This window comes from Gossypium hirsutum, chromosome A13 (genome assembly GCF_007990345.1).
Source record: "Gossypium hirsutum isolate 1008001.06 chromosome A13, Gossypium_hirsutum_v2.1, whole genome shotgun sequence".
Classification (NCBI taxonomy): domain Eukaryota; kingdom Viridiplantae; phylum Streptophyta; class Magnoliopsida; order Malvales; family Malvaceae; genus Gossypium; species Gossypium hirsutum.
The window spans coordinates 14,029,170-14,101,258 of NC_053436.1; the positions used below are offsets into that span (position 1 = coordinate 14,029,170).

General features: G+C 31.5%; 4 protein-coding genes and 1 pseudogene across 22 annotated transcripts in view; 3 read left to right on the plus strand and 2 right to left on the minus strand.

Moving 5' to 3' along the window:
- The window catches only part of LOC107894070 (protein ASPARTIC PROTEASE IN GUARD CELL 2), a 1,740-nt gene extending 724 nt beyond the window's left edge, over nucleotides 1–1,016 (plus strand). Inside the window, exon 1 of the mRNA XM_016819275.2 lies at nucleotides 1–1,016. This exon is cut by the window's left edge and continues 724 nt beyond it. Within this exon, the coding sequence (XP_016674764.1) occupies nucleotides 1–845 (845 nt within the window). The 3' untranslated portion in view covers nucleotides 846–1,016.
- Nucleotides 1,017–14,350: 13,334 nt separating this feature from the next.
- LOC107894663 (pentatricopeptide repeat-containing protein At1g52640, mitochondrial-like) lies at nucleotides 14,351–23,129 on the plus strand (annotated as a pseudogene).
- A 1,390-nt stretch (nucleotides 23,130–24,519) lies between these two features.
- LOC107894071 (DNA damage-repair/toleration protein DRT100) lies at nucleotides 24,520–26,733 on the minus strand. The gene has a single exon (XM_016819276.2). It carries the CDS (start codon nucleotides 26,497–26,499, stop codon nucleotides 24,715–24,717), a length of 1,785 nt encoding a protein of 594 aa, XP_016674765.1. The 5' UTR covers nucleotides 26,500–26,733; the 3' UTR covers nucleotides 24,520–24,714.
- Nucleotides 26,734–40,427: 13,694 nt separating this feature from the next.
- LOC107894072 (uncharacterized) lies at nucleotides 40,428–42,204 on the minus strand. The gene has a single exon (XM_016819277.2). The coding sequence runs from the start codon at nucleotides 42,038–42,040 to the stop codon at nucleotides 40,742–40,744; it is 1,299 nt and encodes a 432-aa protein (XP_016674766.1). The 5' UTR covers nucleotides 42,041–42,204; the 3' UTR covers nucleotides 40,428–40,741.
- An 8,553-nt stretch (nucleotides 42,205–50,757) lies between these two features.
- On the plus strand, nucleotides 50,758–54,942 carry LOC107894930 (uncharacterized). 19 transcript variants are annotated; one of them, XM_041084950.1, is made up of 10 exons: nucleotides 50,793–51,080; nucleotides 51,663–51,812; nucleotides 52,377–52,448; nucleotides 52,530–52,598; nucleotides 52,686–52,736; nucleotides 53,832–53,972; nucleotides 54,063–54,307; nucleotides 54,390–54,590; nucleotides 54,671–54,763; nucleotides 54,841–54,942. In XM_041084950.1, the coding sequence occupies exons 6-10, from the start codon at nucleotides 53,837–53,839 to the stop codon at nucleotides 54,874–54,876; spliced, it is 711 nt and encodes a 236-aa protein (XP_040940884.1). In that variant the 5' UTR covers nucleotides 50,793–51,080; nucleotides 51,663–51,812; nucleotides 52,377–52,448; nucleotides 52,530–52,598; nucleotides 52,686–52,736; nucleotides 53,832–53,836; the 3' UTR covers nucleotides 54,877–54,942. The 19 variants fall into 19 exon arrangements, with proteins under 19 accessions (XP_040940895.1, XP_040940892.1, XP_040940897.1 ...); XM_041084954.1 differs by having other exon boundaries at nucleotides 51,701–51,803; XM_041084953.1 differs by having other exon boundaries at nucleotides 51,704–51,803.
- Nucleotides 54,943–72,089: the final 17,147 nt, after the last annotated feature.

Here is a 72,089-nt window from a genome sequence, read left to right on the forward strand (position 1 = left end):
GTGACCGGATTGAGAATTCGGGTTGCAATGCGGGTCGGTATTGTCGGTACGAAGTTATGTATGGTGACGGGTCTTACACGAAAGGAACCCTGGCGCTTGAAACGCTCACTTTTGGTCGAACGGTCGTTAAAAACGTGGCCATCGGGTGCGGGCATGTTAACCGGGGCATGTTCATCGGGGCAGCTGGGTTGTTGGGCCTTGGAGGTGGATCCATGTCACTTGTGGGTCAATTGGGTGGCCAAACAGGTGGTGCATTTAGCTACTGTTTGGTGAGCCGGGGCACTGACGCATCCGGGTCATTGGTATTCGGTCGTGGAGCAATGCCCGTTGGTGCCACGTGGGTCCCTTTGCTACGTAACCCGCGGGCCCCAAGTTTTTACTACGTCGGGCTTTCGGGTCTCGGAGTAGGAGGCGTTAGGGTGCCCATATCCGAAGATGTTTTCCGGCTCACCGAATTAGGCTACGGAGGAGTCGTTATGGACACTGGGACTGCCGTGACAAGGCTCCCATCCTCGGCTTACAACCCCTTCCGTGACGCTTTCATCACGCAAACAGCAAACCTTCCTCGTGCCTCCAAAGTGTCCATATTCGATACGTGTTATAACCTATCGGGTTTCGTCTCAGTTCGGGTCCCAACAGTATCATTCTACTTCTCGGGCGGGCCAGTCCTGACCCTACCCGCAAGGAACTTTCTTATACCTGTTGATGATATGGGAACTTTCTGTTTTGCATTTGCTCCCTCTGGTTCAGGACTTTCAATAATAGGGAACATTCAACAAGAGGGGATCCAGATTTCCTTTGATGGAGCCAATGGGTTTGTGGGGTTTGGCCCCAATGTTTGCTAAGTTCAATGATGTAAATGTGAAGTAATAGTGATGAATTTTGCTAGACAGTTCTTAGAGTTTTTTTTTTTCCTAAGAAAAGATGTAGTAGTGTTGAAATATTGAATTTGGGATTTATGTCAACTGAAAATATAATATTAAGTTCAATTAAATATATTTATATAATTATAAATATGAGTCTTGTGTATTAATAATGTCATGTGATACTTGTCTTGTCTTATAGTTAATGGTTTTGGTTAAAGTTTTGCCTTTTCTCTTTAATGTAATTATATGTATTTATTGTGATTTTGTAAAGTTTATACAAAGGGGCAAATAAGGTAAAAATGAAAAACAAATATAAAGGGCATGTAAGAGCAAGGGTCAAATATACCTAAAACAGTCAAAAGAATCATTAAAAAAAGGTCTGTTTTACTTTGATATTAGAGCATCCTTTTACATGGGATGCACCCTTTTACTCTGACATTAGAATGGGTGATTAAATTTGATTTGATTATAAAAAATTAATAATTTAAATTTAAAATTAAATTAATTAGGATAAATGTAAATTTAAAAATAACCTAAATAAATAATCTTAAATTCAAATTTCAAATATGAATTACTTCAACTTAAAATTATTTCAACCCAAAAAACTCAAATCGTGAACTCATTCAATTGATACGTAAGGAATCCTAAATGGGACTTTTACAGCATGAGTAGAGGCAGGGGGTGGGGTGTGGGTGGAAAATGACATTGATTGACCGGCACATTGCTGATTTGCCCACCATGTTTTTTTCACATCAGCTTAACACAAATGGAGATTCCTTCGGCTGTCTTTCTCACAAGGGTTTTTAGTGTTGAAATCGTTAGGGAGGGAGGCCACACCACTTGCTAGGCTTGTGTTAACCCTAAGTTGAGCAATGACTTTTACAAAGGCATCTACTTTTCCTTTCTTTTCTTTCCCCTCCCTCTTTTGCAATGTAAGATTTTGAGATGCCTTTGTATTGCTAATGGATGTTTTCATGAGCAAAGCCGGCACTTAAATGACCTGTTTTATGGTTCAAAATAATAAAAATCATTTTTATTTAAATTTAATTATACAAGTATATAAATATTAATATAAAAATATTTGTATATTTTATTAATTATAAACAATAAAACGAGTCAAATTAAATTAACCCAAAATTGAAAAATATAAATTCAAACTCAACCTAAAATGAGTTGACATGCTAACTCATGAATATCTCTATCTGTTAATTTTCGGCGGGAAAACTAAATATCATGTGAATTATAATATGATATATTGATACTTAAATTTCGTCTCTCTTACATGATTTTTTAGGAAATGATGCCTTTGAACTTGTTAAAAAATGTAATGGATATTTAAGATGAAAGCAATTTGGAGGCCCCACAAAAGTAAGAATTTGTTTTGGTGAAGTTGATGAAAGATGAAGGAATCAATAAAAGCAAAACATAAAAGCTTTAGGCAGCAAAATCAGGATCCACCCTTCGGGATATACCTGAAAATATTTTCCTAACCCGAAGCTAAAACAATGCTTCCTTCCGCTCTTTTTTTTTTTACCATTTTAGGTATTATTTTTTAAAATATAATTTATTTACTTTTATCTGAAACAATATAATACAAGTTTATTTGTTAATACTATTAGACCTTTTCTATTAAATTCAAATTTATTACAATATTTTTTGTATGGATATTAAGTAAATATTTCGTTTTATTTCAAAATATCATGCCAATGTATTTAACAAAAAATAAAATTAACAGTATTAACAATTGAATCTAAAATTTGAAATTTAAAATTTGAAAAGTAAGGGAACTAAATTTTTAAAAATATAAGAAAGACTAAATTTCAAATTTACAAATAGTATAGATACCTAAAACAAGATTTAACTTTTTTCTCCGATCAATAATTGTCTTGACGAATGTTTAAACCCTAATCTAATTAACAAAATGTCAAATTTTGCCATTAGCTTATGTATTATGTGTAACTTATTAATTTAGTTATTATCCTCTAATTTGGTCAATTATAATCATTGCACTTTTTAAATTGATCCTTTTTAATCTCAATTTTGAATTTCCATTGATGAGCTCTAACCCAAATGGTAGCAATTAAATTAATTAGGTTAAATTTTGCTATAGTTTTGTACTCTGCGTAAGTTGTGAATTTCGGCCATGTTCTTCAATTTAATCATTTGTAGTCTTTATATTTTTTGAAATTTCACATTTCTATCTTAAAAATATTCAAGCAGTAACCATTAGTCCATTAACTAAAATAAAATGTCTTTTTTTTGTATGCATTATATAAAAATAACAAGTTGACATAATATAACGTTTGTAATAATATATTTGTCACATAAAATTTTGAAAGAAAGAAAAAGACATAATTTAGTTTTAATTAAGAAAGGACTTTTTAAATTTGAAAAATACAAAACACTAAAGTACAGATTAAATTCCCAAATTAGACACAATATAATAACTAATAGCATAATCTAACCCTAACAAAATGTGCCTTTGAATTAAGGAATTCTATTGTCGCTAACGAAATTTAAGTCCTCGTGTTTGAAATGAGCATTTAACTGTGAATTTCATTATTTTAATAAAATTTAAAAATAGTCCATATACTTTAATTTATTAGAAATTAGCCTTTTAATGAAATTTGAATTAAACCCATTTATCTTTTAAAATCAAATAAAATAAGCAACCAACTAAACAAACTTTTGAATTTTTGCAAGGCACGAAGATCAATTTATGACGAATTACACTAAAAATACTAACTTTCAAATTCTTGTAAAGTAAAAGGATAAAATTTATAACTAGACCTATTATACCCCTCTACCTTCTAGACACGTGGTGCCTCAAGAAACTACTCGAGAAAGATCTATGGATTAATGGATGGCTCTTCGCTTCACATTGCCTGATTAGTCTCTCACCTTACATCGCTCGGTTGGTCACCAGATGACCAACCACTTGCGCAATTCACCCATCATTAAGTCACTCGCTTTTAACGAGAATGCGCTTAGTATCAAGAGAGGACCACCAAGGTCCATTGAAGTGTAACAACCTAATACTACCTCAACCAAGGGAATATCATAGTAGTACCATACATAAAGACAATCGACCTACCACCTGGCCAACCACACGAGCAAGTCACCACCTGTATTGTCAGCAATGTGGCAACGTAGGCTCAGAACCTCCCTCTATAAATACCAAAAGAACAATGAAGAAGGGATCTTTTTACCCTCTCAGCAATCCTAAGCACTTATCCTTTGCACTCAGTCTCTTTTGCCTTCTCAACCACATTACTCCTCTCTTACTCCACTTTTTTGGCTTTCCACCTATCTAGGTGAATCGATCTTCTTATTACTACCAGCTTCGTCTCCTCCTTATATCCTCCCTTACTGTACACTTGTATCAACAAGATCATAATAAATTTATTATAATCAAAATAAGGTTAAAATATGTCATGAGTTCTTGTACTCTTCACAAATTTGAAATTTAGTCTATATACTTTTATTTTCAGGAATTTAATCCATCTACTTTCATATTTCAAAATTCATGTCCAACTGTTAATACTTTAATTTTTTATTTGTTAAATTTTTTTGTGTAATTTTAAAATGAAAAAAAAATACTCACTTAATAGCTATGTAACTAAAAAAAAGACCTTATAATGAACTTGGATTTAATCGAATAATTTTAACACCGTTTACATTTGGACTTAAATTTTGAAAATTGATAAGTAAAAAGACTAAATTCCTAAAAATAAAAGTATAGAGAATAAATTCTAAATTTTCAAAAAGTACAAAGACTTGTGATATATTTTAATCTCAAAATAAATATTGATGAAGAAAATCTCAAAAATCTCATTAATATGATTTAACATCGACTTCTCAATCAAAATGGTTTTGGTTGGGATAATTTGGATCGGCTCATTTTGAGTTTTAAAATTTTTTATTCAAGTCAATTTCTTGTTTTGAGTAATTTTTTTTTGCTAAAATAGTAAAAAGGGCCCTTGAACTTTGTTATTGTATTTAAATGAGTCCTTATATTAAATGAGTCGCTGTTATAGCAAAATAAGCTTTTTAAACTTTAATTTATGTCCAAGTAAAGCCATTAATCTTTAACTTGTATCTAAATAAACTTAACTTTAATTTACACCTCAATAAGCACTAAATCCCATGATAGAGACTTATTCGATTACAATCTATACTAATTATTAACCATAATGGTTAAATTGCAACCATGATCCCACTATTTTTGAAACCTGTCTTTCTTTACTTTTACATTATTAACAATAATAGTCAAATTCCAATTATGGTCCCTCTATAATTTAGATTATATAAAAATGATTAAATTTCAATTTCGGTCCCTATACTATGCTTAAATTTTAGATTTAATCTTTATACTTATAAATTTTGACATAATTTGTTAACATTTATAATGTCATTAGTTAATCTAAATATTTTATTCTAATTAAAATGTTGACGTATACTTAAAGAATTGTTATCATTAAATTTTTTGATAAATTTAGATCCCATTTTTTCACATGATTATTAAGCGAGTACTTTTTAAAATTTTAGAATGTCACATCAATAAATTTAACAAAAACTTTTAGCAATGTTAACAATTGAACCTAATTTTTTTAATTTGAAAAGAAAATAGAAATTAAATTTTAAATATATAGAGAGTATAAAATACTATTTAATAAAAAAAATTAACTGAAGCATGAGTCAGAAACCATTGTGAAGTAATTTAAACGACTTTTTAGTATTTATAACCATTTCTTTTCCTAGATATTTTAAAAATATTTTTTTCTAAAAAAAAGTAATTTAAGAAAATTAAGTGATTGTACCATATTCCATCTTTTCTAACCAAATTCCACAAAAATGGGTCCTGTTTTTTCATTTATTATTTTTACTATATTATAAAGACGGGTGATACCATCCTAAATTTGTTTATAGAATTTTTTTTACTTGTTGGTACTAGAAATGTTTATAGGTCGGGTTGGGTTAGGTCTTAGTTTGATATAGTGGTGATCATATGTTAGAATAGGCTAGGCCTCAACATAATTTTAGGCTCAGGCCCAGCCTGGCCTTAAAAATCTACTTAAAATTTTATCTAAATCCGACTTGAATAAAAATACTAAAACTTGAGTCCAGCCCGGTATGTCTGTATTAATTTTTTATATAAAAATAAATTTAAAAAATATAATACATCAAATACACTTAAAACATTAAAATAAATATTTCCCAATAAATTAAAAATAAATTTTTAAAAAAGCATTTAATATTTATGCTTAAATAACATTAATACAAGTGCAACTTAGTACGCAAATGCCTATAAAATAGTAGTAAAATTAACAATAAAATAAGAGTTATGCAATGTCCAAATGATAACAACAAAATAGTAGTAATATAATAACGAAATGGTAGCAAAACAATAGAAACAGTAGCAGATTTTTTTTTTCAAATTCGGGTCGAGCTCAAGCCAAAAAAACTTACTTGAGGCTCTACCCGTTTAGAAAATAGGCCTCTTTTTTTACCGAAGCCCATTTTGCAAGCTTATATTTTTGCCCAAACCTTCTCACTTTTCAGACGAGCCTTTGGGTCAGATTGAGTGGCCTAGTCTATGATCAGGTCTAACTTGATATTAATATGCTTTATGTTTGCCCAAGCCTGCCCTTATTTGCAAAAAAACTAACCCAAGCTCATTTTAGGCCACCCATATTATTTTAAATTTTTTAAAAAAATATTTATATTACTCTAATGTTTACATTAGAGTAGTATTATATATTTAGTATAAGTTTATTTTTTTAATATGTTATAAATTACATAATATATAAAGATAACATGATATAAAGTATTATAAACTTAAAAACGGGTGGGTTCTGGCCGGACCTTGAATGTTTAAGGCCCGACTTATATTTTAAACATACCTAATTTTTTTTACCTAAGCCAATTTTCAAGTTTAATATTTTTACACAAACCTTTCTAAATTTTAGAAGATTTTCAAGCCTTAGCATGTAACTCGACTCCTGAACAGGTCTAGTTGACACTAGACAAGATAATAACCCATTTAAGATAATTATTTGTCCATTATAAGTGAAATAAAAAAAAATACAAATGGGTCTAAGACTAGTAGGCTTTCAAATATATATTTCATCATTTTGTTATTAAAGAGTATGAAAATGGCGAAACATTTGAATTGAATAACATAGTATTTGTTATTTATTATATTATTAAATTAGTTTTTTTATCCGTGACATGTATAAATAAAAAAAATTGATTGAGATTTTAAATTTTATATTATTTAAAATGTATAAATAAAAAATGTATAAATAAAATAAATATAACATTTATTGTACTGAATATGTGATGAAATTAAGTAATTGTATATTTTAAATTAATTATGATTATATTTGTAGGAATAAAATATTTCAAAATAAATATAACATTTACAGTACTGTTGATGAAATTAACATTTTCAAAATTTATTGATCATTGATTGCAATATATTAAAAGGCACAACATCTATAATATTAATGTTTAAATAGATATTCAAGATAGGATTGTATCATTATAGACAAATTAAAATATATTGTGAAATTCTTGTATTTAATTTACGAATTGTATTTTTCAATAAATTTATATTAATATAAGTTTGTAACACTCTAAACCCGGCCTAGACGTTATGGTCAAATCTAGCAATGTCACATGGAATGGATTTTGAAAACGGGATAATCTCGGTAGAAACCAGTTTCGATTATTTAACTCCTATTGGTTTATATTTATTCCAAAACGTTTATTTAATTAGTCGAAATGTCGTAAGACGTACCTCTTTTTAGCGGAAGCCTATAAAATCGTTAAGTTTAGGAAAATCGTTCGATATTTTTAGAAAGCCTTTGTTTTTGGTAAAATCCGAGCTTTTGTCAAGTTTGACAACATTAAAAGCATACGTAATCAAACCCAAATTAAAACAACAGTCCAAAAAGTCCACATTTTACAAAAATACCCAGAAAGGAATCAAAGATTTAAAGTAAAACCAAATCGAAAATAGTACGTAACAGGTGGTCAACGTCGAGTCCTCTGCTGCACCGATCCGCCTAACTCTGTGGATTACCTATATAGATAAAAAAAAAAGAGTGAGTTTACATAAACTCAGTGTGTAACCCCACAGAATTAAGTATGCACATACATATAATAAAACAGAATCGGTCAGATGCAGATTCGGGCCTAAGCCCATTACAGATACAGATACACAAATCAGAATTAGAATCCTACCCCTGTCCTCTACACACCAACATGTGTAGTTTAAAACACCCACCCATCCCTACACACCATGTGTAGTTTAAAACACCCACCCATCCCTACACACCATATAGTACCGATGCGGCACATAACAGATATAATGCAGCCATGCTGCCAGATAATAGGCGTAAATTGCCTTTCAATACACTTCTTCCAATATACAACATCCCAACCCCAATATCACATACAAAAATATACAAGTACACAAAAATAATCTATCATGCTCACATGCTTATAATTATATACAGCTAGCAGATAACAGTGCAAGTAGACATGCATCAGAATTCCCTACTTGAGCCAATATAGAACCGACTTACCATCGATGATAAACCGCCCCAAAGCACACTAAACCGACAAGGTGCAATTCCCTACTCTACAATCTGCTCCTAAACGAAATTAACACTAATCGATTACTACAAATTTCCATCACCCAAAATCCGAAACCAACAATCACAGAAACAAAACTCACTTACCAACCAAGTAGAAACCCAACGACCCAGAAGCACAATTCGATAATAGAATCACTCACCGAGTTGAAGAGGAAGGAAGATGAAGTAAAGGTTTTACTAGAAGAGGAAAACGCCGAGGAACCCAACGAAAAGATGGAAAAAGGTTAGATGAGAAAATTTGGAAGATTGGAGAGAAAATTTCGAAAAAAGATAAAAAGAAAACAAAATAATATCAAAATAATTCCTATATCCCCCCCCCAAATCTCTACCACTAACCCCTCAAACACACCCACTCCAAAATTTTAGCTGTACGGAAACTCTAACGGTTAAACAAGCAAAAATAAACTCTCATGTTCGCGCAGGGATTCAAATACAAGACCTTTAACAGACCAACACCTTGCTACTTGAACCAACAAGCTCATTCTAATATATAATTACAATCAATTTAATATAAGCCTACTGATCAAGGATAAGGCTTAATTCCCAAAAATAACAAAATTTACCAAAGATAAGGCTTAAACTTAAGACCTTTCATACACACCCAAAACACTTAACCATTGAAGCAAATATACAATTGTTTCACATTTTCACAAAAGCAGAAATATAATATTCAGGGCATTACAAAGTTGTTTTAAATAAAAGTAAATAATTTAATCTTTTATGAAATATAGGTATATTTTTTAGAGTAAATTAAATTTGGGTTTAGTTAGTGATGTTAAATTGAATATTAAATAGTCAACGAAGGATTAAATTAGTAATTAATCAGTTAGCTTGCATGTAAAATATTTTCATTATTTTACTGTATTTGTTTGATGGAAAATGAATTACCAAAGGTAATCATTCTCCAAAAAAAAGGTAAAATCAAGGGTTTTTTTTTTTAAGGAAAATGTCTTACCAAATTTTTTTCCGTAAGACATTTTCCAAACTAATAAGGCTCTGTTCACTGTCTTCATTGTCGAAGAAACAAAAAGGGAAAGCTTTCAGAGCAACAAAGGGGAAGCTCTCTTCACCGTCGAAAAAAACAATCCATTATATTCTAATTTTATATTTTTTATGATTTAGACCTTGAACAAATTTTTACTATTCTACAATTTAATTCCTCAAAAACAAAATTTCTTATTCTACAGTTCAATCTTAAACCTCGTTTTGTTTAATTTTGCAAAATAGTCCCTTTTCTAAAATTTTTAAATTTTATAATTTAGTCCTTACAACTAAAATTGTCAAAATTTCCAAAAATTAGTCCTTGATTTTTGAATAGATAAAATTTCAGATTTTTTTTTTCAGAATTTTAAATTCTCAAATAATGTAAATTAATCCTAAAACTCAAGTTTTGAAATCTTTACAATTTAACCCCTATAGTTTCAAACTTTACTATTTTATGCTCAACTTTCCAATTTTTTATATTTCATAATCATATAATTTAGTTACTAAATCAATGTTTCAGATTTCACTACTCAAACCCTTAAAATTCAAAAATTTACAAATTTTACAATTTTGTCATTACTTCAATTTTTATCAAATTAAATAATTTTTCAACTTACTCATCCAAATAATATTCAAAATAAATATTTACCAATTTCAACTTAATTAGACATAAATTTATATTCCCTAATGTATGGAATTAGTAATCAAGCTTAATTAAGTAAATTAAAATTAATTAAAAATAAAATATGATTAATTAAAATATAAACAAGCTTTATGAAATAAACTCAACTAAACAATAAAAAGATAATAAAATCTCAAATGTATGAATATTTTATTGAAAACAACTTTTATGAAATATTTTTAAGAAATCTACCAAACAACAAAAAATATTTTACACAAATTCATCCAAACACCAAAAAATATTAGCTTTTTCAGACAAGTAAGTCGTTTCTAAAAATCATTTTTCTGGAAACCATTTTCAGTGAAACAGACAACGCCTAAATTTGACGTAAAAATAAATTTTGCATTATTTTTAAAACATAATCCTAAAAATTACAATGATAAAAATTTTGCAAAATCTAATTTAATGGATAATGAAAAACTAAATTAAAAAAGAAAAAAACTAAAAAAATTAAATTAAAAAATTGTATATACGTCATTTGTCGTAATATAAATATATTAATTTGTATATTCGTACGATACGTGGAATAAAAGTATGTATAAATATAATTATATTAAATTAACTACTTTAAATATTTTATTAAATTAGAATTGTTGCACTTACATTTTTATATAAAATAAAAATCATAATAATATAAATGCTTTATTCGTTAGTAGGGAAATACGATATTGAAAAGATCATAAAAATTCAACATAAATTCTAAAAATGGTTAAAATAGAAAGAGAATTGTATATTTAATATGGTAACATGAAATAAATAAAAAGGCGATTGTAACAGTCCGATTTTTAGTAGAGTCGAAAATAGTAGTTCGAGACCACTAAATCTGATGAGTGAACTCGTAAATTTTATTATTTAGTATTTACAAGTCACAAGTCAAATGTGATATTAAGAAGATTTTTGAATTAATAATTGTGTTTAATAAGGATTTATTAGGTTAAGTGGTTTAGAAAACGAGGTATCAAGATATTGATTTTATAAACCGAGCCGTAAATATTTTTATAAATATTTACGGAGTGTCATTAAGGTAGTATTAAAGTTTCATTAGAAAATTTTAACGTTTTAATAGTTAATTAATTAAAAAGGACTAAATTGAAAAAATTGCAAAACTTGCTAATTAAGAGAAATAGTGATTAAATGGCTTAAATAGTAAATACAAAGGCCGTAATGAGTAATTGGGCCTAAGTGAAGTGGCTGAAACGGCATAAGCATAAAAAAATGACAAAAATGATGTGATTAAAAGGTCAAAATTGGAAATAAGGAAATTTAAAATATCAAATAGAAAATCTAAAGGTTTCTAGGAAATTCTTCTTCAATTTTCAGCAAAAAAACAGCCATAGGAGAGCACCTTAAACTGGTTTTTCATATTTTTACTTCAAGTAAGTTCAATTCTTGCTTATTTCTTGTAAATTTTATTTTTTTAGACTTTTACAATTAGGTCCAACTATCTATTACCTTAGTTTTTTATTTTTTTTGAAATTTTAAAAGTCACCATTGATGAATATTGGATGTTTTTGATGAATTAACATGGATTTAGAGCTTTAATTTTGTTGTATGATGATTTTATACAGTGATTTTGATAGATATTGATTTTGAGACTAAATTGTGAAAAGGTTAAATATTAGGGTTTGGTATTAAATTATTTTTATCAAGGGCTGTATAATAGCCTAGAATATTTAGATAAATTGTCAATTGAGAAAAATTAGTTCATTTGAATTAGTAAGGGACTAAATTGCAAAAACTTGTAAAAGTTAGGGTAATTCTGTAATTTTGAAAATTCAGGAGTATTAATTGTGAAGTGAATTAGAAATGAAGTATATGCTAATGAATAAATAATTTTATATTTTAGATCAAGAGAAAGAACCCGTAGACAATCGTAAAAAAGGAAATTAGTAGAGCAGTCCTTGAACTATTACAAATCTTACTAATTAACCCAGGTAAGTTCATATGGTTAAAATTTAATGTTTATATATTAATTTTATGAATGGTATTATGTATTTATTCATATCTATTATTGAAAATAAAAATTTACTGTTAAAATTATTAAATTGAATTGAATGTTCAAAAAGAATAGAAAGCGGGATTGAGTACGATCGTTTTGTAGTGAAAGACGACAAAAGAAGAATTGACGGTAAATTACCCAAGTAAACTAAGGTTCAGCATTTGTTGTGAATTTTCGTGTTTACTTTCTGTGTAGCTCTCATGAGCTTCTGTTTAACTCATATGAGTTTCAGTTCAACCCTAATAGGTTCTCATTCAGCTCTTTTGAGCTTCTGTTTAACCCTTATGGGTTTTTGTTCAGCTCTTACGAGCTTCTGTTCAACCCTTATAGGTTTCTGTTTAGCTCTCATGAGCTTCTGTCTAGCCTTCGAGCTTCCAAAAACGATGTACTTATATCTGTAATTCTTTCTCTATATCAATAAGATTTGGTAAGTGATATGTGAAATTGATTTTGGAAGACTTATTGTTATTATTGGTATTGATTTGAAATAGTGTTGTCGAAACCTTTTTGAAATCGACTTTTTATTTAAAAAAACGAAAATAGAGTCGCCACCAATAAAAAAACGAAAATAGAGTCGCCACCAATCATTTTTAGGAGGTGTGATTGGGTCACCTCGAAATTTGATCATTTTTGTAAGAGGTTTGATTTATTAAAACAATGTTTTTCGTTCTAAAAAAATCCAGAAAACGGGTTCGGGAGTCGATTACGCACGATGAAGGATTAGCACCCTTGTTATGCCCAAAATTGGTACCTAATTGATTACTTGATGTCTTTAGTGTCGAAAATTAAAAATTTGAAGAGATTTTAAAATATGATCCTTTATTAAGAAATTACTAAATTAATTTTCACGAAAATAGGCTTATTTCAGGTTAATCGAGAAGAAAGGATCATGTTCCGTAAGTTAGGACACAATACCTTAGATCCTCGAGAACAAAAAATGAACGCCATCTAATCATCATTTAAATCCTTTTTTTTTTAAGTAGATGTTCGACTATCTCGATTTTAGAAAGAAGCCATATTCCGTAAGTTAAGAACATAACTTTTCTAATTCCAAAATAATGAACATTACTTTGATTTAAAAATTTTCTTTTTTATGCCTCGTGCAAAGACGAATGCAATATTTAAAATAATGTGTATTTAGATTATTCGGGCATTGTTATAACAAAATAAAATAAAAAGGAAAACGTATAAAAATGAAATAATGATGTACAAAAAAAAATACCATACTAGTAAATGACGATGATATAATTATAATAATAAAACATCAATTAACAATGTCAATAATTATATTAATTACTACTCTAATACTAATTAAATAATAAAGGACAAATAAATAATAATGATAATAAAGTATAAAAGTACATAAAAGGACTATAAATAAATGAATTTTGATTATTGAAAAATGTTGAATAAAATAATAAATAAAACAGTTTGTAAAAAAAGATTGAAATTAAATAAACCAAGGATCAAATTGAAATTAGAATGAAATTTGGAGTAAAAATCATAATAAAATCAATAAATCAAACAATAAAATAAAATAAGGACTAAAAACAAAAGGGAAAAAAGATCGAAAGAGGACAGGTGCCAATTAGGAAATTATTCCCCTACCTCTTAAATGCACCATATGAGGGGACCAAAATAAAAAGAAAAAATTAGGTGGATAAAATTAAAAGGGAAAAAAGATCAAAAATAACACTAGATTGAAAAGCATTTAAAAAGCTGAAGGATTAAAAATGCAAATATCCCTTCTTTAAAAAACACACAGATCCTACTGGGTCGTGTCGGGTAGGATCAGATCAACTAAAAATGACGTCATTTTGGTGTCTGAGAATCAATCCCAAGACGGCATCGTATCGCAGTGCTATATAAACAAAAAAATTAGAGAAAAAAATCACTTTTCACACCCTTTTAAAAAAAATTCATTCTTCTTGTTTTCTCTCTGAGCACAGCCCAAAATCTGGCCAAGGGAGTCGTGCTCTGTCGTGGATCACCGGTCATTAGCGACGGTGGCTGTCACCTTCAGTGGCCGAAAAAGGTCCATTTTTTTCTTTTTTTAAAAAATAGACTTTTAACCTTTTTAAAAAAATCTCGATTTGAAATAAAACATCGAAACCCTAAATATATTAAGAAATCTTTCAATTTCCAATCACCCCCGATGAGGCTTTCGACGAACCACCATGGGTTCAGCAACCTTCTAGGCCAGAGGAGGCTTCGGCGACGGTGGAAAAAGGTAAAAACGTTTCATATTTTTTTATTTTTATATATTTTCGAAATAAAAAATAAAAAATGACAGGATCACCTTTTTTTGTGTTTTTCTCAATTTCTCTTTTCTAAAAGAAAATCCCCCCTTTTATAATCTGTTCTTTAGGCTTTTTTATAGCTATTTTACAACATTATTTTTCTATTTTTTTCTACTGTTTGCTACTGTTCTTGCGTGTTGCTTCTTTTTTGCAGGCGATGGTGGCAGAGAGCGAGGTCAACAGTGGTGGTAGAACAGTTGGTGATGGCAGTCCTCGGGGCGCGAACATACTGACGTGGCATAAGGAGCGGCACAAAGGGCTAGGGTTTTAGTTGCTTTTCTGAAACAGTTTAGGCTATTGTGGGCAATAGTTTTTTTGGGGGGGGCACTTGAGCTTGATGTAATTTGGGTCTGATATTTGTAAATGGACTTTGGATCACCATACTATTTTTTATTTTTATTTTGGCTTGGTTTTTGTTTGGTTGGGCCTGGGTAAAATTGGGCTTCTACAAGTGAATTCGTTGATTGAAGTTGTGAATTGACAGGTAAATTATATTGAATGATTTACTTAATTGAATTGTTATAGTAGGTTCGATAAGATTTACGTTTAACCTATCGAACTTACTAAGCTTCATTAAGCTTACTTGTATTGTTTAATGTTCTTGTAGATTAATGTAAGGTCGAGAAATTGGATCAACACATCAAGCCACACTATCCAACTGAATCTGGTAGCTTTTGCAACATGTATTAAAGTTTATATGTCATGTATAGGGTTAATATGGTATTGAGTTAAGTTGGTTTGTGTAAATATTATGGGTTATACTTTGTTTATATTTTTAATCCACTTATATAAGTATGGATTAATCATGCATAGATGTATTTGAAATGGTTAAGTAATAGGCATAATTGAAGCATGGTTTGAGCTAGTGAATTTAGTAAAATATGTATACAGGTGTATATGGTTAATTTGGTAAGATAGGATATTTGAATATATGTGATGATATGTTAGATATAAAACTTGGTTTTGGCTTGAATTGAAGGTTTTGTTGTGACTTGTGGATGTGCAAGTGGTTGTGCCTAGGTTGATACGAAGATTGGGTGAGAAAAGTGGCCATAAAATGGCCTATTTTTGTCCACACGGGTAGAGACACGGGCATGTGTCTCAGCCGCGTGTGACACACGGCCTAGCACATGGGTGTGTGCTTCGACTGTGTGTCCCCTGTATCTTAAAAATTGAGAAACAGAATGTCCAGATTTTTGCATACGGCCTAGCACACGGGCGTGTGACTTGACCATGTGACCCCTTGTAACAGCTCATTTTTTAGTCAAATCAGAACAGTGGTTTCAGGACTATAAATTCGAAGTTAAAATATTTATTTTATTATTCTATTAAAGTCTACAACATGATAAAATTATTGTGTGAAAGTTTCATTTTAGCTCAGTTTTTAATGATTTTTACATTTTTGAGATCGTTGCTTCATATTCTAGCCAGCCCATACCTTGGATTTTGAAACTGTTAAATATTTAACATGTTGCCATTGTTGAATGTTTGAGTAGTTTAATGGTTGATGATGGATTTTGAATAGTTGTTTTTAGTTAAACTAATTTTGTTAAATGATTTTTGACAAAAATGTCAAAAAGGGATTAAATTGTAAAAATATAAAATTATGTGGGTAGAAGTGTGAATAAATTGCAAATATGGGCTGCTAGTAATATATAGTAAATTCGGCTAAGCATGGGCTGGTATTTTGTTAAGTGATTTTTGACAAAAATGTCAAAAAGGGATTAAATTGTGAAAATGCAAAATTATGCGGGTAGAAGTGTGAATAAATTGAAAATATGGGCTGCTAGTAATATATAGTAAATTCGGCTAAGCATGGGCTGGTACTAAATTGCATGAATTTGTAATTTTATATGATACGGACTAAATTGTAAATATGTGAAAGTTTAGGGGAAAATGTGTAAATTTTTCAAAATATGAATTATGGGCTAAATTGAATAGATTGAATACTGAATGTACTGAATTTGATAATATATAGATCAAGATAAGCCGAGATCGGTATTAGATCGGGAAAAAAAAGTGGATGAATAGCCGATATTTGCTATCCGAGCTATACGAGGTAAGTTCGTATAATTAGAATCGAACTTTTAAATACTTGTAATTATTTGAAAGGTATGTATATAATTGATTATCTGATATAACTGTAATATGAACGCTTTATTGATTTAGATTGTTAGTTACCGAGCCCCGTTTGAACTGTTTGAATTTGTAGAATACGAGTGACATGTCATTAGGGTTACCATTTTGGTTGAGATCCTGCATGTGTTTTGGACTCACCGCAGCTCGAATGAGCTTACTGATATGTCTGCTCATATGAGCTTACTGTTTCAGCTCGTCAGAGCTTACCGTTTCAGCTTTCTAGAGCTTACTATCCTTTAGCTTAGGAGGAGCTTACTGGTCATAGCTCAAAAGAGCGAAAAATGATAAGGAATTAACGGATAACTGATTTATATGTATTGTACATCACCCGAGTATCCCTCGAAATTCTAATAGGTTCAACAGGCATAAATACTGTTTATATGGAAGAGCTACTATTTGCAAATAGATTATTGTTTACATGATTGAGAATGAAATGTTGCTAATGTTGTACGTGATATATGAATTTGGTATAATGTAATATATTGGGTATTGAATTGAAATAATGGATGGTTATATGTACTTATATGGCTAACTTTTTAATGAATGTTTGTGTTTAGGAAATTGGAAATTGAGTTGAGTATACTTTATTTATTGCCTTAATTATATAAATGGTAAGTTTAATTCTGAATTATACGGGCTTACTAAGATATAAAGCTTACTCTCTTTCTTTTTCCATGTTTTATAGAAGTTCGATAGCTCGCTTGTTTCGGACAAGTCGGAGTTATGCATTACACTATCTAGTTGTCGATTGGTACTTTTGAATTTGTGGATATATGTAAATATGACATGTATAGGCTAGTATTAAAAATGATAAGTATGGTTACTTGAGATAATGAATTTTTGGTACAATTTGTAGTATAAGTCTAAGCTATGTGATTTCGCTAAATTTGGTATAATGTTTTGGTTGTATATAAGTGTTCAATTATGGTATGTTTGATAAGTAGTAGATGGAATGGAATTATGCAAATGTTATCTTGATATGTGGTTGGCATATGATTGGAAAATGCATGATGTTAATTAGGTATTTGAATATTATGTTGAATTGGTATCATATATGTATAAAATGTATTGGAATGGCTGCTTATTGAGTTATGAATAGATGAAATTTTATGCTTGTGCATGTATGTGAAAATAGGGTGACAAAATGGCTTTGCAAATAACCTATTTTTGTCCACACGGGCAGAGACACAGGCGTGTGTCTCGGCCGTGTGTGACACGCGGTTATGTTAAATGGCCGTGTGTCCCCTCGTGTTGAATTATAATGAAGTCAGTATGCTCCACACGGTCTCACACGGGCATGTGGCCGGCCGTGTGGTACAAGTCAGTATGTCCCCTAATTAGCACACAGCCTAGCACACAGCGTGTGACTTGGCCGTGTTGCATAAGTCAGTATACTCTTCAGTTTTCACATGGCTTGACACACGGGTGTGTCTTCGACCGTGTGATGCAAGTCAATATGCATGCCCTGTTTCCACACGGCCTAAGACATGGGCGTGTCTACTAGTCGTGTAAGGCATATGGCCTGTTCACATGTGCGTGTGGTCCCTGTATGTTTGAAAATTTCTAATTTTTTCAAAATTCTCGTATGTTATCGGTTTAGTCTCAAACCACTTTTAAAGCATGTTTAAGGCCTCGTAGACCCTAATAAGGGACAATATGATTGTGTGGAATGGTATTTGAAAATGAATGCATAGATGTACAAGTTATGTATGTTAAATGATGTGTATTGATCGGTAATACCTCGTAACCCTACTCTGACGATGGATACGGGTTAGGGGTGTTACACCCCTGCACATTAATTTCATAAATTAATATGTTCACACGGCCTAGTACACGGGCGTGTGGCTTGGTCGTGTGACCCAAGTCAGTAAGCACCCTAAATTGGACACGGGTTGGGACACGGTCGTGTGCCCCACATCAAATGCCCACACGGCCTAAGACACGAGCATGTCTCTCGGTCATGTGAGCCATACGGCTTGGCGACACGGGCGTGTGTCCCCTACACCTAAGGAAAATTTTAAAATTTTGGGAAAAATTCTATGAGTTTTCGATTTAGTCCCGATTTATTTTTAATACATATTTTGAACCTCGAGGGCTCATACAAGGGACAATATGAATGTTATATGTTTGGTTCCTGATATATGTAAATTAAATGTTATGAAATGTTCGTATTTAATCTGTAAAGTCTAGTAATACTTTGAAACCCTGTTCTGACAACAAATAAGGGTTAGAGGTGTTACAATGATGGTATTGTTGTTCCTTAGATTGCTTTCAATCCCTACAATATGTTAAAAGATATTGGTATTATTTATAATATTCAATTAAATATTAATAAATTTATGATCATAACTTCAATCGAGATCTGTTCACGGGCTAGGCTCTCTGTCCGATCTTAAAAGTCTGTCCAAAATTTAAGAGCGTTTAGATAAAAATATTGAGCTAAAAAAATTAGATCAATTTAAAATATGATTCAAACTCAAGCTCAAACAATCAAGGCCCAAGTTTGGTCCTACTCTACCCGTTTTCTATGTTTATATATATTATATAATTTATAGCACATAAAAATTAAATATATAATAATATATAATATTATAATATAAATATTAAAAAATATTAGTATAAATATATAATTTGAATAAATGAGAAATTATTAAATATTAAATAAAAATAATAAAAATATATTTTTTAAAAAACTCAAAAATGAGAATTTAGATTTTATTAAATGAATTTATATAATAAATAAATTTATATAAAATTTTATAAACAATACATTTATATAATCTTATAATATATAATATATTTATATTGATTATATATTATTTACGAACTATTCTCACTAATTTATTAACAATTAAATAAAAGTTGAATTAGTCATCAATTTTTTATAGTTTGCATGAATGGTTTAATAATAATTATGAAATTTTATTAGCACTACATTTAAATTATTAAAATAATTAATATATTTTATTTATGTTCAATAGTTATTATTTTGAATAATGTTGAATAAACCTATATTATCTCATTTGAATATGATACAAATGTTTCAATTATAATTTGAAATTATTTAAAAAATTATTTATCTATAATATATCCATTTTAAATATGGTACAAATTTTCTAATTATAATTTGAAAATATTATTATTATGGAATTTTTAAATAAGCTAATATATTTTAATTATGTTCAATAATTTGGGTCATAAATTTTAAAAAACTAATTATGGTAATAAAAAGTAGATTATTTAAAAGAGTAAACTATAAAAATAGTCACTTTTGTTTGCCTCAGGTTACATTTTAGTCACTTATATTTGAAATGTTGCGTTTTAGTCACTTATGTTATTATTTTGTTACGAAGTGATCACTCTTCCGTTAAGTTCCGTCATCTCCCTAACGGTAATCCTACGTGGCAGTCCAATTAGATTTTATAGTCAATGAAAGTTGGTAATATTGTAAAGTTATTTTTAATACTCGATTTTATAACAAGCAAACATCCGAACAAGAAAGTCCAAAATTTGCCCTCAACGTTTGCACATTTTTGAATGTAAGTCATTGTACAATTTACATTTGTAACCCAGAGGACGTATGAGTATATCTATTAATACATATTTTATTCGACTAAATTATCTGTTAATAGTAAATCAAATGCATAATTTAGCCAGATGAAATATGTATTAACAGATGAACTTAAAATATAGTTGGATTGCTACGTAAGATTACCGTTAGGGAGATAACGGAACTTAACGGAAGAGTGATCACTTCATAACAAAATAATGACATAAGTGACTAAAACGTAACATTTCAAACACAAGTGACTAAAATGTAACCTGAGGCAAACAAAAGTGACTATTTTTATAGATTATCCTATTTAAAATTAATCTAAGAAATTAATTATGTAAAATCACCTGCAATACATTTCACATTCTAAACTTGTAAATTTTTTTGTTCCACTGACGGTAGACTAGATAATAATCAAAGGCTTAGTACAAATCAAACTCCAAATTTTAATTAAAGTCCAACTCAATTAACGCCCAAAATTTCGGCTCAAATTTTCCCTTTTACAATCGCAAAAGATGGACGGAGACCATCGTTTTACTTTTGTAAATGATAGATTTCCATATCTATTGTCCAAATTTACAGATTCAAATTTTATAAAATTACCAACATCCAATTTGCTGGCCCAAATATAAAAAAAATGTAATTTTTTTTAGATGATGTAATTAAGCCAAAATTTTAAAAATTTATAAGAATAGGTCAATTTAGATAAAATATTGCTGGAAACGTTTTCTGTGTGTCACCAGTAAAAACACTTCCAATTGGAAGCATTTTAAGTATATTAACAAAAAAAGGCTTCTAATTGGAAACTTTCTTTTACCACATCAGCACTAAAAATGGCAACACTTATATTTTTTTGTTAATTTTTAGTGCCACCTATTAATGTGAAAATAAAACTTACAAAACATGACTTTATATAAACCCAAAATCTTATTTCCCTCGTTTTCTTTAATAATGTGATATATGAGATATTTGTATATATAGACTAATGAATAAATTTATAGCTTGTTCTTAGACAATATAGGATTGCTTAAGAAAATAATGAAAATGAGACTTTAGATGTATATAAAAATCTGTTTTGTAAGTTTTACCAAAAAAATAAGAATAAAATATAAGTGCAGCCACTTTTAGTACTGATGTAGTAAAAAATACTTACAGTTAAAAGTATTTTTCTGTAAATATGCTGAAAAGGCGTCCAATTGAAAGCGTTTTACACAAATCCGTCCATTCCCATAAATTTTCAAAATTTGACCTATTCCCGTAATTAAAAAAAAAAAGGAGGGATTTTCTAGAATTTTAGTCTATTTGCTATCATCCATAGAGGTGTTCATTGATCAATCTGCACCAATCTTAAAAAATTTTTAAGCTTGGCCTCACCCACCCAAATGGTATCTTTTACTGTTTAAAAATAATAATAATAATTATAAAACTGAATTTCCATTTACCTCTCCCTTCAATTAATTGCTTCCCTCTCAAGAAACAAAACCCTCAGCTGTGTAAGTGCAATTACAGTGAATATCAAATGGTAGGCTCTTTTTTTTTTTCCCCCTTTGAATTTTTTTGTTAGTTTATTTTTCCTGCGTGCTTTCTTTTATTTAGACATCTAGCAATATAGTTCCTTTGATTATAAATTTCCGGATTTTCATCACAGTGATACAAGCTACCGTATTTTGGTTGATGTATTAGGAAGCAGCTAACCGTTTGCTATCATTTCGGGATTTCTTGGTAGAAATCTAGATATAGCGAACGGTTTGAAGCTAACCCAGAAATTTTCTTGCTTGTTTTTTAATTGTTATTGTAGAGCAAATTGCCTGGTGATGCTATCAGCGCTTTGATTGAATAGTGGCGTTTGGAGGCCAAGGGTTATTTGATAGATTTATGCATGAGTTTGAGCCTTATGCAAAATAGTTACAGCATTTTTGGTGAGGAGTTGGGGAGATATTGGTGAAGCTTGCCAGGCACGTAAAGATTTTTAATGAAATGGTCCAACTAGGTTGTGCCATTGATGTTCTTGCTTATAATAGCTTGTTGGAAGCCTTATGCAAAGTTGGTTGCCTGGATGAAGCTTACAAGGTGTTTTGGAGAAATGGGTTTGAATGGGATTTGAGCCAGATGCTTGTAGTTACTCCGTTTTCATTCGTGGATATTTTGAGGCCAATTATATTTAGGGTGTTCGATAGAATGAGAAGATACATTCTTATGCCAATTTTGTTCCCTTAAAATTGTATCATCAAACAGTTTTGCAAGAATGATAAGACTGATGAGGCTTACCTGCTTTTGACTGAAATGATTGGAAGGGGAACCGGTCCAGATACATGGAGTTACAATTCCATTTTGGCTTATCATTGTGAACATTCTGACGTTAATAGGGCTCTTAGATTAATTTCCAGAATGCAAAACACTGATTGTTTGGCAGATAGGCACACTTGCAATATGTCATTCAAGTTGCTTATCCGTAAAGGAAGATTGGATAGGGCAATAGAGTTGTGAGAGGTTATGGACGATAAAGGATTTTATCCTCCAGTCTTTACTTATGCTGTCATGGTTCATGGATTGTGTAACAAGAGAGGTTGGTTAAGGAGGTGTGCAAATATTCTGGGATGATGATTGATGAGGGTATACTGTATACCTCCATATGCATCAATGGTTGAGTGATTGAGGAATAGGTTGTTGTGGTTTGGAATTGGATTAGTGGAAAGTGTTAGGTACTTGCAAACAGGATGGAAAGAAGCACTTCTTGCTCAATACTAGAATTAACAAATGCAATGAGAGGTGAAACAGCCTATAAGAGAAAGAGAAGTGACGAGCCGGAGCTTGAAAGTGAATAACAAGGACCTTGCTTTTCAGTTTGATGCTTCTCAAATATAAAAAGTCAAATCTTTAAGTTCATGATCGATTTTCTAGTCTTATGCATGAATTGATTTTCATACCACTTGTCTTTATTTTCACCTTAATGCATTCTCTGATATAAGAAACTTGCTTTACAGATCATTGAAATTAAGCATTCTTCGTTTCTAGATTGTACTTGTGGTGGTGTCTAGTTCTAAACAAACACCTTTGTGGAAATTCAGATAAATGATGCAAATATGGAAAATCTTCTGGTGTTATAGTAGATCATATGAAAAGTTTTCTTAGCCAAAAAAAGAATGCAGTGAAGTTAGCTCTGTTATTTGCAGGGATTAAATTAGAAAATCATATAAGGAAGCTAATTCAGATGCAAAGGGTGTTACAAGGGTAGACATTTCTCACTGTTGTGATTCAGATGGTTTATATTTTTTATTTACTAACTTTTTGTTACCAAACATTTCATTCATGAAGTTTAGGTTGCAAAGGTGGTGAGAAATGGAAGTCTATGTCAAAAGTTCTTTATAACCAATCATTGATGATTTCATATTTATTTTTCATTAGAGCTAGCATATAATTAATTTTTTGAATTATAAATGTGGGGTTTTCACAATGATAAGCCAAATTGGAATTGTAACTCCATGTATCTGGAGGAGGCTAACAATGCTGACAATTAAAATAAAGAAGTGAGGCTTCATTCACCATTTTCTTAAGAGCTGGCATTTGATGTATCTGGTGGTCTCTTGGTCTTTCTTTTATCATATATGCTGACAGGTGACAGGTGAATATAATTTAATTTGTTATTATTTTAGGAGGAGGTGAATATAATTTAATTTGTTATTATTTTAGGAGGATGGAGGTTCAGAGAAGGAAACATCTGCTGCTGAAAAATGAAGCTGAGCAAGTATTAGCTGATAATTAGTCAGTGGCAGAGTTGTGTAGGGGTATTGTACATTTTTTAGTCCCCTTTAGGGTAATGAATTCTAGTTTTTTTTTTTTTTTTTGGGGGGGGGGGGGTGGGGGAGAGAGAGGTTTCAAAAAAAGGTGCATTTCATTCATAAACCAAGTAGCAAGTCTAAACATGGGATAATTAGCTTTATCAACTAATACAAATGAAGCCATAAAGATAGCTTGGATCACTTCCTTTCCTTGCTAATGCATCAGCACAACGGTTTCCTTCACGAAGAACATGCAATAGTCTAGTGTTCTGGAATTCTAGTTAGATGTTGGGGGAGGGGGGGTTTGACAAGAATCTTATTTTTATTTTTCTTTCTTTGGAAATCATGTTATATTGTATTCTTTGACATGTGAAGGCTAAGGCAAGTTTCTGCTTTAAAGTAAAAGCTTCATGAATTAACAGTATTGATGATAACAAAAAATGATCTTTAGAGGTCGCCCTCAAATTTTCTTGTGTCAACATGTCTGAAGACAAAAGTGTTCATTCAGAGCATTGATGGTCTCAATGAAATGGTTATGCAAAGCTGGCAGTAATAAAAAAGATAACTTATTTGTACTTAATTATCTTTGGTAGAGTTAAAACTTTATATTGAAACAATGTATGTTTCCATAATAGTAGTTATTAATTAAATTAAGCTAGAAATTACTAAAGCAAAAAGGTAAGAAAAATGTAAGTAGGTGCTGTAAAAACATGAATGTTTCTACTTTGGGCAGATTTGAGTCAGCATTTCACTGACTTGTCTCTTGTTTCTTTCCCCTACAAGGTAGCATTGGCTTCCCACATAAGCAGAGATTGTGAGCATAAGCAGAAGCAGGGAAGATGTTGTAAGGCCGACCTTGTGGGATCTCTCCACATAGTCTATTTGCCCTGAAGCTTGCATGTCTCATAAACTTAATACCCAACAAGCTAGTTGGGATTCTTCCAGTGAGCCTGTTGATGGAAAGATCAAGCCAATGAAGGTTCGCCAATCGTCCTAAACTCATCGGTATGGTGCCGGTTATCAGGTTCCTCGAAACATCCAGTCTTTCGAGTTCAATAAGATTCGAGATTGAACTTGGGATCTGGCCTGCAATCTTGTTGCTTCCTATATTCAACTCTTTCAAATTCAGCCCTTCGGAGAATTCCGGTATCGTACCGGAAATGAGATTATTTGACACATCTATAACCTCCAAGAAGCTGCTTGTTCGGTTGTTTAAAATGCTCGAGAGAGACCCGCATACCTGGTTCGAATGAAGATCAATAGAGGAAATCCCATCTGGAACTTTGAGTTCTGAAAGATCGAACTTCAGCAGGTTATTTGAAAGCTTCACCTTCTGCAGACTTGTCATTTTTGTGAAAAATGTTGAAATGCTCCCAGTGAGGAAATTATTGGACAAATCTATGGAGCTCAATGAATCTGGCCTTGTAAACCTTGGGAGGCTTCCTCTCAGTTTACAACCAGCAAGATTAACATCTGAAAGCTGTCTGTCTGTGATCCACTTAGGAACCGTCCCTAAACTGAGGTTGTTGAAAGACAGGTCTATTGACAAAAGTGAAGGAATGCCCCTGTTGGAAACATCTGGTAAAGGGTCTGAGAATCCATTTCTGGATAAATTAAGGGACCAGAGATTCTGCAATCTTGAAATAGATGCTGGAATGTGACCTATAAACTTGTTGCTACTCAGTGAAAGGCTAGTGAGGGACTTGAGATTCCCAACCTGCTCTGGGATAGTTCCAGTGAGCTGGTTGTGGCTCAATGACAGATATGATAGGCTAACCAAGTTGAACATGGAAATGGGTAAGTGAGCTGATAATTGGTTATTAGAGAGGTCAATAAAGGTAATGTTTCTAAACTGTCCTATAAATTCAGGGATAAAACCAGACAATGAGTTGAAACTGAGATCAAAAGACTGCAAAAGGTGTAGATTTTTTAAACTATCAGGGATAGGACCTGACAAGGAATTTCTCCCTAAATTTATCATCTCAAGGTTTCTCAAATTTCCTAAGCTTGGAGGAACGGGTCCCTTCAAATGGTTGCCAGCCAATGAAAGTGTTTGGAGATGGGATAATAGGCCTAAACCTGAGGGAATGTTCCCTCGAAGGGAATTGTCTTCGAGGACCAACTGAGTAAGCCTGGTTAGCTTGGAAAAGCTATCTGGGATTGGACCTGTAATAAGCTTCATCCCACTTATGACCAACACTTGCAAGAATGGTAGACTACCCAGGGAAGAAGACAAAGTACCCTTCATGTACATGCTACTGTCTTTTACAGGCCCTTGAAGTGCCAATGTAGTGACCCTCCCAGCTGGATTACATTGAACACCTTCCCAATCTCCTCCACAACAATCTCTTCCAATCCATGAAGAGAGAATCCCTGTTGTGTCCTTGACAATTTTGGCTTTGAAAGCAAGAAGGGCAGCCCTATCAGCCTCTGAGCAAACACCTGGTGAGGTTGTTTCAGCTAGTGACAATGGAAACACTCCCACAAGGGAAGAAATGAATAAAACCTCAAAAACCCATACCAGAATCTGCATTTTGGGAAGTGGGACTTGATCAAATCAAAGAGATGGTTGAAAAATATATAGGGTTTTTCCTCCACTGGATCTGACAAGAGGAACAAAGAAAAGAAAAGAATATATATCCTACCATGAAAAAAGTAAAAATATAAAAGGTCGCAAAGCAGACATGGGGCTTTTTTGTTCTTATATTTTTCTTCACGTAGACAATAAGGTATAATGATGAAAACAAAGGTAAATAAAAGATTGAAAGAGTGAAATGTGAATTCTAAACTATGTTCCCCCATTCATATATATAGTAGCACTAAAAAGAAGAAGAAAAATTATGAAATCTGCTATGCCTATATCTCAGTTTAATGATTCTCACATGAGGATTTGTGACCGTTTGATGAATCACGTGGATCCTAATTTCATTTCGAACGTTGGAGCGCAGCTGATTCAAAATTTCCTTTCACCTTTTTGGTGGATCAATTAAACTCCTTTCAAGCTTAAAGTTCACACTTTTTAAATCTTTTGTGGATTAAATTTAAAAAATTCAATTTTTAAATATTATTTAAACACTCAAATCCAATTTCTTATGGGTTAAAAAGGTAAGAATTTGTTACTATTTTGTGCATGTTTTGACACCATTCATACTCGTGATAAGGGCTCCCCCCATGCATTTATCACTAGTATTCAAAGTAATCACATGTGTAAGTGTAACCAAACTGTTCAACGTACTCTTCAATTTATTTGACTTGATTCATCTACGTCTAATTATGATTTTAGTCCTTTTTTTTTATGATAGAAATTCGGGGTTTGGTCTTTGACACCATTGTTATCTCTCTATTTTTATAATCTTATTATTATTACTAAATTCAAATTGATAACAGTGCTTGATTTTTTTTCTAAATAAAACCTTAAATATGATTAATTGGATTTTCAAATGGCAGCCATTGAAAAGATTAATATAATAAAGAGGCTAAAATCAGAATTACACCATTCAATGCAATCATGTTAAATTTGAAAACATCTCTCACAATCAACCGTTATTCATTGCTCATTCAACAAATTATTCAATCCAACAAATAAGTAAAAAAGTTGGAGAAATGTAATAATTTAAAAGAAATATAGAGTTTCGAATGGTGGTGATGAAATGAAATATATTGTAGCAATAAAAGAGACTAAAGTTATAAAAAAAAAAAAGAAAAAGAAAAAGGGATGGGGTGATAAAAATGATGGGAGGGAGTAGCCTATAAAACTAGCGTGAAACATAAGAAGATTTCAGATTAATGGATCCTTTTCCTAAATGGGAAGCTTACTTTATGGTAATGAAGGTGGTTTTCAACTTTTGTTGTTTATTTATCTAAATTTTGTGACCAGGGAATATTGGGTTCGTTGCTTACTCATTTTGTCGCTTCCACCTCCTTTCGGTTCAAAAGCAGCTATTACAAGCTGGGAATACTTCACAGTTAACAGTACACAAAATTTGTGTTCAATTTTGAATAATATACATAATTTATTTGTAATTAGGTGGGTCATCGTTTTAGACATAAGTCATTCGAGTTTATTAATCGGCTTTCTTTTTATCCATCATTTTAAATATAATATTTAAGTTTAGAATTTATATGTTTAAAGTCAATTTTTTTTTTTCGAATTTGATTTGAATTCTTATAATAAAATTAGATAGATATTTTACTAATGAAATTGAAATTGCAGATTTGATTGAAGGAGGACATGTTTACATATAATACAACTACTTGTCTAATCCAACATAGATTAATAATAGAGATAAGCAAAGCATAAATTTGGAGACAAAATCTTGTGGTGATGTAAAAAATGTTGAAAATGTTAGAAAAGTTTGTCAACCAAATCCAATCATTCTTGAAATTTGATTCCTTCTATTTTCCTCTCTTCAAGTCACATCTTCTTCACATCACCCATTCATTCCCCTTATTTAGTTTCTTCTATATCCATCCTCCACTCTTTCTTTTTATAAAATTGTTAATCTCACACATCATCTTTTAAATTTTTGTTGTAATTACAAAAATAAACTTAAATATTTTGAAAAGGTTTCTGTATCACATTATTTTTTTGGGTATAAAGGTAGGGTCCTTTTTCAAACAATACCACCATCTTTTTCATTTGATTAATGGTGAACCAATTTATTACAAAAACCGAAAATATAATATTTACAATTATTAATGCCAAAAAGCTTTAAGGCTTGAAAATAGCCATTGAGTCCACTCCATTCACATTCATTTACTAGCTATTTTGATGAATTTATCCATAAAATTTTTTATGAAATATTAGTTGTCATATGTTGCTTTAAAGCATAATCAATGGAATAAAGAAGGAAGGAAAGCAACATAAAGAGGAAATAAAATTAATAATTGATGAATCATCAAATTGCTCCTCATTTTTTACTTTCTTGATTTGCTCAATAATTAAAATATGAATATTATATATTCATTATGACAAAATCAATTTTCAACCATCTTATTTTCATATATTCAATATGTATGATATTTATAGATGTGAGCTAACGCTATTATATGATTTATGTGTGTTCATGTTAGTTTGTTTTTGTTTTACAATTTGAAGGTTTCATTAGAACAGAAGTTGAATGTTCTATTTGGTCTTTAATGAGTTCATGAAAGTGGTAGTAAACCATCAGGTTTAGAGTTTTAATGTTTAGGGTTAGACTCCCACATTTGGGAAATCATGTCCGAGTTGCCTCCAGATTTTCGAGTTATTAGTCAAATGATGCTTTATAATGCTTGATTTGGATTATATCAATGTAGTTATTGAAATTGTGCTTAAAATGTAAGTATTTTAATTTTAGAATATAATTAGTTTCAATTCTTAATTTTAAATTTAGTTATGTTTTTTTAAGTTTATGCTTTGGTTTTCTAATAAATTTTCAATCAGGATTTATCACTTAGTTTGAAACTTAATTGAAGATTTTATGTATTTGTCTATAAATAGACACAAACAATCAAAGAAAAAAACTCGGATTAATTTCTGAACAGAAATGAAAATATTAAAAGATACGACTTAATTAATTCATACAATTATTTAAAAAAAATAAATTCAATCGATTTAATATTTATATCTCAATTTTTTTTTTAGAAAAAAAAGATTATGATTACTTTAAAAATATAGATTTAAATTAGTTTGGTTGATGTAGGCTCTACATTCTAAAATGCATAGCTAAAAACCCAGTGATTATACATATATGAGCAACCTTTTCAATGCAAAAATGCAATTTAAAACCATCAAGCTTCCTTAGTGGATTATGACCTGTATGTATATAAATTGACATACAATGGTGATAGGTCAATGTGTAATTGATAGTGTGTTGGTTTTTCAAGTTTCAGGAATGCGAAAAGATTGAATGAATTTAGGGGGGGTTGCGGTGATTGCGCAGCAAAAGAGCAAATGACCCCACACAGGGAATCGACAATCTTGACTGACCCTGTCTCTGCTATATGTGCTGAACAGGGTTTGGAATTTGGAGTCCCTAAGTTGATGTTTTTAGTATTTATTTATTTATTTATTTGGTGTCCCAAAATTTCCAATCATACAAAAGAAAGTTCAAAATTGGTTGATTCAGGCCCCTACTGTGTTTTTGTTTGTGTGGGTGTGGGGGGGGGGTCCAAGCATGTTGGATGACATGGGATCAGTCATGATTGGGAACATATTGACCATTTGATCATGTGAAAGTGTCTGTTTAAAGATTGTCCGTAATGGCCACTTTTTAAGTTCGTTATACCGACACATGAGTAAAATGCGAGTAAGATTACTTGCTGATACACAGATGAAGTAGTGGCGTTTCAGGACGATTCATTAATTTGTTAGAAAGAGAGCCATGCGGTGATCGAAAAAGGGTAGGTGGCGGTTAGAGGAACAGTGAGGTTCAATTAGGCTGGGAAATAAGGTATTTCGGTTACCCCACCTATACATGCGAGTATTGTCTTATTCTGAGATATCACGTATTGTTTTATGTTTGAATATTAATAGATAAATGGTCTTTGCTAATTGGTTTAAGTAGAGTGGCGCCTCTTCAAATTGCATAAGATGGGCAACAAATAAGGCCCGCTTGATGTAGTGGTGATTGATGTGAATAGATTGCAAGGATTTATGAGGTGAGGTGTTTGTTTTTTGATTTAAGGGTTGACCTCACGAGGTGTTTTGTGGCAAGGTGTAACAAATCTAAAGAAATCTCAAGCTTATTACTGTCAATTAAAGAGCAAGCCACCTGCAGAGAAAGTAGAATCAAGGTTCAGTTCTGCTGCTAGAAATAACTAGGGTAAGCATTCGATCGAATCGAGTGAAAAAATATTGAATTAATCGAGTTGACAAGTCTCATTTTATCATCCTAACTTAATATGAAATTTTCTCGAATCGAGTTAAGTAAAATGAAAATCGAGTCAAGTTGAATCAAATGGAATTGTTCAAGTTAAATTTAAAAAAATTAAACATGTCAAATTAAAAATCTTGTTACAATATAACTAATTTCATTTTAGAGCACATTAATTTGAAATTATATATTTTTTTAAAACTCTCTCAAAGCAAAATAAGAGAAAACAAATGATACTTTAGTGATAAACTTGAATAATTAATTTACTTATTTAGGTCCTAAAAATTATTATTTTAGAATTATTTTAATTTATTTATATATGCTTTAGATATTTTTCATATTTTTAAATTTTTAGAATTTTTTTAAAAATATAAATTTTGGATTTTTTATAAATATTTTGCATTTTCAAAATTATTTTAGAATTTTTTGTATTTTTTGTTGAGAGAGATCAAATTGCTCATTTTCAAGATTGGCAGGGACCAAAAATGTATTTACACCAATCCGTTATTTGAGTTACTAGAATTCTAAAATTTAACTTTACACGAACTTGAAAATCAAATTATTTATTTGATTTTACTCGAAAAAACTGAATAACTCGAATAACTCAAAATTCAAAAAAAAATTCAAGTCAAATTGTGTTTTGCTCACCTTTAAAAATAACCCTCAAGAATCAAGGTTGTAGAAAAAATTTTGCAACACCCTAAACTTGGCCTAGACGTTATGACTAAATCTTGAGAAGTTACTGCAATTCATTTGAAAACCCAGAAATTATTTAGGCTTGTAGAAATAACACCGAATTTTAATGAAAACAATTTCGGTTTCTTTTCGGTGAAAGTATCCTTCTTATTTAATTCGTTAATTCTGTCAACTAAATTTATATTTACAAAACGCTCTTGTATGCAACGAAATTCTTAGTTAAAATCAATTTGGAAAACACGAGCAGTATTTTGAAAATCCAAGTTTCGGTGATGGCGAAGTTTTAATTTAAAAATGATAAACGGTTTAAAACAACATATAAAAGTTCAAAACCGAACAGTCTCAAAATGTTCAAACAGTCCAACAAAACCAAAACAGAATAAACTAGATTTTAAAATAGCATAGTTAACAAAAATGTTTAATCGAGCTCTCGTAGCACTGACCTACTCTAGGTCTAGGGGTTACCTGAAAGTAAATAGACAGATGTGAGCTTTCAAGCTCAGTGTGTAACTTATAAAAAAAAAACCATAGATTTAATTTCAGACATGCTTTCAGATTTCAGTCAAACATATTTCATATATAGAAAAGGAATTAGAACATATCAGATACAAATTTACAATCCTACCTACATCCACTACATACCATCTTCAACCATCGCTACACACCATATAGGGTAATAAGTACTCATCCAGCTTTACACACCGCTTAGTGAATGTATGTCACTTTTCAGAACATTTGCAGTCTAGCTGCTAGATCATTAGGCGATAATTCGCCAGTAACAGAAATATATGTGGCTAAGCCACTAGATTTGGCATATAACCTCTACAAACATATTTTACCACCCCAATGCACATGCAGAACTAACAAATATAAAAAATATATATCACATATGTGCTTTTTATAATAGATCCCGATCAGACTTATCATAATACAGGTCATAATTATCATAACACAGATCATACTGAGCATATAGCATATAAGTCATGCGTACATAATTCGTATTTAACGCAAACAAACATAAAAAATCATGGTTTATAACCTAATTTGTATCATATGGACCCTACGGGAGGCTCACATTCGACTTGTATGACAAATACGATCCTAGAGAAAAATTTTAAAATTTGGGCCTACACGCTCGTATGGCCAACATGGTCTAGCACACAATCTCATAAATGCTCGTGTGGCCCACACGGACCAATTGGCCCAAACCATGTGGCTCACACAGTCTGGCACACAACTGTGTGGCATCGACAGTCCCAAATTTTGACTTTCGCTTTCGCTGTTTTCTCGAGTTTTCGTTACACACTTGAATATTTTCTAACAACGGTCCCACAAATGAGTGTACTTAAATCGAGAGTTAACACAGCCAATTTTAGTAACGATTAGCGAAACTTAATCAAGAATTGATCCCAAACGAACTTATTTGACCCCCTAAAAACACATTCGTACACTTACCGTTAAACGAACAACAATTACACGAAAAGAACACCAAAAGCCTCTCGATCTTCCCCTAAAATGTATAAGATTAATTAGATAACATAAATGATATATTTTAGCACCACAACCTTGAAATTTGAGATCCCCAAACGTCCGACGAACAATCTTAAAAAAAGAACATAATAGAAAACAATGAAACCTTATCTCTAAGGATTGAAACCAACCAAATAGCAGCGATAGAATCAAGAATAGATTGAAGAAGATAGCAAAATGGAAGGAGGGGACGCCAGAAACAAAAGAAAGGAAAAATAACATAATGTGAAAGAAAAAAACAAATAGGGAAATGTGGGAATAGTGGAAATTTTGAAAAAAGAAAATAAAATTAAAATAAATAAAAAGAATGATAATAATATAATTTTTAAAACAAATCACAATCCCAAACCAACTCAATATTCTGATATCTTATTAGATTTTCCCCACATAATTCGATTAGACCACAACCATTACATGGTCGCCTCAAACGGAAATAGCAAAAATATTGTCAATTCGCTCACGTAAGGATTTGAATACAAGACCAAAAGGTAAGTTAACACTTTACCATTGAACCAACAGACTCATTCTGTCAAAAGTTGAATGAAAATAATATGTAAGCTAAATAAACAAGGATAAGGCTAGGAGCAAAGATAACAGAATTTTTCTAAAATAGATATTTAAACCCATGACCTCAAACACACATCCAAGGCTTTTAACCACTGAATCAGATACTTAATTATAGCAAAATTTAACAAATTAGAATTTTAAATTTTTGGGACGTTACAACTCTCCCACTAAAAGAAATTTTGGCCTTGAAATTTTACCTGATTCAAACAGATGCAGGTATTGTTGTCGAATCAAGTCCTCAGGCTCCCAAATGGCTTATTCAATGCCATGATTCCACCACAGAACCTTAAGAAAATGAATGATCTTCTTCCTTAAGACCTTAACATCTCGATCCAGAATCTGAACTAGCTCTTCCTCGAAGGTCAAATCGATCTTACCTCAATCTCTTTAACAGATACAATATGAGATTGGTTAGACCTATACCAACTCAACTAGAGACGTAGAACACATTGTGAATACGTTCTAACTCTAGAGGTAGCTCTAACTGATAGGCGACCAGTCCAACACGTTTTAGAATCTGATAAGGCCTAATGAACCTAGGGCTCAACTTGCCTTTATGTCCAAATCGAAGAACTTTCTTCCACAGAGATACCTTAAGAAAAACTTGATCGCCTACAGAAAATTCGATATTTGTCCTCTTCAGATCCGAATATGACTTATTTCTATCAGAAGCTGCCTTAAGACGATCTCAAATCAGTCTAACCTTGTTATCAGTCTTAGAAACCAACTTAGGACCCAAAAATCCAAGTTTCTTTCTGATTGTCTAAAGCCCTAAGTCAAATTCACGACTTGGACAAACTTGCGATATTATTCCGTTCCTCCTTATCATTTGGTATCAGTTTCCATCTTCATCTTCTTCCATTTGTTGCCATCGTTTCATATCATTAGGTATCAGTTTCTTGGGCGTTTTGGGTGTTGTTTGTGTTTTTATAAACTGATTTTCAGTGAAACAACTTCAAAACAGTTTTTTACCCAAAAAAATTTTGGAAAAAAATATTTTTGAATGGGTAAACGTTTTCTAAACAATTTGAAATTTTACATAATGCTTCTAGCTTCTACTAACTCAATGGCTAGATTCATGGTCCCAAAATTACTGTTTCTGACACCATTGAAAATAAGTTGTTACATTATTCATTGGTTTTTAAAGTCTACTGACTCATTCATATTCAACCCCCAAGGTTCGATTTCATTTGTTTTGTATACTCAACTGTATGATTTCAACATATCTTTCGCATTTAAATACAATTCATTCTAATGGTAATAATTTATACACAATCGTATCATTCACCAAATTACATTTTGCAACCCCAATTAACCTGTCTCAGACTCAGACAGATACTTGGATCGTCTAACCAACATACCAAATTGGTATCGAAGTAAATTATCATATAAGTTAAACTAAAAGAAAATAGCACGTAAAGTGCATACTGGCACACAAAGTGCATCTTGACACACGAAGTGCATCCTGGTGCTTAAGCACATAAACCTGTACACAATCTAATCTTATGACATGCCAATTATATCCGACTCTGCCTGAATAGTTAATAGGGTAAACAATTATCCAATTCATCATATAATACAATTTGCATTTCTTCATTTTCAATTTATAATCCATTTCATCAATCTATCACATAACATATTTCAATTCATTTCAAAGTCAATTTTATATTTTCATCAATCTACCCTATTTCCTATTCTATTCAATTTAGTCATTTATTCCAATAATCCAAACCAATCTCAATCAAAGCATGTCATACTATCAATACATACTCACCTTGAAACTCCCGTATGTAGAAAACATGAAAATGAAATCAACAAAAATGACCTTAAATTATAAATGTAAAAAGTGAGATTTTCACACGTCACTTGTCGATGATTTTAGCTTTTCTTTTCCCTCTCGACAATTTGATATTGTCTTTAGCTACGATTAATCATAAAAGAACATCATATTATCAAATTCCAATTGAAACAGAAGCAAATACCAATTTTTAAAAATTTTACAAATTATTCAATTTAGTCTATAAAACCACGACAAGCATAACTTTCAATTTAGGGCTTCGGATTAAAATCTGATTTCACCAAAACTCATTAGGGACCCTCAATTTTCTATCCTTACCAAAATTTGATGATATTTTTTGCATTTTATCCAACTTTTCCCTAATGTATGATACTAACAATTAAGCTTTATAATTTAGTCATTTTCATATACTAAGCTTAATTTCTTACAATTTAACACAAAAATATTCAATTCTCAACCATGATAACTTTCTAAAACTTCAATAGTTTTACAAATTGGTACATTGGTTAGCTAAATCAAACTCCCATGACTTCAAATCTACAAAAAAACAAAGAAAAATGGCTAGGGACTTATTTGAAATTAAGACCAAAAGCTTGGAAAACCTAACAACGGCGTCAAGCACCCTTTTTTCTACCTGTAGGTGGTTGGAGAAGATGAACTTTTCTTTCTTTCCACCGAAATTCCATTTATATACTAGGATTAAGTTGTAAATTAACTTAATTAACCTTAATTTAATTAAACAAAACTTAATTTACTTAAGTCAATGGTCTCTTAATCATACCTTCCACTAACATGTAATTTAACATGGTATAATTGTTGTTTCAAACTTTTGGTTACTTGCAATTTAAGTCCCCAAGCCATTTAATTAAAAATTCATAACAATTAGACTTCACAATTTAGTCCTGGGCCCTAATTAACCACAATTCCGACTAAATTGGTTGTCCCCATTTCAATTCATCTATACTGTAATATTCTTATTAAATACTTACGGGTTCAATTTACAAAAACGAGATTCCAAAACCACTTTTTCTAACATTAATAAAAACCGAATCGTTTTTTTTAGTGTATATCTAATATATTCATGTATACTTCAGTATATCAATATTCATAGTGTATATTATTTAAGCTACATATCACGCGAAAATATTAATGTAAAAATAAAGTACATTTATATATGTAGAATATTTATTCATATAAACTTGTTGATTTTATTCAACAAAAAAATAATGTATTGAAAATAAAATAAGTTTAAATGTCTGGATATTGTGAACAATAAATATAATTTTTTTAAAAATTAATTAATAAATTAAATATAACAATATTTTTTTTAAGTAAGCAACATGTATTGTTAATATTTTGTTATCTCGTATTATTATAATTTTAAATTTAAATTTAAATTTTTTATTCTCCTAACTAATTATATCAAACATAGTCTAATACATTTTATTGTACAACGAGGATGCTGGAGATGTTAATAAAATTACATAGAAATTTTTTATTCCAAAACTAACGCTAATTTTTTTAAGGAATTTATTTTAAAATATATTTTTTGAAATATAGTCAATAGTTGTATGTGACAGATTCATATCGTGACAAATGGTAATTTATAAGTTATGCCACATAGAAATTATTTATTTTCTTTAACCTTATATTGCTATAGTATATATTAATTTGCATTTCTATACAAGAGTTGACTGTACATATATGTTATAATTATAAATTAAAATATGAAATAATTATTTAAAGATTTAAGAAATGTTTTAAAAATGAAATATAAAAATACAATGATATGATTCTTTACATTGCACGCTCACCGCACCAATTGTTAAGTAATATTTTCTCGTATCGTATTCAGGAAAATATTGGGGTTATTTATACATGTTACTACTGCTAATATTATAGCTCATAATAGGGCCAATTGTTTTGTCTCGACCTTTGGGTCGATGGTACTGATATTTCCTGTCCCTGTTGCTGACATTTTCTGGGCCTCATTGGGCTTATTGGATGCTTGCTTGCGGAGCACACGACCCTTTTTTATCCTGGGACTGACTCCCCCAACGAACCTCCCACCTGCCAGTCACAAGCGCGGATCCCTTGCGGGGCTCGCGATCCCTTTCGTAGACATGGCTTGTGACCTCATCCCTGTGAGGCTTATGCGAGCTCCCCTTGCAGGCTTCTCGCGTGAGCTATCTTTGCAAACATCTAGTATTACCACGAGGTCCTCAGCTGACTATGCCTGTAAGCGAATATTCTTCCTCCGAGTTGGGTTCATCTGGATCGGAGGTCTAGATCTTATCAATCACTTGGGCTGTCGATTTCCAAATCCTAACAACTTTAAAATTAAATAATAGCGAACATATAATCAATAAATAAACGTAAAAATAATAATTATCTTCTTCTATATATAATTAGCATAATCATCCACAATTTTCCTAAATCATGTAAAAAAAATGCATATGATGGAATCATATACATTAAAATAACATTAAATGAAAAAAAAAATCTCTTATAGCTTCGTATTCGTAGTTGCGTAATGAAGATCCTTACCCATGAGAAAGACAATAACGAATCTATATATGTTTTTCAGTAATGTATATTCCTCGCAATAGATATGTACTCCTCTTGCTCACTATTTATAATGATTTCCAACCAAACTTTAGGTTAATTTCAATTAACGGTGGTAGATTAGGCCAGTATTTTATCGAATCAAGTAAAAAAATTTTGAGTTGATGAGTTTTATTTTATCATCTTAATTTGATTTGAATTTTTTTCGAGTCAAGTGAAATGAAATTCGAGTCAAAATGGATTGAGTTAAATTGTTTGAGTTAAATTAAAAAATTAATGAATTAATAATTGTTTAATGGTTTCGACACTGTCATAAGCAATTATAAAAAAAATAAAAAATACACACTTTTTGATGTACTTGTTTTTAGTTATTATTTTAATAATATTGTATTTAAGTAAATATATTAATTTATCAAATGCTAATATAATGCATTAATTTTTTACAATCTAATTTCTCAGGTGGAGAAACCCTGTTGACGTCAAAAGTGCATGAGCAATAATTAAACGGTTAGTAGTCTCATCACATTTTTTAATCTCTCATGTTGAAATGCAATCAGACTTCTGCTCTTCACTTCAAACTGCCTTCCATTTGAAAAAATTTAAGATTACTAGAATTTCTTTTTTAAAATATTGTTAGAAATTGATCCTACAACTAAAAATCCAGCCTTTTCTTTTTTCCCAAATATCACAATTTTCTACTATAACTATTTTAATATAATTAGAATACTTATTTTTAATTTATTAGGATGGAATCAGGTCCATAATTAAATCCACCAAATCTTTGGTCCAATAATTCACAAAATTAAGTTTGATTATGTTTTTAATATATTTTGTTAAATTTTTTTTTTTTACATATCAACCGTTTGATTATTAATTTTTAGGTTAATAATTTAATAACAATGTTTAACGGTATTATCTAATTTAATTTTGGTTGCAAATCAAATTTTGATTAAGTAGAAATAAAATATTAATTTTAAAATTTTATAATGGATGAAATTCATAATTCAACGTTACTAGAAATATGATAATTAGTAGGGCTGAGTTCGGTTCCATTTGAGCAGTTTTTTTTTTTTTTAATTTTTTAAACTGTCTATAATTATTCGGTTCTCAATTTTTCATATTAATTTTGATTTTTGAATTTTTAGATTTATTTTAACAAAATAAGTGTTAGTTTAAAGCTTTTGGACATTATTTAATAAATTTTAAATTCTTTTTTAAAAAATATTTCTTAAAAATTACCGATTGAATCTTAATTTGACTGATATGAGCATTATTGTTAATATATAAGGACGTGGATTTGAGTGTGCTAAAGCGTATTATCCTTCTATTTATAAATTAAAGAGGAGTTATGAGTAATTTTGAGTAGTGTTTAAATAATAATATATATTATATATTTGATAAAGAGTGGAATTTAAATTCTGGAGAGCAATGAATTAGGTAAGTGGAGCTTGCACTTGCAGCAGTAGTCACCGGAAATCTTTGAGATCCTAACAACTAACATATATATATATGTATATATAAGATACAAACAATATTGCTTTTCAAAAGCATTCCACTAATTTGCTTCCTGATTTGCCCCACAATATCTTTGAATAGAAATTGTAGCATTGCCCTTCTCATAGTTATCTCAATTGGTGTAATTGAGTGGAGGCGAATAAATTTGAGATTTAAATTTTAAAATTTAATATTAATTTCGGGTTTTGATTAATTTTAAGGTTTGAGCATGAGTTGAATTAAATTCATTTATTAATTTTTATACTCAAATCTAAACTGAAATTTGATTAAATTCGTCAAGTTTGAGCTTATCCGTATATAAGCTCTTTTTATATAGTAAGAAAAAAAATAAAAAATAAAAATTTCATAGCATAAAAATATATTAAAGTGAAAAGTCAAACTTCACTCGAGCCATTCGATTTGAGTATTACGATTTGAAAAATACCATATCAAATTCATTTTCTACCCAAATAACTTGCTATTACTTATATTTTATTTACGCTAATAACTAATTACATTTACAAATTACTATCACTTGAAAAACAAATAAAAGAGAAATGGTTGTATTCTTAGAATTTGAAGAAGAGATTGTTAATTAATGTTTGGTTTTGGTCTCAAATTTTAGATTTGATTAAGATATAATTTATCGTTTTGCTTGGATATTTCATTAGTTAATTCAAATGCGTCACATGTTCAATTATTTTTATTAAAACTTTATTTATTTTTAATACATTATTAAATGTTTAATGATTTAATTAAACAATTTTTTGTTTCTAAAAATCAAACTGGCGAAAACTGAAAGATATGAAGCTGCATTTTTGGCCTTAATTATAATTTGTTTTCTTAAGCACCAAAGCTATATTATATAAGAAACTTTAATACAGAGGATGAAGGAGGTCAGAGGATTTAATTAAGGGATCAAAACACAAATTCCAAAAGTTCCCAACAAGCATATTGACAAATTAAATAAGTTTATAAGATACTTCCAATACATGCAGGGTTTGATTATCAGTATGATTTTGACAGGCCATAACTTGGAACATATATAGCAGAAAATGCATAGAACAAAGAGGAAATAAGCTAATGGAAGTGATATTACTTGTAACAAGGCCTAAATTGAAGATACCCCCAGAACTTTGTGACCAAACCCACATAAACTAATTACAACTTTCAATACATGCAGAGTTATAATTAGTATTATTTTTGGCAGGGGATCATATTCCGGAAAATGCATGGAACAAAGATGAAACAAGCTAATGGAACTGATATTACTTAACAAGGCCTAAATTGAGGACACCCCATGAAGTTTGTGGCCAAGATTGCTCTTTAGCTTTCATCAACAGAACCCTTCCCCAAGCAATCCATCCTTCCCAAGACATCCTTTTATCCCATGGACTGCTCCATTCGAGCATCAAAATCAACCCTTTTTCGGCCTCTTTTTCAGCTTCCTCAAACCTTCCTTTGGTCAAATAAACCTGAGCCAACACCACATGTGGTTCACCCACAAAAGGGTTCTTCTCAATGCTGCCTACTAACAATTCCTCAGCTCTCTCTTGCCCTCCTTTTGAATCATCACAAACAGCTTCCCAATACAAGTCCCTTGCCTCTATTTGCTCTTTTGCACCTAACACCTTACTGCAGTGCTCTAAAACTGGTGGCACAACAAGCTCAATGTCTTCATCTCTGTCAGTTTCAACCTCAATGCCACTTACCCTTTTCCTTTGTTCAACAAAAATCTCTTCCTCTCTCAGTATTAAACTATATATTGCCCCCATTCTCGATATTGAATTCAACCACAGCCCTGGTTTGCCATTCCCAGGCCATAAAGCAACGTTGTTGTTGCCCACGAATTCGAGCCTACCATCGAAGTTTTCAAACAGAACATCCTGGAATCCATAAAGCTGGTCACTGAAATCTGCCATGGTCATCATGAGGAAAATAGCGAACACCCTTCGAGACACCAACACGTCCTCGCCGGTCTTTATGTGCTTCACTGTAAGCCCATTTTCAGGCACCAGTCCGCGTATCTTATTCCTCCAAGCGTCGTCTTCATTAAAAACGCCCTTTTCTTTGGCGTTCTTCAACGAAACCTCGGAGGCCGCAAGGTGTTCGACGATTTCCGAATCCGTATATTTGAACAAAAGGTCATCGTGGATCAAAGGTTGCCTAGGGACGACGCAGAACAAATGGATTAAACGCTCTGCAGCGTCGCCGACGTGGCCTCGAACGACGTCGCGGCCGGTTGAAGGGTCGAATATGGCGAGGTTGACGTAAGAGTTGGAGTAAGCAGAGTGGAAAAGACCGCAAAGGCAAACGGAGTCTTGCGCCTTCCATATTTTGAGAATCCGATAGATATCGACCAGATGCTCTAAAAAGCTGCCGTGCTTGTGCCAACACTCGCCGGCACCAACGGAACGCAAGACGGCGACCAAATTAGGCAAGTTTTTGTCGACATGTTGAAGCTCGCCACGAAGGAAGGGACGTGAGGAGGCTAACAGGGCTTGAAGGACGTGGTGAGTGGTGGGATGAGATGGTGTCGGTGGGGTTGCCGATGAAGTTGATGGCATGGTGATAGAGTTTCTAATCTTTAGGAAACTGAGTCTAGAGATGAAATAGTGATATGGGGGAAGTGACGTGAAAGAGTTGGATTCTACTTTTTCTATGTTTTTGTTTGGATTAGTAGTTGCCAGAGATACCGCACCATCTTAAAATGGCATCCGTTCAGGGAGAGAGTTCATGAAATTCGGATTAATTTAGTCTTTATATTTTAAAAAAAATATTAATATTAACTATTTAAAAATATCATTTAAATATTTTTAAAGTTTTTATGGTTTTATAAATGAAATATTTTTATTTAGAATTGAAATGTAATTGACAAAAATAAGTTTCTAGATATTTTTTATACAGTTAATGTTAACTCTAAGTCCTTATACTTTTCAAATTTTAAAATTTCTAATCTTGACGCAAATGATAATCCTTAGATTTTTTAGTGACAAATATATGGAAATAAAAAGCTAACATAACATTACACTTATGATCATATGTTTACCATATCATGTTTTGGAAATAAAAGAACGTAACAAATTTAATAACTATCGATTTGTGAGAGCTAGAATTTTAAATTTTGAGAAGTACGGGGACTAAAAATGACCAAATAAAAGTACAAAGATTAAATCTACAATTTTCGTAAAGTACCAAGACTAATAGCATAATTTAACTTATTATTTAAATAGATTTAGAATATAGGCTTAATCCACAAATTAATATTTAAACTGTGTCCTATTTCGCATATTGGAATCTAAACTTTTTTTTTGTCACAAGTGATAGCTAAACTTTTTTTTATCAAATCGGTACCTTCATTAGTCAAACTGTTAGTCAAATCATTAAATCCATTTTTTTTTTAAAAAAGGCTTAACCTACGGATTAGTACCTAAATAAAACTCTTTTTCCCAAGTTGGTACTAAAACTTTTTTTGTCACAATTGGTATTTAAGCTATACTTTTGTTACCCATTTTACATCAAAATGTTATTTTGAATTCTTTCATTTTCCTTTATTATTTTGTCCATATTTCTTCGTTATTCATTTGTTATATTTAGCAATTCAATAATATATGAAATTTGCCCACCCAATGTCGAAACGCTGACGATTAATTTGTTTTCAAACTTCACTGCCTATTTGCTCGACTTGTTAGATTCTTTCATTGATCAAAACTAGTGTTTTTAAAACCAGATTTGATCTTTTGTTGGATTGAGAATTGATCCGGAGATAAGGGTTGAATCGACTGACTTGCGAACAAATATAAATCAGTTGAACTGGTTGAACATATTCTCTATTTTTTAATTTTTTAAATTTGATGAATTTTATAATATTTTTTAATAAATATAAAGAAAATAATATATTTTTTTCTTTTTTGCTACATGATAATTTTTAATTGGTTATATTTTTAAAATAGATTTAACAGTTTACCTAAAGACAAATGTATCAACTTGGAGGGAATAGTTTAGGTATTACTCGTGATAAAAAAAATGTTTAGTTACCAAAATGAGAAAATGAAATAGTCTAGGTACCAATTTATGGGTTAAGCCTTTTTTTGAAAAAAATAGACTTAATAGTTTGATTAATTGTTTGACTAACAGATGTACCAACTTAAAAAAAAAGTAATTTTAAATACCACTTATGACAGAAAAATTTTAAGCACCAAAATAGGAAAAATGTCAAAGTCTAGATATCAATTTATGGGTTAAACTTTTTTTTTTAAATAGACTTAATGGGTTTAGTAACTATATGACTGATCGAAGTCCCAACTTGAAGAAAAATGATAGTTTAAGTGTCACTTTTGACTAAAAAACGGTATAGTTTAAGAATAAGTTAATTATCTTTCCACCATTTATTATTTGATTTGTTTTACTTTAATATGTAAACAGATTTGAATATCTATTATGTAATATGTTTTTAATTTATTTTTTGGATAATGAATTCAGATATATGAATTATTTTTCTTTACTTTTAATTTTGTTAGAACTTGTAGACTTTTAACAAAATTGGATATTTGACTGATCCACTAATTCACATAGTCATACTTTGATCTTTATGGTTTTAGTTCATTCCCAAGATCACCTGCTTTTCGCCATTTCCAACGTAACCACTAACGGCGAGTTCGGTTTCCTTTTTTTTTTTTTTTTGGTATTTTTAACCGAATTGAATTATTCGATTTTTTTCATTTTTCAATTTGAAATCGAATCAGTGGATATAAAAAAAAAAGGTTCTTATTGAACCGTATTAAATCAGTTCAATTTTCTGGTTTCTATTTTTTTTTTGGCCTTTGAGCTTTTTGATTTTATTTGGGCAAAAAAATATTTTTGAATTTGGACTTTTTTCAACTTTAAAATTTAAAACAATTATTTTTGTTTTATGTTTCTTACACATTATTTGACAATTTTGTTTAAATTATACATAAAATCTTAATGAATATATTTATTTAAAAAATAATTTGTAAAATCTATAATTATAAAAATCTAACTAAAACTTGATTTGATCACTCTCAATTTTCACTTAACATAATCAAATGTTAAATTATTTGTATTTTATAACTCTTATGCCTCATTTGGTTACTAGTTTAATAACACGAGGGAAAAACTTATTTATTATATTTTAAAATAGTTAGATATAAAATAAAGAAAAGTTAGTACAAATTTAAACTTGAAATTAGAAAAATGAGTAAAATCTCTTGTAAAAAATAAGACCTCTTCAAAATAAACTAAAATTTTTCGTTCTCTTTGCTAAAAATAAGTCACTGGAGTGGTTAAATATTACCAATTGAAATAGTTTATTGCCAACTCATATATTATAACATATTAAAAAAATAATACTCCCACGTAGCATTAATGTGTATTGACAACAAAGAAGCATCCAACTTGGAAATGTTAATAACAATATGGTAATAATGATAATCTAAATTTTAGAAATTTTTTTGATAATATAAATTTTAGAAATTTTAAGAACAACAACAATAACAACAATAGAAAAAAAAGCCAATTGAGTCTTAATGTAACACCCCAAACCCGGCCCAGACGTTACCACCGAATTCGGCGTGTCACATCGAAGTGTTACTAGAAAAGTCATGTTTTATCTAAAGTCTTTCTTAGTGTTTAAAGAATATCCTCGTTATAGATTAAAGTGAATGGAAGCTGTGCACCAAGTAGGATGCCAGTAAAGAGGAGGTGAGTCAATTAGACTGCTTAAGCACCTAGCTCTCCACGGATCCAATCCTAGACATGCACACAACCATTGCCACACTTTAACTGAGTGATTGTTCAGGGAAAAACCAATTCGTTTAAAACCATTTAAAAAGGTTATTAATTTTGAAAACGTTTTCGTTGTGGAAGTTTTGCCTTGTTATCACGATATTTTGAAATCAAGTAACCTTTTTAAAACGCGCCTTAGAGCTATTCAACTTCAAACAATTAAAACAATATCATATTTAAGCTATCAAAACATATTAAAAAAAATTAAAAATAATTTAAGCGGCATTATTACAAATTAAAACCCGAAAACATAAAGAAAATAATCTAGAATAAAAGTGAAGGTATAAACACTTATTTTAAACAGTCCACATGGTCACTCTGAATCCCACCAGCTCCAAGTCCACCGATATAAGGCTCACCTGCAAAGATGGGAAAAAAAGGGGGTGAGTTTAGAAAACCCAGTGTGTAAAGTAAACCCAACTAAAGCCTAAATCAGTTCAAGCTCTACTGGGCCTAAGCCCTATTCAGAAATCAGAGTTAACTGGGCCTTAGCCCATATCAATATTAATCTGGGCCATAACCCCTTACAGTATCAGAGTATACTGGGCCTAGCCCATATCAGTGTCAATCTGGGTCGTAGCCCAATTACAAGTCGAGATATGTTGGGCCTTGCCCATATTAACACAGTTGGGCCCATTTTAATACAGTTGGCCTATAACAAAACAGTCTCATATGATTAATGCATGATAACCCCATCCAACCCTGCACTTGCCTCCGTCCATCCCTACACTTCCTGTGGGGAATAAATCACCCATGCCATCCCTACACTTACAGTGTTAGCACCAGTTGCGGCACTAACTATAATACGCAACAAAGCTGCTTATATCAGAATATGTGGCACAACCACCAAAACGAGTTCTTCATCCATAACAAAACCCAATCCCATGCAGTATGACATGTATGCAGAATATATATAATTAATAAGGCATGCTTCAGAAAGACAGTTAGATTATAGCGTAAGAACAGTTATTTACCCTCGAGGGGCGTAATCGTAAACTTACCCCTTTAAGGGTATTACGGAAATTCTACCCTACAGAAGTATTTCAGTAATTTTATCAGTCTTTTTAGGGTTTCATGCTCATTACAGTTATTAAAGTATTAACAAAAACACTTACCGAACGTTTTTACTAAATTGGGCCCGTTGGCCCATTTAACCCAATTTCGGCCCATTAAGCCCAAATATACCGAAGTGCACGAAATTGCGCACTCTGCAATCTTACCATTGAATTTACCAAAATTATCAATACAAACAATCCCACGAGCGCTCGCACGCTCGCAAGTTCTCGAAATGCCGGCTTTTCGGTATTTTGGCTTTTCGGCTTTTGCCGATCTAGTCTACTAGTGGGTGTCGTTTACACACCTGATTTGCGACAACTGCTACCGAAATCTCCCATGATATCCTACAATTAGTCACTAGACATATTAGATCCAAAGTATAATGGCAAACATCATAAACTTACTTACCATAATCGACCATCAATACATATGGCCCTTGAGATCCTACATTTGCCAAAACTAGTGACTAGATCTCGATCTAATAGTTCCACTTGTCCAAGCCTTCGATCAACAGCCTCTAGATCATACTAACACCAAAACAAATCAATTGTTACAACCCTTAGAGCCTTAAGCTCTATTCGACAGCCTCCCTATGCCTTTAGGGATTTCGGCTTTTCTAAAACCTGAAATAAAGAATAGATCTGAATACTTACCACAGGTTCTTTCAACCAAAACGATTCCACTTTAGTTTCTACTCAGATCTGATACATATCCAGCCCTTAAACACTTGCAGAAATCGAATCTTAGAGATCTAAAGATTTGACTATATGACCCTAAAAACTATGGTGTTTTCGGCTTTTGGAACTATGAAGAAGAAGATGATTTGGTATGGTGGTTTTGCAGTGGTATTTCCGAAAGGGGTTGAGGTTTAGAGGATGTGAAAATTGGCCAAAAGAGATGAAAAAAATAGGAGGATTTTGGCTAGAAGAAAACGACACAAGAAATAACTTTCAGGATTTCGGCTTTTATGGCAATCGGCTATAGAGGTTTAGAAAAGAATGGGAATGAAAAGGGAGATGAGTAGAATGGTAGGAATGTTTCGGCTAGAGAAAAAAATAAGAAGAAAAAGAAAATAGAAGAAGAGAGGAGAAGAGAAGGAAGAATTCGACACTCAGGAGATCTAACTTTGCGTTTTTCGGCTTTTTGATATACTGAGAAGAGAATAGAATGAAAGGGAAGGCTCTAGGTGGCTAACCCTAATTCGGCAAAACAAAAAGAAAATAAAGCTTGCCCTAATGGCCATTCAGACCCACGGCCCAACCTTCCTAAAGCCCTAGCCGAATTTCGACTTAAGCTCTATCACATGCCCGGCACATGTACAAAAAAAAAGTAACAATACGCTTACCTTGTGACTTGAACTTTGGCTCCCCCTAAACATCCACACGTCACTCCCCAAACACCTAGGTTACGCCACATGCCACTTTACCACAGATCTTTTTGTGTCCTATTTTACCATCTCAATCTTAAAAGCCCATATCGCCAGAACCCTCTCTCTCCAAAATTAAAAATTCAGGAATTGCCTCGAATTAAATTTACTCTTGGGCCTTTTAAAGGCCCACCAACATACTCAGACCCACAACAGACAGTCAAAACACAATATTTCTAAAAGTCATTGGAAATTACAGGAATCCAGAAAATCCAGAAAATTGGAGCGTTACACTTAACTCAATTGGCAAGGGTATTATTTCCAATGTAGGAGGACATGGGTTTGTGATGTGTCACGAAACTAGCTAAAAATTTGTCTAAGGCAAGTGCACTATCAATTAATAGTATAGCTACAATAAGCAAATATATCATTATCATAAAGACTAAAAGTTAGTAATTACTGTATTTCTATTATTCAACCGAATAATTCAAGTGATTGATTAAAACTAAAATGAACTAATTTAATTAACTAACAAACACGAGAAGGAACAAAACATGAAGATTTCATCTGTCACTATCAATCTAAATTATACAATTTCTCTATTTAGTAACTTGATCCGTATAAATCCCTAAATTATACAAATATTTCTTTTGAGCATAAGAGCAACTAACTCTAGGTTGATTAATTGAAATTTCTTTCTAATTAAAACCCATATTATCGCATTAACTCATGCTATAGATTCCTCTATTAGATTTGACTCTAATCCGGTAGATTTATGCCATTCTATTTCTAGGATTGCATGCAACTCCACTCAATTACACCATATCTACTCTTAAACATAGTCTATTCAACCGTTGATTTAAGCACATCAAACATGGATTAATAATCTAGAAATATAAAACCAAGAATTAAGCACACATAATTGAGAACAAGAAACTAAGTATTACGTAAAATAAAAATCAAATGACAGAATCCATCATAGGGTTCATCTCCCCTAGGTATTTAGAAAATTAGTTCATGCTTGAAAATAAAAACATCCAAGATACAGTATAACTGAAAGAAATAAAGAAACTCATGATAACTTCCTAAGAAATAAACTGGGAATCTTCAATCTTGACAGAAATATGCTTCAGAGTCAACTTCAATGGTGTTTTTCATGTTATTTTCTTGAATATTCTATGACGTCTCCCTCCTATCTTCTTACCTTTGTCATATATACATCTTAGAATACCTAGAAAACCTAAAAATCGTGATTTTCTGAAGTTCTATGTGAAATCCTGTGAAATCAACACGGTCTACCACATGCTCGTGTGGAATGGTCTAGCCTGTGTGGCTCTTGTAGTTTACTCCGATGCTCTAGTTTCACTCATTTTCGCTCCTTTGGTTCCCAAGTGCTTTATTAAGTATAAAAACATGAATTTAAAGGATTAGGAGCATAAAATTCACAATTAACATTGAATAATCACCTAAAAATGTATTAAGAATTAGGTTAAAACATGTTACTTTTAGCACTTATTAGTTCAAGTGTGTTAAAGCGCATTATCCTCCTATTTACGGGTTGAGGAGGCACTACAGCAAAACAAGTTTTTCACGGCGTTTCTAGCGGCGTTTTTACAAAAGCACCGCTATAGATCAACCATTAGCAGTGCATTTTGAAAAACGCCAAAAAATAATTCATCAACATGCCGTCGTTTTTTTGTTGTGCCTTAGAGGCATTTAGCGGCACTTTTTGACCAACGCCGCTATAGATCGTGATTTAGCGGCTCTTTTTCAGAAAACGCCGCAAAATTTTTTTATCTGTGTATTTATTATTTTAATGGTTTATTTATATTAATTAAAATGCAATTTATTTTTAATTGAATATTTAAATTCTTCAGAAAAAATAATGACACATAGAAAAGATTTTAAAATAAAAACATATAAAAATATATGTAAAAAATGAAAATTTTAAAATACTATTATTTAAAATAATTTTAAAACTTTTTGGGTATATGACTGATTGTTTGTCAATTTATATATTAAATGAATTCTTATATAATCGTAAAAGAGATAATATTAATTTTAAAATATTGGATTAATTATCATTAGAGTTTAAGGTTTATGGTTTATGGTTTAGGCTGGGTATGTGGTTTAGGGTTTATGGTTTATGATGAGTTAATATTTTAAGGTTTATGGATTATGGGTTTAGGATTATGGGTTTAGGGTTTAAGGTTTAAGGGTTTATGGTTTATGAATTAATATTTTAAGGTTTATGGATTATGGATTATGGATCTAGGGATTATGGTTTATAGTTCAAGGGTTGAGGTTTAGGGGTTAATAGTTAATGATAAGGGTTAAGGGTTTAAGGGTTTATAGTTTAGGGTTTTGGGGATATGGTTTAGGGGTTTGGTGGACATGGTTTAGGGGTTAGAGTTTATGATTTAGGGGTTAGGGGTTTAAGTGTTAAGGCATTAAGGGGACAGGATTTAGGATTTAGGGTTTAGGATAATTAATGTTAAAAAAATTAATTAAAATTTGAAATACTATAATTTAAAATAACTTTAAAGTATTTTTAGGTATATGACTGATTTTTTTTAATTTATATATTAAATAATTTCAAATTTTCAAGATTTCAAATTTTATCTAATTCTTTTAAATATTAGTTAAACTTTTTAAAATTATTTATTTAAATGAAAAAATTAAAATACTATTATTTAAAATAATTTTAAAGTTTTTGGGTATATAACTGATTATTTTTTAATTTATATTGTTTTTTATTTATATATTAAATAAATTTAATTTTTAAAGGCATTAGCGACGTTTTTTTATAAACGCCGCAAAAGGTATGCAATCATCATGTTATAAACTAAATGGCGCCGTTTTATAGGATTTCTTAGTGGCGTTTTTTGTAAAGCGCCGCAATAGGGTTTGGATTTAGCGGTGCTAGTGTATAAACGCTGCTAAAGATTAATTTGTTTAAATGAAAACGTCGTCGTTTTATTGATTTATTAGTGGCATTTTGGTAAAAAGCCGCAATAGGTTACCTTTTTAGCGGCGCCGCAAATGTTAAATTATTTTGGACAAAACAACATCATTTTGTTGTCTTCTTTTTTACCCACACGATAACACTTAAACATTTTCACTACTCTCCCTAGTTCATTTCCCCTCTTTTTCTTAGTCTTAAATTCCTAAAGTTTTATCACCCATTTTTCCCCAATTTGACATCCAAAAATAATCCCTTCTTCCCCAATTTGAAATCCCTAAATAATCCCTTATTTCCTAATTTGAAATCCCTAAAATTCACCTCCCCACTGGCCATTGGTTTCCCTTTTATGGAAAATCGGATTAAGAAAGGCAAGGGTTTCAGAAGTTGGCTTTGGGGTTGAAGAAAACAGTTCAAGGTAAGATTTAGAGTATTTACTGATATTTGTGTATTGGTATTAGTTTGGTATGCTGAATGCAATAAATAGTTGATTTTGTGTTCTAATTCGTAAGAGCTTCATGTTAATCTTGGCGGGGAGGTAGAATACGAGAAATAGGGTAAGAGAGAAATGAACAGGGTCTTACTATTTGGTGTTCAAATTGACATAAAGAGTTAATTTTTGTAAATCTTTCTGCGAAATTTGGTATTTAAACTGAAGTCATATCTGTGTGTACGTTTAATGTGTACTGTGTAGTTTCATAACACTGACAGAACATGAGGTGAATACCATTAACTCGACACATGATGATATTAAATTTTGGGTTTGAATGGCAGTACTTCAATGTTGTGGAATCCTCAAACTTGTAGGGTTTATTTTTCATTTCTTTCACACTTTCTAGTTGAAGCAGGAACCTGCCTTTCACTAGCTAAACTTGTAGGGTTTACTTCAATGCTGCTTTCACTGCTGCTTCCATTAACTCGGTGTATTTTCTTTATTATTTGTATTATTCAACAACTAAATAATTTCTTGAATATAAAATGAGATTTTGAAAGAACTCAGATTCTCTTTTTTTGGCAACACCAATGATGCTGTCTTAGAAGAAATGAAGAAAGAATACATGCTTCAAGAAAATCACAGAGGATCTGCAAGAGTCTAAGCTCATTCCCATTTCCTGTGCTGGCTACAGAGTCTTGCAAACAAGTATTCAACGTACAACTTATTTGTTTTAATCCATATGCTTGCCTTGGAACTTCCATCTTTTGCAGTGTTATAGGGAAAATATATATATGCATATTTATATATATGATGGTCCTATCTCCGATAGTTGCAAATACTTTGTGCATTGATTAAATCATGGATCTATCTGGAACTGCAGTTTGAGATTTTGGGATATCTAAACCAAATGTTGTTTTCTAGAGTAGAGTAGATTAACTTATGCAAGTCTTCTTTTCTGTGTTGTTTTCTTTTCTTTTTTTTTTCATTCCGTCATTGTATATAACTCCTCATAGTCCATTGTTGTCCATCCAAACTCAAGTGCAGCATCAAGGTTCTTAACTACTGTCACATGGGTTTGAATATAAAATGAGATTTTTCGTAACAAACATGCAGTGAAAGTATTTTTTCTTACACTTACTGCACAGGTTGATTCACGAATTTTAAAAGCTGTTGCTATCGAGAGCTCTAAGGATGTATAGATTTAAAACATAAGCCTGGATTTTTAATGAAAAAGAATCAATATTTGGTACTGATATATTTAAAACAATATTATTATAGTTACTGCTTCCTACTCCTCCTGCAACTATTGGTTCAACTGAAGCTGCCATTTAATCTTCGAAGTAATATTTGGTACTGATATTGATAAAGTTTTTATATTGCTTGAACTGAAATATATTTGGTGCTACTCTTATAATCTTAAATCTGTTCTAGGTACTATCAAGCACCTAAATTAATATTTGCTGCAACTAAATACACCACAACCATTGATATCTGTTCTAGGTACATGTTTCGTTGCTAAATTACGTAACTTATTTCTATGCATTTTCGATTTAAATTACTTAACAAATATTACTTTTTTGACTCCAGCCTTTGTTTGCTGGTGAGAGTGGAGTAGACCAGCTTGTTGAAATTATTAAGGTACGTTTTAGCTCAAAATTCTCAATAATAATTTCATCATGATGATTTTGGAAAAATTAATCTTCTAGGGCTCCAATTTTGTATAGATTTAATTGCTGATTTTCCTTTCAAATAATGGATCATTTTACTTACTTTACATTTGCCATCTAGTTTTCTGCCTTATGTTTTTTGTTATCTGCCATTCAGTTTGCCATGGTGTATAGATTTAATTGCTGATTTTCCTTTCAAATAATGGATCATTTTACTTACTTTACATTTGCCATCTAGTTTTCTGCCTTATGTTTTCTATTATCTGCCATTCACTTTGCCATGGTCATATTTTGGTAAAATTTTATTACTATGTTCTTTTGTACAAATTAGTTGTGAACAAGATAATATATAGTTTTGAAATGAAATATAGAAGCAAAACTGAATTTGATGCCATAGAAATCATTTCATTCACTAAACAATACGGCTTCCACCTATAAATTTGTTTCAATTACCTGGTAAAGATTTGATTATATATTTTATTTTTAATATCAATTATTATTATTCTTATTTTTCATACCAATGTAAATTGGATAATAACACAAATATGGCTTTATTTCTGTAGCTTGCGTGTCTATTAAAATAACAATAATGGCCGACTTTTTCTCCAACCTTATTTTAAATATTTTATTTTATTTTTAAATTACCTAATTAAATTAAATTGTATTTAACGTTTTATTTTGAATATGTTATTTTATTTTATTTTAATTTAATCACGAAAAATATTTTGTCTGCTTTTATTTTATTTTTGAATTACCTAATTAAATTAAATTGTATTTAAAGTTTTATTTTAAATATTTTATTTTATTTAAATTTAATCACGAAAAATATTTTGTTTACTTTTATTTTATTGTTAAATTACCTCATTAAATTAAATTGTATTTAAAATTTTATTTTAAATATTTTATTTTATTTACGAATTATGATGTAGTAAGATTTTACGATTTTTTAATTAGATGTAATATTATAATTTTAATCTTGCTCATGTTATATAATTTAACTATTTTATATGTACTATTATTGTTGTAATTTGTTACTAAAATTTCAACTATTTTATGTGTATTGCAGGAAAAATGCATAGAAGAAGATTACGAGATTTAAGTATTGTCCAAAATACTCCAAATTCGGAAGAAGCAAATAGTGAACAGCAGACAGTTATTGAATCTTTGAATGTGCCGGAGACACTTGACGAGTCTGCAGAATTTCAAAGTAATGTTAAGTTTATTTTACATGTGTGTTGACTTTTATTATTGATTTTTTTTTCATTTTTAATATAAATAATAACATATCGTTTTTCAGCTGAAAGTGGTGGGACTTGCAGAGGTCGAGGACGTACGCTACTTAAAGATTTATACAACTTAAATCTTATCGAGCATGTCAAAGTAAGTAGAAACAGTCATGGTCAGCCTGTTGGATCTGAGGCTCGACTTTTAGCAGGCTATTTGGGCATTATAGAACGAAATGCCAATATGTTGCCCATCAAGTACAAATCATGGCATCACATGCCTGATAGCAACAAAAATCAAGCTGTCGATAATATTAAGGTAACAAAACATCTAATTGTTATTTATAATACTTTGGTTTAAGTTTCATTTATATTTACATTCTAAACTTGTGTTTTTTTAGGAGAGATTTGTTTTAGAGGTCTCGGATAACTATATCAAGAAGGCATTGGGTAAAAAATGGAGAGACCATAAAAGCACTTTGAAGAAGCAATATTTTAATAAAGACATAAGCCTCAAAGAAAAATTGCGAAATGTCCCGCCGGGAATGTTGAGGTACCAATGGAAAGATGCGGTTAGATTCTGGAATTCAAAGAAAGGAGAGGTATTACGTACTTCCAAATTCTTATAAATTTTTCGGTATATAGTGTTTACTATATACGTAATAATAATTACATTATGTAGGACTATGAGCGAGTTGGAACAAGCAGTAGGCAAAAACAAAAATTCATGCACACGGCAAGGTCGAGAAGTTTTTCTTCTGTAGCTGAGGCCGAGGTATTATGAATTTATTAATTCTATCAAATATTAATGACTTTCTACTATTAAATAATATTTTTACTACTATATTGTAGGAAGTCTCGTCTGGTCAAAAAGTTGGACGCCTTTAGCTTTTTGAGATTACGCATAGGAAGAAAGATAGATCTCCTATGACATCCGAAGCTGGAGAAATTATGGTATATTTACTTAATAAAATTTGATTTATTATAAACATTTATAATGTTTAATTATAATGGTTTAATTCTTCGTTAGTAGTTTTAAATAATGTTAAGTTATGTTGCATTCCTTTTTATTATATATTTCGTTTCTAACTCTTTGATTGATTTACTAGGAGAAACTAAAGAAGAAGAAGGCGGAGTATGAAGCGATTGCTTCAACTGATAGTTCTGTTAATCTTGAGAACATTGATAACAGAATTATTATTGAAGTTTTGGGTCCTGAAAGGTATGGCCGGGTTCGATTTCAATGATCTGGTGTTACCCCGACCCAATATTTTGGATCCGGCTCCCAGCAATACATGCCTTCTGGGAGTCAAGCTGAAGCTGAAGTTTAGAGGTTAAGAGACCAGATAGCTTAGAGCCAAGCGAGCACAGTTAAGCAAATTGCCGAGGTTGAAAGAAAATATGAAGAACTCCAGCAACAACTTAGAGCGGATGCAGCAGTGAGAGAGGCAGAGGCAGCAGTGATGGCAGTAGAACAGAGCAGAAAGTACGATGAGCTCCAGCTCCAGCTTCAGCATATGATGTAGATGTTTCAGCAGTCGCAAAAGCTGCCATCTTAGACATTTGTTTTCTCGTTGTAAGAATATTTTTAACATTGTCACATTTAACATTATTGTAAGAATATTTTGAGTTATACTTCATTTATTAATGTATTTTTTATGCTACATTTGCTATTTTTGGTTGGATTCAATGCTATATTTGCTGGTTTTGGTTGAATTTAATGCAGGAAGAGTTGGATATTGGTGAAAAATGTACATTGCAAATCTGCCAAAATTAGCGGTGTTTGTAACAAAGCGCCGCTAAAATCCATGACTTTTAGTGGCGTTTTTCCTACAAACGCTGCTAAAAGCCATGATCTTTTGTGGCGCTTTTTTCAAATAAACGCCGCAAATTTGCAATGAACTATTTTATTATATATCTTGCAATGAACAATCCCCTTTGTTTTGGGAACAACTTCAAATGCGCGTCCCTACATTTGTAATATTTCCTCTTTTAAATGAATGACCTTTTGCCCCCCCCCCAAAAAATTGGGCTCGTATTCCTAGTAAGATTATGATGATTTATTTTATTTTTTTGCCAGCGGAGCTTAAAAAATTCTAGAATAGGAGTAAAGGGATGGCATATATCTTTTTCGGACATAATAAAATAATAAAATATATGTTTTTAAAATGTGACATGTGGTAAAATTTGAATATTATTCAGTAGAATTAGGCAAAAGTATTATGAAGGTCTTTATATTATGAGTCGGATTATATTTTATTCCCTTTACACAAAAAAAAATTACCCTTACGCCTTAGATCAAAGAGTAAGTTGGTCATTCTTTTAAAAATTTTATCTATTTCTACTATTAAAAATGATCTATGTACATCAACATGAGGTACATGTGGCACACCACATACCACTGTTTGATTATTCTATTAGCCATGTCCATTTTTAACTAAAAAAATGAATTAAATTTCTAACAAAAAAGACTAATTTTCTCTTTAATCTAAATACAGTGATTAATTTATTCATTTTTTAATAGAGAAAATAAAATGTAATCTAACGCTTAGTATAGACACTCTATAATACTTTTATGATAAAATTCAAATTTTTTTTTGTTAAAGAGTATATCAAATACTAACTTTAAGATTATTATCCTCTATTTCCCAATAACGTAAAAAAAAAATTACAAGCATATATAAAATAATGTTATATGTTGTAAGGGTGTAATGATAATGATAATAATATATCCATGTTAAATTAAACCTTCACTCTGTTTGTTTTTATTGGTATATCAATAATATAAAACTTAATTGAAATAAAAATATTTTATTAAAATTAATTCTACAATCAGCTCTTTCTATAACAATCATATTCCGATTTTTTATGTTTTGTTTTAAATTTTTATAACAACTTTTCACTTATAAAACTAATATTCATAATTATGAAGTAAATTCTTTATTAAATTAGTTCTTTATTATAACATATTATCTAATTTTTTTAAGTAAAATTATAGCTATTTCACATAAGTAAGCCTATTAATTATAATTTATTAAATAAAAATGATCTTAATTAAAATATTATTTCAATAAATGTTTAAATTTTACATAAAAATCTTTTTTGTCATATTTATTAAATAAAATAATATTAAATGAGTGGAATTAAATATATCAATTCAATAAACTATTTAGTTCTCCAATTAAATATTCTACTCTGAATTTGAAACATCGTAAATTTATAAATTGATTACTTAAAATTAATAACTTATGATAAATTAATTAATTTAATTTGATAACTCATACCAATTAATTAAACTAGTTAAATTTATGAACTTGATAATTAATCATGTGAAAGAATGTAAAATAAAATATACGTAAAATCAATAATGCATGTGTAAGGCCCAAATTTTGCCCAGCCCATATGAAAACCAAAATCAAGAATAAAATAAAATAAAAAATCAAATTAAGGTCCAATGTCCCTTTTACAAATATCAGGGCTCAAACTAAAATTAAAGCCCAAACAAACCCAATTGATTAAAACCAAATTAAACCCAACATCAGACCCAAACAAATAACCCAAATTCATCTAACCCTAACCCAAAATTTCAGCCCAAAACCTAAAAACATTTCAACTAGATCAGCGTCGCAAGTTAGCTCCCAGGTGCCGCACATCTCGCGCCCCTTAGTGCCGTGCGCTGCTCTACCGCGCCACGTTCGCACCACGTCAGTGCCCACGTCCACCACGCCGCCCACAACCTGCAATAGTTGAAAAACAATTGTAATTTAGGTTATATAAAGTCACTCTCAACAATGTAAATGGGGGGATTTTGGAATACAAGCAAAAAAACAGAGATCATTCAATAAAAAACAAGAGGAATTTGACTTGAATATCGAAGGTTATTTTTGATACTTTTCAAAAAAAAATTTCCTTTTTTTTTTTTCCATTTTTCTATTTTTTTGAAACTGTTCCTATACCAATATTTCTTGATTTTTTTTCAAAACTATTAAAACATCAAAATATATTAAAAGGGGTTTAAAAAGAGGAAAGTTACCTTTTTTTTTACTTCGTCGAAAAAAGACTGACTTTTGGCCTCCTCGCCACCGTGGCGCTGGCAAACTGTGGCTGGTGAGACGGCGACTAACCGGAGCCTCGCCGGACTCAGAGGGATTTCAGAGAAAAGGGTGAAAGTGTTTTTGTTTTTTTTTTAAAAAACTGAGGATGAAATGATTTTTTTTTCTAAAAATTTTGCCTTAAATAGGCCCCCAAAACGACGTCGTTTTGGGCAAGCCTCTCATGCACCAAAACAATGTCGTTTTTCCCTTAACCCGTCCGACCTGACCCGTTCCAGCCTAGGATCCGCGTGTTTTTAATTGGAAGGGCTAATTGCGCATTTAGCCCTTCCGCTTTTTTTATAGCTTTGCGATTAAGTTTTATTTATTTCTAATTTGGCCTTATAATTTTCCTTCTGTTTTAATTTGGCCTCGTGCAAGGTGATGCGTTTTGGAGGGAGGGGATATTTAATTTTCCGGTCCCTCCATTTCGTTTGCGCGTTGCAATCCGATCCTTTCCCTTTTATTTATTTCTGATTTCTCCCCAAACTTTCGTTTTAAATTCAATTCGGTCCTTTTTTTAGTTATTATTGTTGTTTCTTTTTTTATTATTGCTATTATTATTACATATTCTTCTTCTTCTTCTTATTTTTTATATTATTACCAGTATTAACATATTACTACTATCATTACTATTATACTTATTATTGTTCTTAGTATTATTATTTTCATTACTGTCACCATTATTACTATTATTTTCCTTTATCATTATTGTTTTCTATTACTATTGATATATTATTATTACTATATTTTTATATTTTATTGTTATCATTATTAACATATCATTTCTATTTTTATCATTAACATATTATCATGCTTATTAATATCCTATTATTATTTTCTACTTTAGTACTGTATTATTACTATTATTACTGTCCTATTACAAAACTAATCAATTTATATTATTATTATTATTATATTATATTTTTTCCTTTTTATGTTTATTTATTCAATTTTTAAACATTTTTATTGTCCTATTATTTATTTATCCACATCCTTTCAAGTTTTTGATTACCTATTATTCATATTAGTATTATAATCATTATTATTTTTAACTATTTTACATAGTATTTACTTATGTACTGGTTTATTAACACCGCGATTCATTGTTATACTACAAATTTGTGTTGTATCGATTTTTACCCAAACACATAAAAGGGTTTTTTTTTCAAATAAAGACAATATTTTATATTTGAAAATTCGAGAAATCGTGCCCTAACGTGCTAAGTTTCGGTTTTTCATTTGACCAAATAACTAAATATCCTTCTAATTGCATGCTTTGGAAAAACTGAGATGGTCTCAGTTTGTGAGGGCTTAAAATGTCGCATCCTAACGTATTGAATGTAGTATTTTATGCCTTCGAAACGAGTGATTCTTAAATTCCAACTCGAGTTATTCAAACACACTTTAAAAAGATTTGTATTTTAAACCTTTTTATTACGCATTACATTTTGAATTGTTTATATATTATTTTTAAAGAGTTTTATATATTATTTTATCTTGAATGGGTATTGGTTTTTTGAATTATTTTATATACTTTAGGTTGCTTTTATAACATCCATTTTAAATCCTTTTTAAGCATTATTTGCTTAGAATTGTTTCATATTTTATTTTAGATTTTCTTACTACTTATTTCATTTTTGTATTAATGTGGATATTAGGATAACATGTTACGTGATTATTGCTATTATGTGTATTGTAATTCTACTTTGTATTTATTTGTTATTTGTAATTTATTATTATAGCATTTTGTTTATGAATTATTATTTCGCATTGTACATTATTATTCCATCGCATTTTATTTGCTTAAATGGTCGTGTTTTAATATCGTTTAAGTTTTAAAATTATTTTATTCAAAAGTTTTCAAAATAAGGCAATACTCGGTATTTGGCATCTTCGAGGAGATTGTGCCCTAACTTACTGGGTTCCAATTTTCCTCGTTGAGTCTAAGTAACCGAGTACCCTTTTTCAATCAAAACGTATAAGTTTCAAATAAAAGTTTATTCTCAGGAATTCGAGGTGTTGTGTCTTAACTCACTGGATGTGACATTTTGTATCTCAAGATAAAGATTTCTAAAAAATAAAGGTAATATTCTATGTTTGAAATTTTGAGAAATCGTACCCTAACTTACTGGGTTCCAATTTTTTTCATTTGACCCAAATAATTGAATATCCTTTTTAAACTTCACTGCATGAGTTTTAAAAATCAAAAGACAAGCTCAGTTTCGAAAATGTGAAATATCGTATCCTAACTCACTGGGTATGACATTTTATTTCTTCAAAATAGAAGGGTCTTAGCAACCAATTTAATTTATTCAAGTGTTCTTTTTAAGAGTATCGTATTCTAAAATCTTTTCAAATTTTCGACTTTAAGACGTGAATTAATCAATTAGGTACTAATTTTGGGCGTTACGAGGGTGCTAACCTTTCCTCATGCATAACCGACTCCCGAACATTTTTTCTCGAATTTCGTAGACCAAAATCATTGTTTTAATAAATCAAAATATTTTATTAAAATGATCAATCTCAAGGTGATCTGATCGCACCTCGAAAAAAGATCGGTGGCGACTCCATTTTTGTTATTAAGTCGATTCCCGTGCTTTTCAAATTAAAATGCTTTCGACAGCATGTATCTACTATACGTTTTTAATTTTGTTGATTTTATTTCCAATTTTTTTAACATAATTTCCATTTTCTTTGGTTAATAGCAAGTTGTTATAGGTGTGTAACAACCACCTCTCTATAAAAGCAAAATCTTGATAGAAAAATGGAATTATTGTTGATAAGATAAATAGTATCCATGTTAAATTACATTTTCAATATGATTTTAATTATTCAATTTTAAATTACATGAATTTTAATAATATAAAAATGAGAATTATTATCACACAATAAATACATTTACATTCAATATTTAGATATTTTCATTCAATTAATGAGAAAAAGATAAAAAAAATTCAATTTATATTATTTTCATTTATATTTTTAAAAAATTAATTGTTATAATATTTTAAATATTAAAATAAATAATACATTTTAATTACGTTGAACATTATTTAAAGAATATTACATTGCACTAATTATATGAAATAAAAATATATTATTAATTGTATAAAAAATACATTATTAATGAAATAAAAAAATCAACATGTAAACTTATGTTCAACATATGTGACATTAATAACAGTTAAAACTATTAAAAGATTCTTGTATTATAGAGATTGAATCAAATTAGTTAACATTATTTATAAACTTTAATTATTGGACAATCTCTAGTCTTATTGGGGATCGATTCGTATATGCTACGAGAAAATAAAAGTGAAAGTGAGAATATCAAACACACAAATATTTACATAGAAAATTTACTCCGAAGAAGAAGAAGAACAAAACCACGAGAAAATGAGACTTCACTAAATAAGCAAAAATAGAAAGAGTACAAGATGAAGATAATCTCAACAAATAACCCTAAATCTCAAAAGAACAAAGTACTCTGGCTAAAACTCGAAATTCCCTAAAACTCACAAAACTCTCTCAATCTCAAAGATGATGAATGTAACCACCCAAACCCGACCTAGACGTTATGGCTAGATTGAGAAGGCTACATTAGCCACCGAAATGGCTAAGCTAAGTTACGTTACTTTGGAAGACCTTAAATAAACTCATTTTAGAGAAAACCGTAGTTGTACTTTGAGTTAGCTTAAAAGCATTCATTCATTAGGTCGTGTATACTTAGGATTCATTTAACTGTTGATAGTGTTGTTTTAGAAAAACCGTTTGCTTGTTGCTCTTCTTCTTCTTCTTCAAAAAAAAAAAACTCAATGTTAAACTAATGCAGCAGAAAAACCATTTTTCAAGTCATTTTGGAAACTTAGTTTCATTATTGATTTGTTTTTCAAAAACGGTTCCTTAATGCAGTGGAAACTAGGGAACAATATCCAATTTTACTTAAGCCCGATATCATGCATTATCCAGTTATTATGCTTGAGTAATCCATGCACGCAAAAAATCCCCAAAAGAAAAGTTACCAAGCCACAGACTAGAAATAATTAAAAATTACACCAAAACCAATAAAGACTTTATAATACTTATTAAGAATAGTCTGAGGTCCAAGGCGATTCTGCGAACGCCGAGTCCGGTCCTAATTTCGAGGTTTACCTAAAAAGTTAAACACTATTGGGGGTGAGCTTATGAAAGCTCAGTGTGAGCAGAACAGTTATTTAAATGGACATAAATATCAAATACAGTGAAACATATTAACATTAAGAGAAGAACACAGAACCATCATAGGAATTTCATATCATTACATAACCATTATCAATATCGATGTCAAACGGTGTATAAGCATGGGTCATCATTCATTCGAGTAACAATCATTAATTTTGATACCATTCAATACAACAAAATACAATATGTAGCATAAATGAATAGCATTCGAATATGTTGTGTACATGATGCAATGCAAAAAGGTTCCTACCTATACCATCCGTTACACACCACGAGTTCCCCAAAACCCGTCATCCAAACTCCAAAACATTATGGGCTTAAGCCCGTTGTGGTCAAAATCACTGATAACAATATGCAGAAAATTCTACCAATAAAATTAAAGACAAGTTACCAGTAAAAATGCGATAAATTTCCATTCCTCTTAGTACTCCATATGCAATGCACTGACTACGAATAATGCGGACTTAATATGCCATCGGTACTCTACGAAACTCCTCTGTCAACCACAAAATCCCAACCCAAAGCATATGAAATATTTCACACAATCTCATACATAACCATATCTTTCAAATCAATACAAAAACAAATAACATGTCTTTCAAATTCATTAAATAAATCACCTTACTGAGAGTTTTCCATTCGAAGAACGACTTACGAGTAAGCGTACATCGTCAACAGAAGCTCATAAGAGATGGTCCTCCTGAATGCACTAACAGAAGCTTGAAAGCTAAACAGAAGCTCGTAAGAGCTGATCTACCCAATCACGCCAAACAGAAAGTAAAACACGAGAGTTTGCAACAAATACTGAACCCCGGTTTACTTGGGTAAAATGTCGGTATCTCCCTCCAATACCATCTCCACTCCAAACCCCCATCATACACCAAATCACGAATGTACTCAAATCTCACTTTCAATTAAAACCGAATATCCAATTCAATATTATAATTCAAATAATAATTCATTTCCAACAATATAATATATGCATAATACCAATCTTCAATTTATACAAATGTTAAATTTTAACCATACGAACTTACCTGGAGCGAATTGTAGTAATTGCAGAAATTTAGAGACTATTTCGCTATTTTTCCTTTTCCACGAGTATCTACGGGATCTTGATCTAAAATATAAAACCACTCATTTATTAGCATATATTTCATTTCCAATCCATCTTACAATTAATACCCTTTTATTTTTTGAATTTACGCAATTACCCTAACTTTTACAATTTTTTCAATTTAATCCCTTAATTAGTTAACTATCAAATTAACTAATTTTCTCAAATCAATAATCTATCCAAATATTTTAGGCTCTCATACAGCCCCTAATAAACCTAAAATTTGCTATCAAACCCTAATATTTTGACATTTTCACAATTTAATCCTAAAATCAATATTTAACAAAAATCACTTTATAAAATCATCACAAAACACAATCAAAGCACCAAATCCATGTTATTCATCAAAAGCATCTAATATTTATCAATGGCAACTTCTAAAATTTTTAACAGAATAAAAAACGAAGTACAGGCTAGTTGCGCCTAGTTACAACGATCTCAAAAACATAAAAATTACAAGAAACATGATCAAAATGGACTTACATGCAAAGAAATGAGGCAACCAAAGCTTTATCCTCACCCTAGTTATGGCATTCAACCATTTGAAGAAGATAAGGATAAAGTTTTGTTTTTCATTCTTTAATTTAACTTAATTTAATTAAACATCCATTTATTTACAAAATTACCATCCAATTCACACTATTTTATTATTTTCTATTTAATTGTCGTCCCATTCTTACAATTAAGGCATAATTGTTTCTTAAGCCCTCCCTCATTTATTAATCAAGCCATTTACTCACTTAATTATTATAATTAACATATTTTGCACTTTCTATAATTTAGTCTTTTTCTTTTAATTAACTAACTAAACGTTAATATTTCAAAACCAAATTTTAATACAACTATAATGACTCTATAAATATTCTAAAAATAATATTTATGAGTCGATACAATAGAAATTTTTGGTTCCAAAACCACTTTTTAGTCACCACTAAAAATCGGGTTGTTACAACTCCCCCATTAGGAAATTTTGTCCTTGAAATTGTTACCTGAAAATAGATTCTGATATTGTAATCTCATTGATTCTTCGGTTTCCCAAGTAGCTTCTTCTAAACCATGTCGATGCCACAATACTTTTACTAACGAAACTCGTTTATTCTGCAATTCTTTGACTTCCGAGCTAAAATTTTCACTAGTTCCTCCGAATACGTCAAATCGGCTGAAGCTCAATCTCACTATGAGGAATCACATGCGGAGGATCAGATTTGTACCATCTCAGCATTGAAACATGAAACACATTATGAATTTTCTCGAGTTCAGAAGGCAAAGCTAATCTATAAGCTACAGGGTTGATTCTTTCAACAATTTCATACGGTCAGATAAATCTCAAACTCAACTTTCCTTTCCTGCTGAACCATAACACTTTCTTTCAAGGAGAAACTTTTAAGAATACCCGATCACCAACAACAAATTCTATATCTTTTCTTTTCAGATATGTGTACGATTTTTGATGATCAGATGCAGCTTTCAAACTATCCTGAATTATCTAAACTTTATCTTCAGTTTCTCGGATGAAATCAACTCCCACCATTTTGGATTCACTCAGCTCAGACCAATACAACGGTGTTTTACATTTTTTCCCGTAAAGAGCTTCAAACAGTGCCATTTTTATACTGGATTGATAACTGTTATTATATACAAATTCAACCAACAGTAAATATTTTTCCCAGTTACCTTCAAATTCAAGTATGTAACATCTTAACATATCTTCAAGAATCTGAATCACTCGTTTTGATTGCCTGTCAGTCTGAGGATGAAATACTGGGCTGAAATTAAGCTTAGTGCCTAGAGCCTCATGAAGTTTGCTAAAAAATCTAAATGTAAATCTGGGATCTCGATCTGAAATAATGAATGTTGGAACTCCGTGTAGTCTCACAATCTCAGATACATATAGTTCCGCTAATATTTCAAGTGTAATGTTTGTTTTGACTAGAATAAAATGTGTTGATTTAGTCAATCTGTTAACAATCACCCATATCAAATCTTTTTTCCTCGGAGTTACAGGTAAACCAGATATGAAATCCATTGTGACTCGTTCCCGCTTCCATTCAGGAATCATAACATGTTGTAGTAAACCCGATGGTACTTGATGTTCTGCTTTTACTTGCTGACAAATCAAACATTTAGCACAAATTCACAAATTTCCCGTTTCATACTCGGCCACCAATACATTTGTTTCAAATTAATCACAATACATCTTCATGCTATCCGGATGAATAGAGTACATACTACTGTGAGCTTAAAAAAGAATATCATTTTTCAAATCTAAATTACTCGGAATGCAAATTATATCGTGATAACAAAATGTACCACTATCATTAACACTGTACTCTGAACTTAAATTATTTTGAACCATTTGTCATGTCAACACCAACTTCGGATCTTCACTTTGCAATTCCCAAATTCGTTGTAGAAACAGGGGTTTTGTTCTCAACTCCGCTAATACAAAACCATCTTCATTAAGAGTTAAATGAGTGTTTAATGCATGAAGTACAAACAATAATGACTTTCAACTAAGTGCATTTACAACTACATTAGCCTTTCCCGGATGATAATCAATAACTAGATCGTAATCTTTCAGTAATTTTAACCATCGTCTTTGTCTCAAATTCAATTCTTTCTAAGTCTTCAAATACTTTAACTTCTGTGATTTGTAAACACATGACATTTCTCGCCGTATAAATAATGTCCCCAAATATTCAAAGTGAATACAATTGCGGCCAACTCGAGATCTTGTGTAGGACAATTATTTTTTATGTGACTTAAATTGTCGAGAAGCATAGGCTACTACCTTTCTTGACTGCATCAGCACACAACCCAAACCATTGAGAGACGCATCGCTATAAACAACATATGCTACTCCAGATTCAGACTGAGTCAAGACTGGGGCTATCGTCAACATTTTCTTCAACTGAACAAAACTCTGTTGGCACTTTATCGGTGAAGCAATAATAATTTTTTTAACAAAACGTCGATAGTAACATGCTAAACCTAGAAAACTCCACACTTCTGAAACATTTTTTGGAGTTCTCTAATTCATCACAGCAAAAACTTTACTCGGATCAACTCGAATCCCGTTAGCAGATACTATGTAACCCAAAAATCCAACCTCACGAAGCCAGAATTCGCATTTACTAAATTTTGTGTACAACTACTTTTCTCTCAAAGTTTGTAGTATGATTTTCTGATGTTAAACATGCTCGGATTCTATCTTGGAATAGATTAATATATCATCAATAAACACAACAACGAATTTATCCAAATGAGGTTGAAAAACCCGATTCATTAAATTAATAAAAGTAGCAGGGGCATTAGTAAAGCCAAATGACATTACCAAAAACTCATAATGACCGTAACGAGTTCTAAAAGTAGCCTTTGACACATCACAATCTTTAACCTTCAATTGATAGTACCTGGATCTGAGATCTATCTTTGAGAACACTGTAGCACCTTTCAATTGATCAAACAAATTGTCTATACGCGGCAAAGGGTATTTATTTTTTATCATGACTTTGTTCAACTGTCTGTAGTCTATACACAATCTCAAAGAGCCATCTTTATTTTTCACAAACAATACAGGTGTACCCAGGGAGACATGCTCGGTCGAATAAACCCTTGATCTAATAACTGTTGTAATTGTGCTTCAATTCTTTTAGTCCTGCTGGTGCTATACGATACTGTGATATTAATATTGGTGCAGTTCTAGGAATCAAATCAATTACAAACTCAACTTCACGATCAGGAGGTAAACTTGACAACTCTTCAAGAAATACATCAACGAGCTCACTAACAGCTGGTAATTGATCTAGCTTCGATTTTGAATCTCGGGTATCAAGGATATATGCTAGAAATGTTTTGCTACCTTTTCGAATCAATCTTTGAGCAGTAAAGGCTGAAATAATTCTAACAACATCCTTCGGACTCTCAGACTCAGCTGAAATTATCTCTCCTGTCTGACATTTCAAATCGATCTGTTTCTGTCTACAGTTTACCACAACATCATGCAAAGATAACCAATCCATACCTCGAATAACATCAAATTCTCGAAGCGGTAACAACATCAAATCAGCAGGGAATTCATAGCCCCTAACTTTTAGTGGACAATTACGACAAACTAAATTAACTATCACACTCTCACCTAGTAGATTAGTAACTTGAAATCATAATCAGTAGATTCAACAGGTAACTTCTTTTCCGTTATTAATACAGTGCAAATATAAGAATAAGTTGACCCAAGGTCAATCAATGCATACGCATTAACACCAAAGAGATGAAATATACTAACAATCACATCTAGAGTAGTAGCTTCCTCTCTGGCTCAAATGGTGTAGGTGCGAGTAGGTGCTCTAGCCTTGAATAATAAACAAAAGTTAGATGATGCATCGCACGTGGAATTAAAAGCAGTTTGCTCAACCATCTTACAAAATAGGCTACCGGACAAACTGAAAGATCCAGGGAGTTTTACTATTCCTTGTTTAATTGGTAGTTTAAATATTAAGAATGCGTTGGCTGATTTAGGGGCAAGTATTAATGTCACGCCTTATAAAATGTTTAAACAACTAGGTCTTGGAAAACCCAACCAAACTAGGATGAGCATTCAATTGACGGATAAAACAATTAGATTTCCTAAGGGTATTATTGAAGACGTGCTTGTCAAATTGACAAATTTATATTCCCAGTTGACTTTGTTGTTCTAGACAAGGATGAGGATAATGACGTACCTTTAATTTTAAGAAGGCCCTTTTTAGCAACTGCTAGAACTATCATTGACGTTGGCACAGGTGAATTGTTACTTCGTGTAGGATATGACACGATTAAACTTCAAGCTCGTGATTCTACTAAAATATCTAGTAATCGAGATGATTGTTTAAGTTCTGATAATTTGAGCAATATTAAAACTCAAACTTCTTTGCAGGAGTCCCCTAGGAAGAACGTGATGGAGCTTCATTCTAATCCATGCCACAAAAATAGAGCGACTCACAAATAACAAAGGCTTAAGATCGATGAACTAGACGAATGGCGAACACATATCGAGGCGAAACCAAAAGTACACGATAAATCAAAGCGACGCCATGATGAGCGTAGGGATGAAACAAAACAATTCAAGGTCGGGGATAAAGTATTGTTAAATGAAAAGGATCCTCGAATTGCTACTTCAGAGTACAATAAAAACAGAGTGATTCCCTTCACGGTACTAAAAACCTTCCCACTCGGTACAGTCGAGGTAACACACACTGAATTCGAAACTTTTAAGGTAAATAATACTCGACTTAGACCTTATTTTGATAAAATTGCTAGCAGAGGTGAGGAGTTTCAACTCCTCATTCTACCGTAATCATATGAAATTGAGGTAAGTCGAGCTTAGACTTTAAATAAGCACTTCTCGGGAGGCAACCCGAGCACTAACACCACTAACTAGTTTATTTTAGGTATGTTTATTGTTTTTTTTGTAGGTACAGTGGCCCACATGGCCTGGACACTCGGGCGTGTCCTTGGCCGTGTGGAAACAGGGCTAAAAATCCTCAAGTATCGAGCCACACGGCCGTGTGAAGCACACGACTTGGGCACACGGGCTTGTCCTAGGCCGTGTGAAAACTGGAACAAAATTTTTAAATTTTTAACAAGTCAGAGAGGTACACGGGCCAGGCACACGGTTGTGTTCAGACACACAGACGTGTGGGATTCCACACGGGTGTGGTAGAAGTGAACAATGGAGAGCACGGCTGTGCGACACGGCAGTGTCCCCATGCCGTGTGACGAAGGGACATTAAATTTTGGTGATAAACACGGGCTGAACTCGATCCACACGGGCGTGTCACACGCCCGTGTGGCCCAACACGGGCTTTACACGACCGTGTGCCTTTTTAAGCCCCCTAAACCCTAACTTTTACTTTTGTCTTCTTCCTTAAATCTCCCAACCCTAGCCGCCGTAGCCCTCTCAGCCCCTTCCTCCAGCCCCCGTTGTCCACCACCGATCGCCCTCCCCTCCATTTTTTTTCTTTCCTTCCCTCTTTTTTCCTTCTTTCCCTTTCTTCTTCCCTCATCTTTCTTCGCCATTTTTTTCTTAACCACCAACCTATCCCCCCTTGCCGCCGTCTGACCCTGCCGTCTGACCCCGTTACCCGTTGACACCGCTGTCCGGTCACCGTCCATCATCGTCTGGTTTCCCTTAATACTCATCATTATTTTATTCCTATTAGTTATTTATTTTATTATTTACTTCGTTATCCTTTATTTATTTCATTTTTTTATTTTTATTTAATCAGTTTTAGCATTATAGATTTACCCTTTTGATTAGTTTGGGTACGATTTACACTAGTTTACCAAATATTCATTGGCTGACTTCATTATTCCTCATTCTATTACAATTTTTTTCTACCATTAGGTTTAGTCTCTCATTTAGATATTGTTACTTATTTTATAATTAGTTTATTTTTGCATGATTGGATTTTAGTACACATTGTTTAGGAATAAATTATTATTTAGGATCACTTACACTTTGCGTTAAAGCTCTCATTTAAATAATTCGTGATCATTTCCTTATTTACTGACGAACTCTTTTACTTTTGCAGTACACTATGACGAACACACGAGGCAAGAAGACTGCCGTCCCCACTTCGAAAAAGCGTAAAGGTCCCGGCGTAACCTTTTCAAGCACCTCGATTGAAGCTCGTCACCCTCTGCTTCGATTCTCGTTAGGCCTACAGGAGGACCTATTTCAGCTTCTTTGAGTACGACCATTAGGAGTGGGCCGTTGTATTGATTGGGCCGCTTGAGAGGAGGTTCACCTTGCTCACCTTGTTCGATTCCATCTCAATATTGCACCGTGAGATCAGTTCTTTGCAATTATCGAGCCCACCTATTCAGAGCTGACCTTGGAGTTTTGCACTACGTTCCATCTACAGCATGTGATGAATATACATGATGAGGTTGGTACTATCATTTTTAGACTCGATGGACTCATAAGGCACATGAGTGTACCAGAGTTTGGAGCTACTTTGGGCCTTTACACGGAGGAGTTCATGGCTTTCGAGAATTTTTTACAGCTTCACCGGCACATACACTACTCGCCATCTTGCTGTTGGACCGACCTTACGGCAAGCACTGTTCCCTATGATGCAAGTCGCTCAAAGGTGACTTCTCTTCCACCAGCACTACGTTATATCCATGTTATCTTGGCTCATGCCTTGATTGGAAGGAGAGAGAGTACCGGCGTCGTTAGCACCACCGATGCTTACTTCTTATGGAGCATGGCGACTGGTTATGTCTTTGACTTGGCATATTTTATCGCCCTTGCTGTCGCCACCAGACGATCGCCATAGGAGGGGTCCCATTTGCCTTGGACTTTACGTGACTCACCTCGCTCGACACTTCAGCCTCTTCAACACTCCAAAGATGTCATCGACACTCACACTAGTCGGCCAGATGTCTCCTTAAGGAATATCTAGCATGATCCACATAAGGATGATAGAGCGATGCTGTGGATTCGACCCACCTTAGTACAGACTCGTTCAGTCTGATGACCAGGATGAGCCAGAGGACATTACTGATGATGTCCTTCCCCCTCACGAGGAGCCACCCCCACCACCACCACCGAGTCACCGACCTCCTACTGCTACTTTGACAAATTTATCTGAGCGATTCACTTGCTTTGAGCAGCAATGTTTCGAGCGATTCGACAGCATCGATCCCACTCTTCAACAAATTTGTCACCACCTCCACATCTCTCCTTTGGCACCGTCGACCCACGAGACATCTGATGATGAGGACCTTTGAGTCCCTTTATTTTATTATTTTTATTATTATTTCTATTTTTATTACAATTCTATTTTGTCTCTTATTTATTTTTGAAGGCTTATATTTTTTTTTATTTTGAACTATGTTTATCTTTATAATTATTATTAAGTGATCCCTTAATTCTCTTCTACAGTGGTGTTTATTTTCTTATTAGTACCTCAGAATAATACTTTTCATTCGGCTTTCTCTATAATTCTTGCTTTCACTCTTCCAAGGATTTCATCCAAAAATTCAGGGCAGTTTCGTTTCTCTCTCTCTTTTCTGATATTATGCTTATATTGCCATTATATATCTTTGTACATTGAGGACAATGTACATCTTAAGTGTGGGGAGGATATTTATGTGATTATCAGAAAATCCCTGAATTTTTATCTTGTTCTCAAATAATTTTCTCATATCATTATTAGAGTAAATTTTGATTGATTTATGATTTTTATTGATATGTTTTGAATTAAATCATAGGTAACTGAGCATTGATTGTTTAAACTCTAAGACATTAGAAAATCAAGCATGATAAGTTGACTTTTGAGAAGTAAAATTGCTAGGTTGTTCCTCTGAATTGAGGTATTATCTTGAAGTTTTGAATTTACAGGATTGACATCAAATACCCATAGTTTTCGTGAGATTTTGAGCCTTTTAGAGCATATATCTTTTCTTGCTCACTGATTTTTTCTATGAGTATGTCAACATTGATTTGTTATTATAGAACTTTCTTCTATTATGCATGTCAAGACCACACCTTTGATTTGATATATGAAAATGTTAAAGGCATTTAGGTTTTAACCCATTTACCCCATAAAAAGCCTACTCACATAATCGACCCCTAGTGAACCCCTTTGGGCCTTAACTATTATTTCTTGATTTTTCCCTTA

Bases quoted from the DNA above. Each gene is read 5' to 3' on its own strand.
- LOC107894072 (XM_016819277.2), bottom strand. From the start codon at position 42,040: ATGCCATCAACTTCATCGGCAACCCCACCGACACCATCTCATCCCACC.
- LOC107894071 (XM_016819276.2), bottom strand. From the start codon at position 26,499: ATGCAGATTCTGGTATGGGTTTTTGAGGTTTTATTCATTTCTTCCCTT.
- LOC107894930 (XM_041084961.1), top strand. From the start codon at position 53,837: ATGCATAGAAGAAGATTACGAGATTTAAGTATTGTCCAAAATACTCCA. The intron at 53,973-54,062 runs GTAATGTTAAGT...ATCGTTTTTCAG, and splicing joins CGAGTCTGCAGAATTTCAAA to CTGAAAGTGGTGGGACTTGC. The intron at 54,591-54,670 runs GTATTACGTACT...TACATTATGTAG, and splicing joins GGAATTCAAAGAAAGGAGAG to GACTATGAGCGAGTTGGAAC.